Below are 72089 nucleotides of genomic sequence, written 5' to 3'. Positions count from 1 at the left end.
GTTTGATCCTGGGATGTTTTCCCAACTAATCTTAGGGCTGTGTTCACAAATCCCACATCCAACAGTGTTCGGTTGGACTTAGCAGAGCATCCGGGTTTTCCTGCCCCTATCCTGAACCCCACAAACCCCAGGGCAAAATGACACTGGCAGTAGCTAAGCATGCGTTTTCCTCCCTGATTCCGCTGAGACTGTGTTATTAGGATTTTACTGCTTATTCTAAAGAACAAGTTAATTTTCCATTTTCGCATCAAATATGGAAAGGAATTACCCACTCACTAAGCTTCACATATTCGCACATAAACTGGGGTCTTACAGGAGGAAGAGGGTCACTGGCACCAAGGGAAAACTGGACAGAACTGACTGGCCCAGTGACACTTCCGTACATGGACACGGGGAACTTTGAATACATTCCCCTGATGACACTGCCTACTGCCCACCCCTTCCAAGCCCCTCACTCTTTCCCTTTGCTGTTCAGCACCTTGCTTCCCAAGTACAAGTACGGGCCAAGTGCCGTGGACTCCTGTCCAGAGGACTGATGGACACACGGGATGGTCTCTGGGCTCTAGCACAGAGGCTCCTCCTAGCTGGTTATCTCAGGATCTTCCTGGCAGGTCAAGAGGTATTAGTCCAACAAAGGGGCTAGAGACAAGCGTCAGCTCAGATCTTGTGATGGTGATTGTGGAACAGGGCAGCTGAAAAGGAATTCAGGGATAGAATAAGTATAAGTCTAAAAGGAGCTTGCTCTTTGAGGAAGGATGGGACTTTCCTTGGTGAGACTTGCCATGCCCTGTCCCTCCAGCCTACTTCTGTCCTCCTCTCTGCCTGCATCTGTACGTTCATGGGTTATCTTCTGCCTTAAGGAGGGCGATTATGGCACCAAGCAAGGGTGTTATCAGGCAGCGGAGGGGAGGGCAATAATGATTTTGAAGCAAAGGGTCGAGCCTGTGCTCTTGAGTTCTGCTGGTCCTACAGCTCAAAGAACATATTCAGGAACAAAAACCGCCTAGTGCTGGAATTATCTGCCCAGGACTGCACAGACCCCAAGCCCCAAAATAAGCACCTGTCTTTTTGGAGAAACAGGGGACTTTTTATGGTCAAGGGCAGTCTACCCAAATTTCCAAGTCTAGGCGTGGATAAAACTCCTTCCTCCAACCTTAATCTGATCATGTTTGGGGAAAGGCAGTGGGTAACAGAACCTTCATGGTCCGACAACAAAGCCCTTCAGGTTCCTTTCTGTTTTGCCAAGGTGTTGGTCATGAGAGGAGGGTCTATGGTCTGTGACTTCCAAAAATCTGACATCTGATTACAGAACTGGCAAGTTGCGCTTTTTTGCCGGTTGCTGAATGGTGCCTGTGTCTCCCTTTCATTGTGTGATGGTTTAGTTAACTAGACTTGCTATCCAGTGCTCAAGTGAGTGATGCACGTTCTCTGAAGAGTGAACATCCTTGTTGACCTCCTGTAAACTTCCACCCAGTTTCTCTGGCGTATGTCCCGCAGCTTGGGTGGGTGCTGTGAGGTCCACTTAATGTGAAAAACTGATGACTTTTGGTGGGAGGTGACAGCAGCCTAGCTTCAGGAGCATGGAAATGGCTGATCAGCCCTCCACTCTCAAGCTTTGTTGTCACAAGCACTTGTGGCTAGGCCCCGCGTGTAACAGCAACCTTGAACTTTTGAAGCAGTTGGGAACCTAGGTCATGCAGAAAACAAAAGCAGTCCTTCCTCATCTTCTCTTTGCTATTGCTTTTGTATTTGGTGAGGCAGGGTCTCCTGTAGCACAGGCTGGCCTCAGCATCTCTGTGTGGCCAAAGAGGACTTGAACTGATCCTCCTGCTTCCACTTTTCTAGCTTTGTCAACTGCCAAGTATTTATCCTTTATGAGACTTTCCTGACTTTCACCACAACCTCTTGTCTAAGGTCCATCAACTGACCCTTGAAGGACTCTCAGTCAGGACACAGCTAGTTGTATCATGTCTATATGTAGAGTGTGTGTGTGTGTGTGTGTCCTCCTTAAGGTTTGGGTGTCAAGAGTCCCACAAAGAATCAAGTGTTTGAACAATGTTCCAACCAGGTGGCACCATGTGGGGCAAACTGTGGACCTTGGGCAGTGGACCTAGCAAAAAGAGGTGGGTCTCTGGGCATCACTGTGGACAGACAGTGGAGTGTAACCAGCTTCCTCAGGCCCCTACTGCCCCACTGCCCTAGACCAGCTTTTCTGTCCCTGAGGACAGAATGTGAGGGAACCAGGAAGTTGTGCCTAGTGATCACTGGTCCATTCCTTGCTCTGACACCACAAGGAGCCTTTGTGACACCTATCCACTTAAGGCTCTGGCTGAGCCTGCTTCCTGTCTTACAGAGCAGAAGCTCTTGGTTGGAGAGCAACTGGACTTCTGTGCCTGTGACAGACTAAACTATACTCGCATTGTAGAAGCTGTTTTGACCACCCTATAGTAAGTGCCTTCTGTTCTCTAACCTACAATATTTTATTATGTTTGTTTAATAAACATAAACTCTCCTTCTAGTCCCTCCCTCACACACTCACACAATTCTCCTCTCCTCTTGTCTTAACAGAGCAGAAGTTCTTTTTAGAGAGTAATTTGACTTCTGCACCCGTGACAGGACATTCCTGGATTTGTGAAGATTTTGAACCATCATAGTAAGTTCATTCTGTTTTCTATCTGAGAACATTTTATTATGTTTATTTTGTACACAGAAAGTCTCCTCCAATTCATGTAAGGGACCCTCTTTGTTTTAAAGTAAAGATTTTTGGGGATGGCGTAATCTGGAGAGCTGGCCCATCATTTCAAGAGCATGTACTCTTGGAACTAGGTTTGTTGTGCAGCTCTTCTGTGGGAGATCATAACTACCTGTAGCATTATCTAGATAGACATTATCACCATGTAATTGATGTGTAGTAGCAGAGAGTGCACTTGCGTGTGGGCATGTGACCATGTGTATGGATACCCTCAGAGGCCCGTGGTGTAGGATCTCCTAGAGCTGGGTTTGGAGTAATTGTGAGCCACCTGACCTGGATCCTAAGAACCAAATTTCGGTAGGTCCTTTGCAGAGCTAGTTGTACCTGGACTCAGGGCCTGGCTGCCCAGCACGGACACCGCCGGGCTTGGCAGGTGTCTGTTGTTCTATATACTTCTCTCGCATCTAATTTTATTCGTGCCTGCTCTCTCCCAGTACAGGTGAGCTCAGGGTTAGGGGATGACCGTCCTTTCTTATCAGTGGCTCTTAGTTTCTAGAATCCTTTGGTTGGTTCTTCCAGTTTGCAGTTGATTCCTGTCAAACCAATCTGTCGTAGTTTGCTCTACACTGCTTTGGAACATACTTCATTCTTGTCTATCTAAGCATTTAAGTACCCAGTTAGGTGGTCTGAAATGTGTCTGACCTCTTCCTTCCTTCCTTTCCTAGTCTTTTGGATGTAGGAATTCATAGCTCTAAATACTCTCCTAGGCCTGATTTTAAGTCTGTCAACTTTCTCATTGAACTTTTTGTCTCTAGCCATATGAAGGAGGAGGGCCTGACTCTGAAGCAGGACATGGAGGCCTGCTCCTCTGTGGAGGACCCCTTCAACACCGACTATAGAATGATGAGGACTCTGGGACACGGACATTTTTCTGAAGTGAAACTCGCCTTCCATGTTCCCACTGTGACCTGTGTGGCTGTAAAACTCCTTAGAAATAAGAAGAAGTACAACTCGATTTTTAACAGTGAAATAAGCGTTATGAAATCCATGAACCACCCCAATATCATCAAACTTTTTCACGTGATCGAGACGGAAGAGATCACCTACCTGGTGATGGAGCATGCCTCAGAGGGAGAGCTGCTGCGGCGGATCCTGGAACGGGGGTCTCTACCGGAGTGCGAGGCTGAAAGGATATTTACTCAGGTGGTGCATGCAGTGAATTACTGTCATAACAATCAAGTTGTCCATAGAGATATAAAAGCCACCAACATCCTTATGGACTGCAGGGGGAATGCCAAGCTGATTGATTTTAGCCTCGCTGTGAAAGTAACTCCTGGGCAGAAGCTGCGGGGTTTCTGTGGCACTCTGCCCTATTGTGCCCCAGAACTCTTTGCACGGGGGGAATACGATGCGTACCCCATCGACATGTGGTGTTTAGGGATTCTCCTCTTTCTCATGGTGGCTGGGCACTTCCCTTTCCAAGCCAAATCTTTGGCAGGCATGAGGAACGAGGTCACCTCAGGCAACTTCACCATTCCTAAGCATGTTTCTATCGACATTTTCAATGTCATCTTGGAATTACTGATAATCAGTCCCGGCAGAAGGCCCACCATCAAGGACATCATGAGGCGCCCCGTGATCAGGGCCAGTGAGGCACGTTCACCACCTACCTCCACCCCTAGCCTCCCAGGCACCCCGAGCCCTAGCATTGTCGGGACCATGAGAGTCATGGGCTATAAGCCTGAAGTAATCATTGAATCCCTGAGAGACCAAAAATACGACGAGGTGATGGCAACTTACCTTATATTGCAGCACCAGTCACCTGCGGGGGACTGTGGCCACAACCAGGTGAATCCTGAGAAACCCAGGCAGCCAGGCACTGTCCTCCACCTGACAGAGCCTTACACTTATCCTGGATCCCTAAGGAGAGCTGAACCTGTTCCCTATACCTTTACCTTGCCATCTAAGGGCCAGGAAAAAGAGGAGGAGCATTATTCCAGGAAACTTGCCAGATGCCATAGCATGCCTGCCACCCTATGCTGCCTTCCAGACACACACCCTCTCCACCTGGGCTGTCCTATTGCTAAGTCCATCAAGGGCAGCATCCTGGAAATGAATGTTTATTTTTCACAGGTTGGATCACGTGACAGCCACACTGATAGTGACCATTCATCTCTGGGTCTGGAGGAAGAGGACAGCTCAAGCTCCTCCTCTGAGGATTTATCAGAGATGACGACAGTCATAGAGATAGAGTCGACTATAGTCGCAGAGGAAAAGACCCTAACAAAGGAAGACATCGATGCTCAAGAAGCAATCATTGCCCTGAGAGTAAACATCATCAAGGAGGACACCATGCCTGAAGTGAGGGAGGAGGAAGAGACCGAGGAGAGAGAGACCCAGGAGGACAACATCACAGCTGGCCAGCCTCAGGATGCTGGCACAGCACGCCCTCAGGAAGAGACCGAGGACGACATCACACCTGGCCAGCTTCAGTAAGCTGGCACAGGTCTCCCTCAGCAAGAGACCGAAAACAACACCATACCTGGCCAGCCTCAGGATGCTAGCATAGCTTCCCCACAGGAAGAGACCAAGGACGACAACATCACACCTGGCCAGCCTCAGGACGCTGGCACAGCACGCCCTCAGGAAGAGACCGAGGACGACACCATACCTGGCCAGCCTCAGGATGCTGGCACAGGTCTCGCTCAGGAAGAGACCGAGGACCACATCACACCTGGCCAGCCTCAGGATGCTGGCACAGGTCTCCCTCAGCAAGAGACCGAGGACAACACCACACCTGGCCAGCCTCAGGATGCTGGCACAGGTCTCCCTCAGCAAGAGACCGAGGACAACACCATAACTGGCCAGCCTCAGGATGCTGGCACAGGTCTCCCTCAGCAAGAGACCGAGGACAACACCATACCTGGCCAGCCTCAGGATGCTGGCACAGGTCTCCCTCAGGAAGAGACCGAGGACAACACCACACCTGGCCAGCATCAGGACGCTGGCACAGGTCTCCTTCAGGAAGAGTCCGAGGACAACACCACACCTAGCCATCCTCAGGATGCTGGCACAGGTCTCCCTCAGGAAGAGTCCGAGGACAACATCACATCTGGCCAGCCTCAGGACGCTGGCACAGGTCTCCCTCAGCAAGAGACCGAGGACAACATCACACCTGGCCAGCCTCAGGATGCTGGCACAGCTCTCCCTCAGCAAGATACCGAGGACAACATCACACTTGGCCAGCCTCAGGACGCTGGCATAGCTTCCCCCCGCAACCGGCGTCAACGCTGGAAGCGGGTGAAGAAGACAATCATGAACGGCCTCAGACATCTGTGCTGCTGCTGTCTGCCTCCTGCTAAGACAAAGGCTGCCTCATGTAAGAACATGACTCGAATGGAAAGGGACCTTGGAGCCACCCTCAGCACCAGGTGAGTGCATTACTTCACTTCATTTTATTCACTTTTCCTTCTGTCCATTGTAACTAATGATAATTTGCCCACTTGGCACACCTGTGAACTTAACAAACTCTGTCACTTTAGAAAGACCAATACCATAGAAATCCCGGTAATGTGAACTCAGGCTTGTTGAGCAAGAAGTAGATTGTATACATGTGCTGATAAAGCAGGAAGAGGAGCAGGTGGGGCATGGCAAAGTCAGCAGAGATTGCTGAGAGACCAGTAGGGCACTTTGGTGCTGCAGGGCAAGCACAGAAAGTTCTGTGTGCTTCAAAGTCAGTAAGAGTCACTTACCTGTGTCTTTTTGCTTTGAAGTCCTAAAGACGACAGGCCCCATCTCCATGGCTTGTGGGCCAAGGGTTGGGGATCAGCCTGGATGAGATGTGGAAAGACTCTCAGGGAAGCCAGGCCAGATGTCCAGAAGCCCGTGTGGTCACAGGAGCATTCTGCACAGGACCTATCCCAGTGCAGATCTGTCCAGGTAAAATCCCAGGCAGGAGGGGCTGCCTTTCCACTGGGTCTTCCACAGAGGGGATTGGCTGAGGTGCAGAGGTGCCCTAAAGCTTTATGTGGCACACTGATCCCTTGCTCTCTCCTCCAGCCTGCATAAACATCACAGACTGTCCTCTGGGTAGTGATTGTCCTTTATTCCCGTTTCTTGGCAGGAAATATGATCTTTTCCACATAGTAAAACTTCTCCCCATAGTGATATAGTTTCCAATCTCCCTGTCCCACCTGCCCCAATAAACCATGCTACCACACACCATCACACTAAAATTGACCAAGGAGGACACCATCACACCAGACACCATCGTACCAAACACCATCATACCAGACACCATATGAGAAACCATCACGACAAAGAGATCAAGGAGGACACCAAGACTGAAGAGACCAAGGAGGAAGAGAACAAGGGAAACACCATCATACCAGACACCATCATACGAGATACCATCACAACAAAAGAGATCAAGGAGGATACCATCATAACTGAAGAGACCAAGGAGGAAGAGAACGAGGGCGACAACATCAGGCCTGGCCAGCCTCAGGATGCTGGCACAGCTCTCCCTCAGCAAGAGACCGAGGACGACACCACACCTAGCCAGCCTCAGGACGCTGGCACAGGTCTCCCTCAGCAAGAGAACGAGGACAACACCACACCTGCCCAGCCTCAGGATGCTGGCACAGGTCTCCCTCAGCAAGAGACCGAGGACGACATCATACCTGGCCAGCCTCAGGAAGTTGGCACAGCATGCCCTCAGCAAGAGACCGAGGACAACACCATACCTGGCCAATCTCAGGAAGCTGGCACAGGTCTCCCTCAGCAAGAGACTGAGGACAACATCACACCTGGCCAGCCTCAGGATGCTGGCACAGGTCTCCCTCAGCAAGAGACCGAGGACGACATCACACCTGGCCAGCCTCAGGATGCTGGCACAGGTCTCCCACAGCAAGAGACCGAGGACAACACCACACCTGGCCAGCCCCAGGATGCTGGCACAGGTCTCCCTCAAGAAGAGACCGAGGACGACCCCACACCTGACCATCTTCAGGAAGCTGGCACAGCTCTCCCTCAGCAAGAGACCGAGGACGACATCACACCTGGCCAGCCTCAGGACGCTGGCACAGGTCTCCCACAGCAAGAGACCGAGGACAACACCACACCTGGCCAGCCCCAGGATGCTGGCACAGGTCTCCCTCAAGAAGAGACCGAGGACGACCCCACACCTGACCATCTTCAGGAAGCTGGCACAGGTCTCCCTCAGCAAGAGACCGAGGACGACACCACACCTGGCCAGCCTCAGGATGCTGGCACAGGTCTCCCTCAGCAAGAGAACGAGGAAAACACCACACCTGGCCAGCCTCAGGACGCTGGCACAGGTCTCCCACAGCAAGAGACCGAGGACAACACCACACCTGGCCAGCCCCAGGATGCTGGCACAGGTCTCCCTCAAGAAGAGACCGAGGACGACCCCACACCTGACCATCCTCAGGAAGCTGGCACAGCTCTCCCTCAGCAAGAGACCGAGGACGACATCCCACCTGGCCTGCCTCAGGAAGCTGGCACAGGTCTCCCTCAGCAAGAGACCTTGGACGACATCACACCTGGCCAGCCTCAGGACGCTGGCACAGGTCTCCATCAGCAAGAAACCGAGGACAACAGCACAGCAGGCCAGCCTCAGGATGCTGGCACAGGTCTCCCTCAGCAAGAGACCGAGGACAACACCACAGCTGGCCAGCCTCAGGATGCTGGCACAGGTCTCCCTCAGGAAGTGAACGAGGACAACACCGTAACTGGCCAGCCTCAGGAGGATGGCACAGGTCTCGCTCAGCAAGAGTCCGAGGACAACACAACACCTGGCCAGCCTCAGGATGCTGGCACAAGTCTCCCTCAAGAAGAGACCAAGGACAACACCATACCTGGACAGCCTCAGGATGCTGGCACAGCTCTCCCTCAGCAAGAGACCGAGGAAGACATCACACCTGGCCAGCCTCAGGAAGCTGGCAAAGGTCTCACTCAGCAAGACACATAGGACAACACCACACCTGGCCAGCCTCAGGATGCTGGCACACGTCTCCCTCAGCAAGAGACCGAGGACGACATCATATCTCGCCAGCCTCAGGATGCTGGCACAGGTCTCCCTCAGCAAGAACCCGAGGACAACACCACACCTGGCCAGCCTCAAGATGCTGGCACAGGTCACCTTCAGCAAGAGACCTTGGACGACATCACACCTGGCCAGCCTCAGGAAGCTGGCACAGCATGCCCTCAGCAAGACACCGAGGACAACACCATACCTGGCCAACCTCAGGAAGCTGGCACAGGTCTCCCTCAGCAAGAGACCGAGGACGACATCACACCTGGCCAGCCTCATGAAGCTGGCACAGGTCTCCCTCAGCAAGAGACCTTGGACGACATCACACCTGGCCAGCCTCAGGACACTGGCACAGGTCGCCCTCAGCAAGATACCAAGGACAACACCACACCTGGCCAGCCTCAGGATGCTGGCACAGGTCTCCCTCAGCAAGAGACCGAGGACAACACCACACCTGGCCAGCCTCAGGATGCTGGCACAGGTCTCCCTCAGGAAGTGACCAAAGACATCACCATAACTGGCCAGCCTCAGGATGCTGGCACAGGTCTCCCTCAGCAAGAGACCGAGGACAATACCACAACTGGCCATCCTCAGGATGCTGGCACACGTCTCCCTCAGGAAGTGACCGAGGACATCACCATAAGTAGCCAGCCTCAAGACGCTGGCACAGGTCTCCCTCAGCAAGAGACCGAGGACAACACAACACCTGGCCAGCCTGAGGATGCTGGCACAAGTCTCCCTCAAGAAGAGACCAAGGACAACACAACACCTGGCCAGCCTCAGGATGCTGGCATAAGTCTCCCTCAAGAAGAGAACAAGGAAAACACAACACCTGGCCAGCCTCAGGATGCTGGCACAGGTCTCCCTCAGCAAGAGACCTAGGACAACACCACACCTGGCCAGCCTCAGGATGCTGGCACAGGTCTCCCTCAGGAAGTGAAGGAGGACAACACCATAACTGGCCAGCCTCAGGAGGATGGCACAGGTCTCGCTCAGCCAGAGACCGAGGACAACACCACACCTGACCAGCCTCAGGATGCTGGCACAGGTCTCCCTCAAGAAGAGACCGAGGACAACACCACACCTGGCCAGTCCCAGGATGCTGGCACAGTTCTCCCTCAGCAAGAGACCGAGGACAACACCATAACTGGCCAGCCTCAGGACGCTGGCACAGGACTCCCTCAGCAAGAGACCGAGGACAACACCACAGCTGACCAGCCTCAGGATGCTGGCACAGGTCTCCCTCAGGAAGTGAACGAGGACAACACCATAACTGGCCAGCCTCAGGACGCTGGCACAGGTCTCCCTCAGCAAGCGACCGAGGACAACACCACACCTGGCCAGCCTCAGGATTCTGGCACAGGTCTCCCTCAAGAAGAGACCGAGGACAAAACCACACCTGGCCAGCCGCAGGATGCTGGCACAGTTCTTTCTCAGCAAGAGAACGAGGACAACACCACACCTGGCCAGCCTCAGGAAGCTGGCACATGTCTCCCTCAGCAAGAGACCGAGGACAACACCACACCTGGCCAGCCGCAGGATGCTGGCACAGGTCTCCCTCAGCAAGAGAACGAGGACAACACCACACCTGTCTAGCCTCAGGATGCTGGCACAGGTCTCCCTCAGCAAGAGACCGTGGACGACATCCCACCTGGCCTGCCTCAGGAAGCTGGCACAGGTCTCCCTCAGCAAGAGACCTTGGACGACATCACACCTGGCCAGCCTCAGGACGCTGGCACAGGTCTCCATCAGCACGAAACCGAGGACAACAGCACAGCTGGCCAGCCTCAGGATGCTGGCACAGGTCTCCCTCAGCAAGAGACCGAGGACAACACCACAGCTGGCCAGCCTCAGGATGCTGGCACAGGTCTCCCTCAGGAAGTGAACGAGGAAAACACCATAACTGGCCAGCCTCAGGAGGATGGCACAGGTCTCGCTCAGCAAGAGACCGAGGACAACACCACACCTGACCAGCCTCAGGATACTGGCACAGGTCTCCCTCAAGAAGAGACCGAGGACAACACCAAACCTGGCCAGTCGCAGGATGCTGGCACTGTTCTCCCTCAGGAAGAGAACGAGGACAACACCACACCTGGCCAGCCTCAGGAAGCTGGCACAGGTCTCACTCAGCAAGAGACCGAGGATGACACCACACCTGGAAGGCCTCAGGAAGCTGGCACAGCTTTCCCTCAGCAAGAGACCGAGGACAACATCACACCTGGCCAGCTTCAGTAAGCTGGCACAGGTCTCCCTCAGCAAGAGACCGAGGACAACACCACACCTGGCCAGCCTCAGGATGCTGGCCCAGGTCTCCCTCAGCAAGAGAAAGAGGACAACACCACACCTGTCCAGCCTCAGGATGCTGGCACAGGTCTCCCTCAGGAAGTGACCGAGGACAACACCATAACTGGCCAGCCTCAGGACACTGGCACAGGTCTCCATCAGCAAGACACCGAGGACAATAACACACCTGGCCAGCCTCAGGATTCTGGCACAGGTCTCCCTCAGGAAGTGACGGAGGACAACACCATATCTAGTCAGCCTCAGGACGCTGGCACAGGTCTCCCTCAGCAAGAGTCCGAGGACAACACAACACCTGGCCAGCCTCAGGATGCTGGCACAAGTCTCCCTCAAGAAGAGACCAAGGACAACACCATACCTGGCCAGCCTCAGGATGCTGGCACAGCTCTCCCTCAGCAAGAGACTGAGGAAGACATCACACCTGGCCAGCCTCAGGAAGCTGGCAAAGGTCTCACTCAGCAAGAGACCTAGGACAACACCACACCTGGCCAGCCTCAGGATGCTGGCACACGTCTCCCTCAGCAAGAGACCGAGGACGACATCATATCTGGCCAGCCTCAGGATGCTGGCACAGCTCTCCCTCAGCAAGAGACCGAGGACAACACCACACCTGGCCAGCCTCAGGATGCTGGCACAGGTCTCCCTCAGCAAGAACCCGAGGACAACACCACACCTGGCCAGCCTCAAGATGCTGGCACAGGTCACCCTCAGCAAGAGACCTTGGACGACATCACACCTGGCCAGCCTCAGGAAGCTGGCACAGCATGCCCTCAGCAAGACACCGAGGACAACACCATACCTGGCCAGCCTCAGGAAGCTGGCACAGGTCTCCCTCAGCAAGAGACCGAGGACGACATCACACCTGGCCAGCCTCATGAAGCTGGCACAGGTCTCCCTCAGCAAGAGACCTTGGACGACATCACACCTGGCCAGCCTCAGGACGCTGGCACAGGTCGCCCTCAGCAAGATACCAAGGACAACACCACACCTGGCCAGCCTCAGGATGCTGGCACAGGTCTCCCTCAGCAAGAGACCGAGGACAACACCACACCTGGCCAGCCTCAGGATGCTGGCACAGGTCTCCCTCAGGAAGTGACCAAAGACAACACCATAACTGGCCAGCCTCAGGATGCTGGCACAGGTCTCCCTCAGCAAGAGACCGAGGACAATACCACAACTGGCCATCCTCAGGATGCTGGCACACGTCTCCCTCAGGAAGTGACCGAGGACATCACCATAAGTAGCCAGCCTCAAGACGGTGGCACATGTCTCCCTCAGCAAGAGACCGAGGACAACACAACACCTGGCCAGCCTGAGGATGCTGGCACAAGTCTCCCTCAAGAAGAGACCAAGGACAACACAACACCTGGCCAGCCTCAGGATGCTGGCATAAGTCTTCCTCAAGAAGAGAACAAGGAAAACACAACACCTGGCCAGCCTCAGGATGCTGGCACTGGTCTCAATCAGCAAGAGACCGAGGACAACACCACAGCTGGCCAGCCTCAGGATGCTGGCACAGGTCTCCCTCAGGAAGTGAACGAGGACAACACCATAACTGGCCAGCCTCAGGATGCTGGCACACGTCTCCCTCAGCAAGATACCGAGGACGACATCACACCTGGCCAGCCTCAGGAAGCTGGCAAAGGTCTCCCTCAGCAAGAGACCTAGGACAACACCACACCTGGCCAGCCTCAGGATGCTGGCACACGTCTCCCTCAGCAAGATACCGAGGACGACTTCACATCTGGCCAGCCTCAGGATGCTGGCACAGCACTCCCTCAGCAAGAGACCGAGGACAACACCACACCTGGCCAGCCTCAGGATGTTGGCACAGGTCTCCTTCAGCAAGAAACCGAGGACAACACCACACCTGGCCAGCCTCAAGATGCTGGCACAGGTCACCCTCAGCAAGAGACCTTGGACGACATCACACCTGGCCAGCCTCAGGAAGCTGGCACAGCATGCCCTCAGCAAGACACCGAGGACAACACCATACCTGGCCAGCCTCAGGAAGCTGGCACAGGTCTCCCTCAGCAAGAGACCTTGGACGACATCACACCTGGCCAGCCCCAGGACGCTGGCACAGGTCTCCCTTAGCAAGATACCAAGGACAACACCACACCTGGCCAGCCTCTGGATGCTGGCACAGGTCACCCTCAGCAAGAGACCTTGGACGACATCACACCTGGCCAGCCTCAGGAAGCTGGCACAGCATGCCCTCAGCAAGACACCGAGGACAACACCATACCTGGCCAGCCTCAGGAAGCTGGCACAGGTCTCCCTCAGCAAGAGACCAAGGACGACATCACACCTGGCCAGCCCCAGGACGCTGGCACAGGTCTCCCTTAGCAAGATACCAAGGACAACACCACACCTGGCCAGCCTCTGGATGCTGGCACAGGTCACCCTCAGCAAGAGACCTTGGACGACATCACACCTGGCCAGCCTCAGGAAGCTGGCACAGCATGCCCTCAGCAAGACACCGAGGACAACACCATACCTGGCCAGCCTCAGGAAGCTGGCACAGGTCTCCCTCAGCAAGAGACCGAGGACGACATCACACCTGGCCAGCCTCAGGAAGCTGGCACAGGTCTCCCTCAGCAAGAGACCTTGGACGACATCACACCTGGCCAGCCCCAGGACGCTGGCACAGGTCTCCCTTAGCAAGATACCAAGGACAACACCACACCTGGCCAGCCTCAGGATGCTGGCACAGGTCTCCCTCAGCATGAGACCGAGGACAACACCACACCTGGCCAGCCTCAGGATGCTGGCACAGGTCTCCCTCAGGAAGTGCCCAAAGACAACACCATAACTGGCCAGCCTCAGGATGCTGGCACAGGTCTCCCTCAGCAAGAGACCGAGGACAATACCACAACTGGCCATCCTCAGGATGCTGGCACAAGTCTCCCTGAGGAAGTGACCGAGGACATCACAACACCTGGCCAGCCTGAGGATGCTGGCACAAGTCTCCCTCAAGAAGAGACCAAGGACAACACAACACCTGGCCAGCCTCAGGATGCTGGCACAAGTCTCCCTCAAGAAGAGAACAAGGAAAACACAACACATGGCCAGCCTCAGGATGCTGGCACAGGTCTCCCTCAGCAAGAGACCTAGGACAACACAACACCTGGCCAGCCTCAAGATGCTGGCACAGGTCTCCCTCAGCAAGAGACCTTGGACAACATCACACCTGGCCAGCCTCAGGAAGCCTGCACATGTCTCCCTCAGCAAGAGACGGAGGAAAACACCACACCTGGCCAGCCTCAGGATGCTGGCACAGTTCTCCCTCAGCAAGGGACCGAGGACAACACCACACCTGGCCAGTCTCAGGATGCTGGCACAGGTCTCCATCAGCAAGAGACCGAGGACAACACCACACTTGGCCAGCCTCAGGATGCTGGCACAGGTCTCCCTAAGGAAGTGACCGAGGACAACACCACACCTGGATAGCCTCAGGTCACTGACACAGCTTTCCCCGCAACCGGCGTCAATGCTGGAAGCATGTGAAGAAGACAATCATGAACGGTCTCAGACATCTGTGCTGCCGCTGCCTGCCTCCTGCTATGACAAAGGATGCCTCATGTAAGAACATGACTCCAATGAAAAGGGACCTTGGAGCCACCCTCAGCACCAGGTGAGTGCATTACTTCACTTCACTTTATTCACTTTTCCTTCTGTCCTTTGTAACTAATCTCTCCCTAGTGCTATAGTTTCCAGTCTTCCTGTCCTATCTGCCCCATGATGGGTTCCCAGGTTGTGAATTGCGGCCTACAAACAGCCTGAGGGGAATTTTTTAGAAGGAGCCTCCTGCCATCCTTTTGCAAGAGCCCCGAACCCACACACATGCCAAACCCATCACAGGTTACATTGCTTGAGTCCTCAGACCCAACTCAGAACAAAGCCTGGAAAACTCAGTCTTGGAGTGACTGCAGTGGTAGCTGTGCCCTATCTTGACACCAATTCTGCCCTAGTTACTCACCTCTGGCATATCTATCCTTGTTCCTTCAAGGCGACCATTCACATTGGATCCCACACTCACCACCACATGCCACACTGTGAGGGTGTGATAGGTGTCCTGACAAGTCTAACTAGAGACTCTTGGAGGAGCAACCCACCGTGTCCCTGTGTCATGGCAGCCTCAAGCCCCTACCTCGTGTATGTACCAGCTGGACAGATCTTAAGGCTGCTTCCATTTCTTCAAGTCTCTGCCCTTTGCATATTCTTACACAGTTAATCATCCCTGCACAGCCTTTGGGGAGAGTTCTGGGAAGCCTTATCTTTCCATCCTAGTATCACAGTGGTAAGACTTCATCTCTTGTGTTCTTTCTCCCTAGACTGTGGCAACAAGTATCACATCGTGAGACACACAGATGTCTGTGTGATTGACCGTGTATGGTCCATCCATCCTGGCGCTTCCCTGAACTTGAATGTAGGACAAAGGTCCTTGAAGATAGCCTCGATCTTCAACAGCATGCCCCCATAATGTACTTCCACACCCGAAACACTCTTGAGCAACTCTAAGCCCATAGGATGGACATTGAATATGGCAGATGGATGTGTTTCATTCTGCACAAATTGGAAAACAAAGGTATGTACACCGTACCATAGGTGTATACCCAGGGTTTCAACGGGCAACTGCTTTAAGTGCTGAAAAGGCTGATTGTGTAATTACACAGTTATTGGAAATAGTGGAAATATTGGGGATACCTTCACAAATTAAGACTGATAATGAACCTACATATATATGTAGTAAGATGAAGCAATTCTTTGCCTATTATACTATAAATCTTTATGCTATAAATGATTTATAAAACTTTATACTACAAATGATTTATAAAATCTTTATACTATAGTATAAAATGATCTTTATGTAACATATACTATTGTAAAGATTTCTAAATCATTCACACTATAGTATAAAGATCATTTAAATGATCTCTATATCCTTCATACTATAAAGATTTATAAATCATTTATACTATAGTATAAAATAAATGATAGTATAGTATAAATCATAATATAGTATAAGTGATTTATAAATCATTTATACATTAGTATACTATAAAGGATAGTATAGCATAAATGGTAGGCTAGTATAAATGATGCTCTATATAGTATAAATGGTATAATTTATATTATACTATCATTTATACTATGCTATCATTTAAATGATAGTGTAGTACAAATGATAGTATCTAGTATAAATGATAGTATGGTATAAATGTTACTATATATAGTATACATGGTATAATTTATACTATACTATCCTTTATGTTATACTATCATTTAAATGACAGTATAGTACAAATGCTACTATATATAGTATAAATGATAGTATAGTATAAATGATGCTATATATAGTATAAATGATATAATTTATACTATACTATCCTTTATAATATACTATAGTATAAATGATGTATAAATCACTTATACTATACTATGATTTATACTATACCATCATTTATTTTATACTATAGTATAAATGATTTATAAATCATTATAGTATAAATGATATAGAGATCATTTAAATGATCTTTATACTATAGTGTAAATGATTTATAAATCTTTACAATAGTATAAGTTATATAAAGATCATTTTATACTATGATATAAAGATTTTATAAATCATTTATAGTATGAAGTTTTATAAATCATTTATAGGATAAAGATTTTATGAATCATTTATTGTATGAAGTTTTATAAATCATTTATAGTATAAAGATTTATAGTATAATAGGCAAAGAATTGCTTCATCTTACTACATATATATGTAGGTTCATTATCAATCTTAACTTGTGAAGGTATCCCCAAAATTTCCACTATTTCCAATAACTGTGTAATTACACAATCAGCCTTTTCAGCACTTAAAGCAGTTGCCCGTTGAAACCCTGGGTATACACCTATGGTACGGTGTACATACCTTTGTTTTCCAATTTGTGCAGAATGAAACACATCCATCTGCCATATTTCACTCTTTTGGTATCCCTAGGCTTATTTCCAGCACGCAGTCGAGTGTGGTTATACAGAGGACAAGTGGGACATTTTTTATTATTTCTTTGATTGTTGCCCAAGTTATAGAAAAAAAATTAACTTTTACTTTTAACATCGTGTCTTTCATGAAATGTTGAGGTGTTGTAATTGATCAGTTTCCTCATTTGCTTGTACCAATGGACCTGGAAGCCGGTATGAGACCGAATCCGCGTGATATATAATGGAGGGTTTCTACTTTTGTTAAGCCTTTTGCAGTTGCATAAATAATAAAGTTAATTCTAAACCATCAGGAATAAAGTCAGCAGTTTCTATATGCCAAACAACTCATTCTACATATGGAGAGCCAGCAATTACAATAAGATTCAGGGAAATCTACTAATACCATAAAGATTACATACAATTCTGATTTTTGAATCGATTTTTGAACTGAACTATATGGTCTTTTGATCACCTGGCTTTTGTGTGTGTGTGTGTGTGTGTGTGTGTGTGTGTCTGTGTGTGTGGTGTAAGTCTTTAATCTTTCACTTGTGAGACAGAGAAAGGTGGCTGTCTGAGTTTGAGATCAGCCTGGTTTACAGAGTAAACGACAGAACAGCCAGGGCTACACAGAAAAACCCTGTCTTGAAAAACAAAAAACAAAAAACGATGACCATCAAAAAGCCGCAGTTTTCCATCTGTAAAATGGGGACACAGTCATTGTAGGATTCTTAGCAAGAATGCAATCCTTAAGGCTCCAACAGCAACCATGGTGGCCAGCAACCTGGAGGGTTGCAAAGCCATTACAAAGGCTTTGGGATCCATTTTCACTCATCAGGAATACCAAAGGAGTTCAATAGTCTTAGCCTATTGCTCCACAGCCACCATCCTCTGCCTTCGGCTGAACCAGTTTGATCCTGGGATGTTTTCCCAACTAATCTTAGGGCTGTGTTCACAAATCCCACATCCAACAGTGTTCGGTTGGACTTAGCAGAGCATCCGGGTTTTCCTGCCCCTATCCTGAACCCCACAAACCCCAGGGCAAAATGACACTGGCAGTAGCTAAGCATGCGTTTTCCTCCCTGATTCCGCTGACACTGTATTATTAGTATTTCACTGCTTATTCTAAAGAACAAGTTAATTTTCCATTTTACATCAAATATGGAAAGGAATTACCCACTAACTAAGCTTCACATATTTGCACATAAACTGGGGTCTTACAGGAGGAAGAGGGTCACTGGCACCAAGGGAAAACTGGACAGAACTGACTGGCCCAGTGACACTTCCGTACATGGACACGGGGAACTTTGAATACATTCCCCTGATGACACTGCCTACTGCCCACCCCTTCCAAGCCCCTCACTCTTTCCCTTTGCTGTTCAGCACCTTGCTTCCCAAGTATAAGTACGGGCCAAGTGCCGTGGACTCCTGTCCAGAGGACTGATGGACACACGGGATGGTCTCTGGGCTCTAGCACAGAGGCTCCTCCTAGCTGGTTATCTCAGGATCTACCTGGCAGGTCAAGAGGTATGAGTCCAACAAAGGGGCTAGAGACAAGCGTCAGCTCAGATCTTGTGATGGTGATTGTGGAACAGGGCAGCTGAAAAGGAATTCAGGGATAGAATAAGTGTAAGTCTAAAAGGAGCTTGTTCTTTGAGGAAGGATGGGACTTTCCTTGGTGAGACTTGCCATGCCCTGTCCCTCCAGCCTACTTCTGTCCTTCTCTCTGCCTGCAGCTGTACGTTCGTGGGTTGTCTTCTATCTTGAGGAGGGCGATTATGGCACCAAGCTAGGGTGTTATCAGGCACCGGAGGGGTGGGCAATAATGATTTTGAAGCAAAGGGTCGAGCCTGTGCTCTTGAGTTCTGCTGGTCCTACAGCTCAAAGAACATATTCAGGAACAAAAAACGCCTAGTGCTGGAATTATCTGCCCAGGACTGCACAGACCCCAAGCCCCAAAATAAGCACCTGTCTTTTTGGAGAAACAGGGGACTTTTTATGGTCAAGGGCAGCCTACCCAAATTTCCAAGTCTAGGCTTGGATAAGACTCCTTCCTCCAACCTTAATCTGTTCATGTTTGGGGAAAGGCAGTGGGTAACAGAACCTTCATGGTCCAGCAACAAAGCCCTTCAGGTTCCTTTCTGTTTTGCCAAGGTGTTGGTGATGAGAGGAATGTCTATGGTCTGTGACTTCCAAAAATCTGATATCTGATTACAGAACTGGCAAGTTGCGTTTTGGTGCCCGTTGCTGAACGGTGCCTGTGTCTCCCTTTCATTGTGTGATGGTTTAGTTAACTAGACTTGCTATCCAGTGCTCAAGTGAGTGATGCACGTTCTCTGAAGAGTGAACATCCTTGTGACCTCCTGTAAACTTCCACCCAGTTTCTCTGGCGTATGTCCCGCAGCTTGGGTGGGTGCTGTGAGGTCCACTTAATGTGAAAAACTGATGACTTTTGGTGGGAGGTGACAGCAGCCTAGCTTCAGGAGCATGGAAATGGCTGATCAGCCCTCCACCCTCAAGCGTTGTTGTCACAAGCACTTGTGGCTGGGCCCCGAGTTTAACAGCAACCTTGAACTTTTGAAGCAGTTGGGAACCTAGGTCATGCAGAAAACAAAAGCAGTCCTTCCTCATCTTCTCTTTGCTATTGCTTTTGTATTTGGTGAGGCAGGGTCTCGTGTAGCACAGGCTGGCCTCTGCATCCCTGTGTGGCCAAAGAGGACTTAAAATGATCCTCCTGCCTCCACTTTTCTAACTTTGCCAATTGCCATGTCTTTATCCTTTATGAGACTTTCCTGACTTTCACGGCAACCTCTTGTCTAAGGTCCATCAGCTGACCCTTGAAGGACTCTCAGTCAGGGCACAGCTAGTTGTACCATGTCTAGATGTAGAGTGTGTGTGTGTGTGTGTGTGTGTGTGTGTCCTCCTTAAGGTTTGGGTGTCAAGAGTCCAACAAAGAATCAAGTGTTTGAACAATGTTCTAACCAGGTGGCACCATGTGGAGCAAACTGTAGACCTTGGGCAGTGGGCCCAACAGGAAGAGGTGGGTCTCTGGGCATCACTGTGGACAGACACTAGTGTGTAACCAGCTTCCTCAGGCCCCTACTGCCCCACTGCCCTAGACCAGCATTCCTGTCCCTGAGGACAGAATGTGAGGGAACCAATGGGATGTGCCTAGTGATCACTGGTCCATTCCTTGCTCTGACACCACAAGGAGCCATTGTGACACCTATCCACTTAAGGCTCTGGCTGAGCCTGCTTCCTGTCTTACAGAGCAGAAGCTCTTGGTTGGAGAGCAACTGGACTTCTGTGCCCGTGACAGACTAAACTATACTCGCATTTTCGAAGCTGTTTTGACCACCATATAGTAAGTGCCTTCTGTTCTCTAACCTACAATATCTTATTATGTTTGTTTAATAAACATAAACTCTCCTTCTAGTCCCTCCCTCACACACTCACACCATTCTCCACTCCTCTTGTCTTACAGAGCAGAAGTTCTTGTTAGAGTGTAACTGGACTTCTGCACCCGTGACAAGCCATTCCTAGATTTTTGAAGATTTCAGACCACGGTAGAGTAAGTTTCATAAACATAAACTGTCCTCCTGTTCCCTCCCTCACACGCCCTCACACCGTTCCCCACTCCCATTCCCCTCAGAGAAAGGGAGGTCCCCCATGGGCACCAGCTCACCCTGGCACATCAAGTTGGATGCATGCATCCTCTCCCACTGACAACAGACAAGGCAGAGCAGCTAGGGCAAAGGGATCCAAAGGCAGGCAACAGAGGAAGAGACAGCCCTTGTTAGGGCACCCGTTGTTAGGGCACCAACATGAAGGACAATCTGCACCTCTGCTACATATGTGTAGGGGGCCAAGGTCCAGCCCAGGCATGCCCCTTTCGTTGGTGATTCAGTCTCTGTGAGCCCCCATGGACCTGGTTTAGTTGATTCTGTGGGTCTTCTAGTGGTATCCTTGACCCCTCCAGCTCCCTCACTCCTTCCTCCCACTCTTCCACAAGATTCCCCAAACTCCATCTAGTGTTTGGCTGTGGGTCTCTGCATTTGTTTCCATTCACTGCTGGATGAAGCCTCTCAGAAGACAGTTATGCTAGGCTCCCATCTGCAAACAGAGTACAGTATTATTAGTAGAGTCAAAGGTTGCCTCTCTCTCCCCTAGGGTCGGTCTCAAGTTGGGTTGGTCATTGGTTGCCAGTTCCCTCCATCTGGGCTCCCTGTTTAATCCTGCATTTCCTGTAGGCAGGGCACACTTTGGGTGGAAGGCTTTGTGGGTGGGTGAGTTCCCTCCACTGGCCCCCTTGACTGGAAGTCCTGCATGGCTGCAGGAGGGTGCCACATCAGGCTCCATATCCCCTGCTGCTAGCAGTCTCAGGTAGGGTCACCCCATAGACTCCTGAGAGCCACCCTCTCAGTTAATTCCTGGTGTACTCATTTTGACAACAGTGATTAGCCAGCACAGCATCCTAACCTCAACCCGAGGCCACTCTCCATTTCTCGTTCACCTGAGTCCAGTGAGAAACGGACTGATGTCCTTGACGAGTGTGTATGTGCTGAGCTTTGTATGCCGAGAGCCTCTAGAGTGCCAGGGAGCAGAGGAAAAGGGAAGCATGCTACCTGTGCCCTAAAGGATGGGCATCAGTGTCCACAGCGCACCGGAGAACAACCCTCTGGAGCCTGCTCCTTGAGACGGCAAATGTACCACAAAGAGTCACGTGTTTGAACACTGGGCCCCGGCATGTGGCACTGTGTGGGGAAGTGGGGTCTTACAGGAGGAAGAGGGTCACTGGCACCAAGGGAAAACTGGACAGAACTGGCTGGCTGGCTCAGGTCCCTACTCCTTCGGCTACCTGCCTTTCCTGCTACCATGCCTTCCCTGTCCTTGCGGGCAGAAACTGGGGGAATCGGTGTGGTTGGTGCCAAGGCATGGCTAGGTCCTTCCTTGCTCTGACATCACAAAGAGTCCTTGTGAGGAATGGTGGAACCTTGCCACATACAAAACTCAATGGGACTGGGTTTGGGCCCATCAAGTGTGGCAGCCATTGGTTGCTAGATTGAATGGTTTGAGAGTTGGTGAATCACAGCATTGGCCAGCTCCCCTAGGACAACCAGACCAGTTGACCCTCTGCTGATTGAGTTTCCCTCTAACACTGTCGGTTTTGTGGCAATCGCCACTGTTTATTCATTCATTGGTTTCAGGCATGAATATGCTTATTATATTCTTCATCTATCTCACGCTCACTTTGATTGTATCTCGCTATCACAGTATTTATATCAACTACACAACACGAGTGATCGATCGCCCAGTGACAGATCCATACATGGACATGGGGAAATTTGAATACATTCCCCTGATGACACTGCCTACTGCCCACCCCTTCCAAGCCCCTCACTCTTTCCCTTTGCTGTTCAGCACCTTGCTTCCCAAGTACAAGTACGGGCCAAGTGCCGTGAACTCCTGTACGGAGGACTGATGGACACACGGGATGGTCTCTTAAGGAAGGACACCAATGTGTCTCTGGGCTCTAGCTCAGAGGCTCCTCCAGGCTGGTTATCTCAGGATCTTCCTGGCAGGTCAAGAGGCATGAGTCCAACAAAGGGGCTAGAGACAAGCGTCAGCTCAGATCTTGTGATGGTGATTGTGGAAGAGGGCAGCTGAAAAGGAATTCAGGGATAGAATAAGTGTAAGTCTAAAAGGAGCTTGTTCTTTGAGGAAGGATGGGACTTTCCTTGGTGAGACTTGCCATGCCCTGTCCCTCCAGCCTACTTCTGTCCTTCTCTCTGCCTGCAGCTGTACGTTCGTGGGTTATCTTCTATCTTGAGGAGGGCGATTATGGCACCAAGCTAGGGTGTTATCAGGCACCGGAGGGGTAGGCAATAATGATTTTGAAGCAAAGGGTCGAGCCTGTGCTCTTGAGTTCTGCTGGTCCTACAGCTCAAAGAACATATTCAGGAACAAAAACCGCCTAGTGCTGGAATTATCTGCCCAGGACTGCACAGACCCCAAGCCCCAAAATAAGCACCTGTCTTTTTGGTCAAGGGCAGCCTACCCAAATTTCCAAGTCTAGGCTTGGATAAGACTCCTTCGTCCAACCTTAATCTGTTCATGTTTGTGGAAAGGCAGTGGGTAACAGAACCTTCATGGTCCAGCAACAAAGCCCTTCAGGTTCCTTTCTGTTTTGCCAAGGTGTTGGTGATGAGAGGAATGTCTATGGTCTGTGACTTCCAAAAATCTGATATCTGATTATAGAACTGGCAAGTTGCGCTTTGGTGCCCTTTGCTGAACGGTGCCTGTGTCTCCCTTTCATTGTGTGATGGTTTAGTTAACTAGACTTGCTATCCAGTGCTCAAGTGAGTGATGCACGTTCTCTGAAGAGTGAACATCCTTGTGACCTCCTGTAAACTTCCACCCAGTTTCTCTGGCGTATGTCCCGCAGCTTGGGTGGGTGCTGTGAGGTCCACTTAATGTGAAAAACTGATAACTTTTGGTGGGAGGTGACAGCAGCCTAGCTTCAGGAGCATGGAAATGGCTGATCAGCCCTCCACCCTCAAGCTTTGTTGTCACAAGCACTTGTGGCTAGGCCCCGCGTGTAACAGCAACCTTGAACTTTTGAAGCAGTTGGGAACCTAGGTCATGCAGAAAACAAAAGCAGTCCTTCCTCATCTTCTCTTTGCTATTGCTTTTGTATTTGGTGAGGCAGGGTCTCCTGTAGCACAGGCTGGCCTCAGCATCTCTGTGTGGCCAAAGAGGACTTGAACTGATCCTCCTGCTTCCACTTTTCTAGCTTTGCCAACTGCCAAGTATTTATCCTTTATGAGACTTTCCTGACTTTCACCGCAACCTCTTGTCTAAGGTCCATCAGCTGACCCTTGAAGGACTCTCAGTCAGGACACAGCTAGTTGTATCATTTCTATATGTAGAGTGTGTGTGTGTGTGTGTGTGTGTCCTCCTTAAGGTTTGGGTGTCAAGAGTCCCACAAAGAATCAAGTGTTTGAACAATGTTCCAACCAGGTGGCACTACGTTGGGCAAACTGTGGACCATGGGCAGTGGACCTAGCAGGAAGAGGTGGGTCTCTGGGCATCACTGTGGACAGACAGTGGAGTGTAACCAGCTTCCTCAGGCCTCTACTGCCCCACTGCCCTAGACCAGCTTTTCTGTCCCTGAGGACAGAATGTGAGGGAACCAGGAAGATGTGCCTAGTGATCACTGGTCCATTCCTTGCTCTGACACCACAAGGAGCCATTGTGACACCTATCCACTTAAGGCTCTGGCTGAGCCTGCTTCCTGTCTTACAGAGCAGAAGCTCTTGGTTGGAGAGCAACTGGACTTCTGTGCCCGTGACAGACTAACTATACTCGCATTTTAGAAGCTGTTTTGACCACCCTATAGTAAGTGCCTTCTGTTCTCTAACCTACAATATTTTATTATGTTTGTTTAATAAACATAAACTCTCCTTCTAGTCCCTCCCTCACACACTCACACCATTCTCCTCTCCTCTTGTCTTATCAGAGCAGAAGTTCTTGTTAGAGAGTAATTTGACTTCTGCACCCGTGACAGGACATTCCTGGATTTGTGAAGATTTTGAACCATCATAGTAAGTTCATTCTTTTTTCTATCTGAGATCATTTTATTATGTTTATTTTGTACACAGAAAGTCTCCTCCAATTCATGTAAGGGACCCTCTTTGCTTTAAAGTAAAGATTTTTGGGGATGGGGTAATCTGGAGAGCTGGCCCATCATTTCAAGAGCATGTACTCTTGGAACTAGTTTTGATGTGCAGCTCTTCTGTGGGAGATCATAACTACCTGTAGCATTATCTAGATAGACATTATCACCATGTAATTGATGTGTCGTAGCAGAGAGTGCACTTGCGTGTGGGCATGGGAACATGTGTATGGATGCCCTCAGAGGCCCGTGGTGTAGGATCTCCTAGAGCTGGGTTTGGAGTAATTGTGAGCCACCTGACCTGGATCCTAAGAACCAAATTTCGGTAGGTCCTTTGCAGAGCTAGTTGTACCTGGACTCAGGGCCTGGCTGCCCAGCACGGACACCGCCGGGCTTGGCAGGTGTCTGTTGTTCTATATACTTCTCTCGCATCTAATTTTATTCGTGCCTGCTCTCTCCCAGTACAGGTGAGCTCAGGGTTAGGGGATGACCGTCCTTTCTTATCAGTGGCTCTTAGTTTCTAGAATCCTTTGGTTGGTTCTTCCAGTTTGCAGTTGATTCCTGTCAAATCAATCTGTCATAGTTTGCTCTACACTGCTTTGGAACATACTTTATTCTTGTCTATCTAAGCATTTAAGTACCCAGTTAGGTGGTCTGAAATGTGTCTGACCTCTTCCTTCCTTCCTTTCCTAGTCTTTTGGATGTAGGAATTCATAGCTCTAAATACTCTCCTAGGCCTGATTTTAAGTCTGTCAACTTTCTCATTGAACTTTTTGTCTCTAGCCATATGAAGGAGGAGGGCCTGACTCTGAAGCAGGACATGGAGGCCTGCTCCTCTGTGGAGGACCCCTTCAACACCGACTATAGAATGATGAGGACTCTGGGACACGGACATTTTTCTGAAGTGAAACTCGCCTTCCATGTTCCCACTGTGACCTGTGTGGCTGTAAAACTCCTTAGAAATAAGAAGAAGTACAACTCGATTTTTAACAGTGAAATAAGCGTTATGAAATCCATGAACCACCCCAATATCATCAAACTTTTTCACGTGATCGAGACGGAAGAGATCACCTACCTGGTGATGGAGCATGCCTCAGAGGGAGAGCTGCTGCGGCGGATCCTGGAACGGGGGTCTCTACCGGAGTGCGAGGCTGAAAGGATATTTACTCAGGTGGTGCATGCAGTGAATTACTGTCATAACAATCAAGTTGTCCATAGAGATATAAAAGCCACCAACATCCTTATGGACTGCAGGGGGAATGCCAAGCTGATTGATTTTAGCCTCGCTGTGAAAGTAACTCCTGGGCAGAAGCTGCGGGGTTTCTGTGGCACTCTGCCCTATTGTGCCCCAGAACTCTTTGCACGGGGGGAATACGATGCGTACCCCATCGACATGTGGTGTTTAGGGATTCTCCTCTTTCTCATGGTGGCTGGGCACTTCCCTTTCCAAGCCAAATCTGTGGCAGGCATGAGGAACGAGGTCACCTCAGGCAACTTCACCATTCCTAAGCATGTTTCTATCGACATTTTCAATGTCATCTTGGAATTACTGATAATCAATCCCGGCAGAAGGCCCACCATCAAGGACATCATGAGGCGCCCCATGATCAGGGCCAGTGAGGCACGTTCACCACCTACCTCCACCCCTAGCCTCCCAGGCACCCCGAGCCCTAGCATTGTCGGGACCATGAGAGTCATGGGCTATAAGCCTGAAGTAATCATTGAATCCCTGAGAGACCAAAAATACGACGAGGTGATGGCAACTTACCTTATATTGCAGCACCAGTCACCTGTGGGGGACTGTGGCCACAACCAGGTGAATCCTGAGAAACCCAGGCAGCCAGGCACTGTCCTCCGCCTGACAGAGCCTTACACTTATCCTGGATCCCTAAGGAGAGCTGAACCTGTTCCCTATACCTTTACCTTGCCATCTAAGGGCCAGGAAAAAGAGGAGGAGCATTATTCCAGGAAACTTGCCAGATGCCATAGCATGCCTGCCACCCTATGCTGCCATCCAGACACACACCCTCTCCACCTGGGCTGTCCTATTGCTAAGTCCATCAAGGGCAGCATCCTGGAAATGAATGTTTATTTTTCACAGGTTGGATCACGTGACAGCCACACTGATAGTGACCATCCATCTCTGGGTCTGGAGGAAGAGGACAGCTCAAGCTCCTCCTCTGAGGATTTATCAGAGATGACGACAGTCATAGAGATAGAGTCGACTATAGTCGCAGAGGAAAAGACCCTAACACAGGAAGACATCGATGCTCAAGAAGCAATCATTGCCCTGAGAGTAAACATCATCAAGGAGGACACCATGCCTGAAGTGAGGGAGGAGGAAGAGACCGAGGAGAGAGAGACCCAGGAGGACAACATCACAGCTGGCCAGCCTCAGGATGCTGGCACAGCACGCCCTCAGGAAGAGACCGAGGACGACAACACACCTGGCCAGCTTCAGGAAGCTGGCACAGGTCTCCCTCAGCAAGAGACCGAGGACAACACCACTCCTGGCCAGCCTCAGGATGCTGGCACAGGTGTCCCTCAGGAAGAGACCGAGGACAACACCATACCTGGCCAGCCTCAGGATGCTGGCACAGGTCTCCCTCAGCAAGAGACCGAAAACAACACCATACCTGGCCAGCCTCAGGACGCTGGCATAGCTTCCCCACAGGAAGAGACCAAGGACGACAACATCACACCTGGCCAGCCTCAGGACGCTGGCACAGCACGCCCTCAGGAAGAGACCGAGGACGACACCATACCTGGCCAACCTCAGGATGCTGGCACAGGTCTCCCTCAGCAAGAGACCGAGGACAACACCATAACTGGCCAGCCTCAAGATGCTGGCACAGGTCTCCCTCAGCAAGAGACCGAGGACAACACCACACCTGGCCAACCTCAGGATGCTGGCACAGGTCTCCCTCAGCAAGAGACCGAGGACAACACCACACCTGGCCAGCCTCAGGATGCTGGCACAGGTCTCCCTCAGCAAGAGACCGAGGACAACACCATAACTGGCCAGCCTCAAGATGCTGGCACAGGTCTCCCTCAGCAAGAGACCGAGGACAACACCATATCTGGCCAGCCTCAGGATGCTGGCACAGGTCTCTCTCAGGAAGAGACCGAGGACAACACCACACCTGGACAGCATCAGGATGCTGGCACAGGTCTCTCTCAGGAAGAGACCGAGGACAACACCACACCTAGCCATCCTCAGGATGCTGGCACAGGTCTCCCTCAGGAAGAGTCCGAGGACAACATCACATCTGGCCAGCCTCAGGACGCTGGCAAAGGTCTACCTCAGCAAGAGACCGAGGACAACATCACACCTGTCCAGCCTCAGGATGCTGGCACAGCTCTCCCTCAGCAAGATACCGAGGAAAACATCACACCTGGCCAGCTTCAGGACGCTGGCACAGCTTCCCCCCGCAAAAGGCGTCAACGCTGGAAGCGGGTGAAGAAGACAATCATGAACGGCCTCAGACATCTGTGCTGCTGCTGCCTGCCTCCTGCTAAGACAAAGGCTGCCTCATGTAAGAACATGACTCGAATGGAAAGGGACCTTGGAGCCACCCTCAGCACCAGGTGAGTGCATTACTTCACTTCATTTTATTCACTTTTCCTTCTGTCCATTGTAACTAATGATAATTTGCCCACTTGGCACACCTGTGAACTTAACAAACTCTGTCACTTTAGAAAGACCAATACCATAGAAATCCCGGTAATGTGAACTCAGGCTTGTTGAGCAAGAAGTAGATTGTATACATGTGCTGATAAAGCAGGAAGAGGAGCAGGTGGGGCATGGCAAAGTCAGCAGAGATTGCTGAGAGACCAGTAGGGCACTTTGGTGCTGCAGGGCAAGCACAGAAAGTTCTGTGTGCTTCAAAGTCAGTAAGAGTCACTTACCTGTGTCTTTTTGCTTTGAAGTCCTAAAGACGACAGGCCCCATCTCCATGGCTTGTGGGCCAAGGGTTGGGGATCAGCCTGGATGAGATGTGGAAAGGCTCTCAGGGAAGCCAGGCCAGATGTCCAGAAGCCCGTGTGGTCACAGGAGCATTCTGCACAGGACCTATCCCAGTGCAGATCTGTCCAGGTAAAATCCCAGGCAGGAGGGGCTGCCTTTCCACTGGGTCTTCCACAGAGGGGATTGGCTGAGGTGCAGAGGTGCCCTAAAGCTTTATGTGGCACACTGATCCCTTGCTCTCTCCTCCAGCCTGCATAAACATCACAGACTGTCCTCTGGGTAGTGATTGTCCTTTATTCCCCTTTTCTTGGCAGGAAATATGATCTTTTCCACATAGTAAAACTTCTCCCCATAGTGATATAGTTTCCAATCTCCCTGTCCCACCTGTCCCAATAAACCATGCTACCACACACCATCACACTAAAATTGACCAAGGAGGACACCATCACACCAGACACCATCGTACCAAACACCATCATACCAGACACCATATGAGAAACCATCACGACAAAGAGATCAAGGAGGACACCATGACTGAAGAGACCAAGGAGGAAGAGAACAAGGGAAACACCATCATACCAGACACCATCATACGAGATACCATCACAACAAAAGAGATCAAGGAGGATACCATCATAACTGAAGAGACCAAGGAGGAAGAGAACGAGGGCGACAACATCAGGCCTGGCCAGCCTCAGGATGCTGGCACAGCTCTCCCTCAGCAAGAGACCGAGGACGACATCACACCTAGCCAGCGTCAGGACGCTGGCACAGGTCTCCCTCAGCAAGAGACCGAGGACAACACCACACCTGGCCAGCCTCAGGATGCTGGCACAGGTCTCCCTCAGCAAGAGAACGAGGACAACACCACACCTGGCCAGCCTCAGGATGCAGGCACAGGTCTCCCTCAGCAAGAGACCGAGGACGACATCACACCTGGCCAGCCTCAGGAAGCTGGCACAGCATGCCCTCAGCAAGAGACCGAGGACAACACCATACCTGGCCAGCCTCAGGAAGCTGGCACAGGTCTCCCTCAGCAAGAGACTGAGGACAACATCACACCTGGCCAGCCTCAGGATGCTGGCACAGGTCTCCCTCAGCAAGAGACCTTGGACGACATCACACCTGGCCAGCCTCAGGAAGCTGGCACAGCATGCCCTCAGCAAGAGACCGAGGACGACATCATACCTGGCCAGCCTCAGGAAGCTGGCACAGCATGCCCTCAGCAAGAGACCGAGGACAACACCATACCTGGCCAGCCTCAGGAAGCTGGCACAGGTCTCCCTCAGCAAGAGACTGAGGACAACATCACACCTGGCCAGCCTCAGGATGCTGGCACAGGTCTCCCTCAGCAAGAGACCTTGGACGACATCACACCTGGCCAGCCTCAGGAAGCTGGCACAGCATGCCCTCAGCAAGAGACCGAGGACAACACCATACCTGGCCAGCCTCAGGAAGCTGGCACAGGTCTCCCTCAGCAAGAGACCGAGGACAACACCACACCTGGCCAGCCCCAGGATGCTGGCAGAGGTCTCCATCAGCAAAAGACCGAGGACAACACCACAGCTGGCCAGCCTCAGGATGCTGGCACAGGTCTCACTCAAGAAGAGACCGAGGACAGCACCACACCTGGCCAGTCGCAGGATGCTGGCACAGTTCTCCCTCAGCAAGAGAACGAGGACAACACCACACCTGGCCAGCCTCAGGAAGCTGGCACAGTTCTCACTCAGCAAGAGACCGAGGACAACACCACACCTGGTCAGCCGCAGGATGCTGGCACAGGTCTCCCTCAGCAAGAGAACGAGGACAACACCACACCTGCCCAGCCTCAGGATGCTGGCACAGGTCTCCCTCAGCAAGAGACCTTGGACGACATCACACCTGGCCAGCCTCAGGAAGCTGGCACAGCATGCCCTCAGCAAGAGACCGAGGACAACACCATACCTGGCCAGCCTCAGGAAGCTGGCACAGGTCTCCCTCAGCAAGAGACTAAGGACAACATCATACCTGGCCCGCCTCAGGATGCTGGCACAGGTCTCCCTCAGCAAGAGACCTTGGACGACATCACACCTGGCCCGCCTCAGGATGCTGGCACAGGTCTCCCTCAGCAAGAGACTAAGGACATCATACCTGGCCAGCCTCAGGATGCTGGCACAGGTCTCCCTCAGCAAGAGACCGAGGACAACACCACACCTGGCCAACCTCAGGATGCTGGCACAGGTCTCCCTCAAGAAGAGAACGAGGATGACACCACACCTGGAGGGCCTCAGGAAGCTGGCACAGCTTTCCCTCAGCAAGAGACCGAGGACAAAATCACACCTGGCCAGCTTCAGTAAGCTGGCACAGGTCTCCCTCAGCAAGAGACCGAGGACAACACCACACCTGGCCAGCCTCAGGATGCTGTCACAGGTCTCCCTCAGCAAGAGAAAGAGGACAACACCACACCTGTCCAGCCTCAGGATGCTGGCACAAGTCTCCCTCAGCAAGAGACCGTGGAGGACATCCCACCTGGCCAGCCTCAGGAAGCTGGTACAGGTCTCCCTCAGCAAGAGACCTTGGACGACATCACACCTGGCCAGCCTCAGGACGCTGGCACAGGTCTCCCTCAGCAAGAGACCGAGGACAACACCACACCTGGCCAGCCTCAGGATGCTGGCACAGGTCTCCCTCAGCAAGAGACCGAGGACAACACCAAACCTGGCCAGCCTCAGGATGCTGGTACAGGTCTCCATCAGCAAGAGACCGAGGACAACACCACAGCTGGCCAGCCTCAGGATGCTGGCACAGGTCTCCCTCAGGAAGTGAACGAGGACAACACCATAACTGGCCAGCCTCAGGACGCAGGCACAGGTCTCCCTCAGCAAGAGACCGAGGACAACACCACACCTGGCCAGCCTCAGGATGCTGGCACAGGTCTCCCTCAAGAAGAGACCAAGGACAACACCACACCTGGCCAGCCGCAGGATGCTGGCACAGTTCATTCTCAGGAAGAGAACGAGGACAACACCACACCTGGCCAGCCTCAGGAAGCTGGCACAGGTCTCCCTAAGGAAGTGACAGAGGACAACACCATATCTACCCAGCCTCAGGACGCTGGCACAGGTCTCCCTCAGCAAGAGTCCGAGGACAACACAAAACCTGGCCAGCTTCAGGAAGCTGGCACAGGTCTCCCTCAGCAAGAGACCGAGGACAACACCACACCTGGCCAGTCTCAGGATGCTGGCACACGTCTCCCTCAGCAAGAGACCGAGGACGACATCACATCTGGCCAGCCTCAGGATGCTGGCACAGCTCTCCCTCAGCAAGAGACCGAGGACAACACCACACCTGGCCAGCCTCAGGATGCTGGCACAGGTCTCCCTCAGCAAGAAAACGAGGACAACACCACACCTGGCCAGCCTCAAGATGCTGGCACAGGTCACCCTCAGCAAGAGACCTTGGACGACATCACACCTGGCCAGCCTCAGGAAGCTGGCACAGCATGCCCTCAGCAAGACACCGAGGACAACACCATACCTGGCCAGCTCAGGAAGCTGGCACAGGTCTCCCTCAGCAAGAGACCAAGGACGACATCACACCTGGGCAGCATCAGGATGCTGGCACAAGTCTCCCTCAGCAAGAGACCGCGGAGGACATCCCACCTGGCCAGCCTCAGGAAGCTGGTACAGGTCTCCCTCAGCAAGAGACCTTGGACGACATCACACCTGGCCAGCCTCAGGACACTAGCACAGGTCTCCCTCAGCAAGAGACCGAGGACAACACCACACCTGGCCAGCCTCAGGATGCTGGCACAGGTCTCCCTCAGCAAGAGACCGAGGACAACCCCACACCTGGCCAGCCTCAGGATGCTGGCACAGGTCTCCCTCAGCAAGAGAACGAGGACAACACCACACCTGACCAGCCTCAGGATGCTGGCACAGGTCTCCCTCAAGAAGAGACCGAGGATAGCACCACACCTGGCCAGTCGCAGAATGCTGGCACAGTTCTCCCTCAGCAAGAGAACGAGGACAACACCACACCTGGCCAGCCTCAGGAAGCTGGCACAGTTCTCACTCAGCAAGAGACCGAGGACAACACCACACCTGGTCAGCCGCAGGATGCTGGCACAGGTCTCCCTCAGCAAGAGACCGAGGACAACACCACACCTGCCCAGCCTCAGGATGCTGGCACAGGTCTCCCTCAGCAAGAGACCGAGGACGACATCACACCTGGCCAGCCTCAGGAAGCTGGCACAGCATGCCCTCAGCAAGAGACCGAGGACAACACCATACCTGGCCAGCCTCAGGAAGCTGGCACAGGTCTCCCTCAGCAAGAGACTAAGGACAACATCATACCTGGCCCGCCTCAGGATGCTGGCACAGGTCTCCCTCAGCAAGAGACCTTGGACGACATCACACCTGGCCAGCCTCAGAACTCTGGCACAGGTCTCCCTCAGGAAGTGACCGAGGACAACACCATAACTGGCCAGCCTCAGGATGCTGGCACAGGTCTCCCTCAGCAAGAGACCGAGAACAACACCACACCTGCCCAGCCTCAGGATGCTGGCACAGGTCTCCCTCAGCAAGAGACCGTGGAGGACATCCCACCTGGCCAGCCTCAGGAAGCTGGTACAGGTCTCCCTCAGCAAGAGACCTTGGACGACATCACACCTGGCCAGCCTCAGGACGCTGGCACAGGTCTCCCTCAGCAAGAGACCGAGGACAACACCACACCTGGCCAGCCTCAGGATGCTGGCACAGGTCTCCCTCAGCAAGAGACCGAGGACAACACCAAACCTGGCCAGCCTCAGGATGCTGGTACAGGTCTCCATCAGTAAGAGACCGAGGACAACACCACAGCTGGCCAGCCTCAGGATGCTGGCACAGCTCTCCCTCAGCAAGAGACCGAGGACAACACCACACCTGGCCAGCCTCAGGATGCTGGCACAGGTCTCCCTCAGCAAGAAACCGAGGACAACACCACACCTGGCCAGCCTCAAGATGCTGGCACAGGTCACCCTCAGCAAGAGACCTTGGACGACATCACACCTGGCCAGCCTCAGGAAGCTGGCACAGCATGCCCTCAGCAAGACACCGAGGACAACACCATACCTGGCCAGCTCAGGAAGCTGGCACAGGTCTCCCTCAGCAAGAGACCAAGGACGACATCACACCTGGGCAGCATCAGGATGCTGGCACAAGTCTCCCTCAGCAAGAGACCGCGGAGGACATCCCACCTGGCCAGCCTCAGGAAGCTGGTACAGGTCTCCCTCAGCAAGAGACCTTGGACGACATCACACCTGGCCAGCCTCAGGACGCTGGCACAGGTCTCCCTCAGCAAGAGACCGAGGACAACACCACACCTGGCCAGCCTCAGGATGCTGGCACAGGTCTCCCTCAGCAAGAGACCGAGGACAACACCAAACCTGGCCAGCCTCAGGATGCTGGCACAGGTCTCCCTAAGCAAGAGAACGAGGACAACACCACACCTGACCAGCCTCAGGATGCTGGCACAGGTCTCCCTCAAGAAGAGACCGAGGATAGCACCACACCTGGCCAGTCGCAGGATGCTGGCACAGTTCTCCCTCAGCAAGAGAATGAGGACAACACCACACCTGGCCAGCCTCAGGAAGCTGGCACAGTTCTCACTCAGCAAGAGACCGAGGACAACACCACACCTGGTCAGCCGCAGGATGCTGGCACAGGTCTCCCTCAGCAAGAGAACGAGGACAACACCACACCTGCCCAGCCTCAGGATGCTGGCACAGGTCTCCCTCAGCAAGAGACCGAGGACGACATCACACCTGGCCAGCCTCAGGAAGCTGGCACAGCATGCCCTCAGCAAGAGACCGAGGACAACACCATACCTGGCCAGCCTCAGGAAGCTGGCACAGGTCTCCCTCAGCAAGAGACTAAGGACAACATCATACCTGGCCCGCCTCAGGATGCTGGCACAGGTCTCCCTCAGCAAGAGACCTTGGACGACATCACACCTGGCCAGCCTCAGAACTCTGGCACAGGTCTCCCTCAGGAAGTGACCGAGGACAACACCATAACTGGCCAGCCTCAGGATGCTGGCACAGGTCTCCCTCAGCAAGAGACCGAGGACAACACCACACCTGGCCAACCTCAGGCTGCTGGCACAGGTCTCCCTCAAGAAGAGACCGAGGACAACATCACACCTGGAGGGCCTCAGGAAGCTGGCACAGCTTTCCCTCAGCAAGAGACCGAGGACAACACCACACCTGGCCAGCCTCAGGATGCTGGCACAGGTCTCCCTCAGCAAGAGAAAGAGGACAACACCACACCTGTCCAGCCTCAGGATGCTGGCACAAGTCTCCCTCAGCAAGAGACCGTGGAGGACATCCCACCTGGCCAGCCTCAGGAAGCTGGTACAGGTCTCCCTCAGCAAGAGACCTTGGACGACATCACACCTGGCCAGCCTCAGGACGCTGGCACAGGTCTCCCTCAGCAAGAGACCGAGGACAACACAACACCTGGCCAGCCTCAGGATGCTGGCACAGGTCTCCCTCAACAAGAGACCGAGGACAACACCAAACCTGGCCAGCCTCAGGATGCTGGTACAGGTCTCCATCAGTAAGAGACCGAGGACAACACCACAGCTGGCCAGCCTCAGGATGCTGGCACAGGTCTCACTCAGGAAGTGAACTAGGACAACACCATAACTGGCCAGCCTCAGGATGCTGGCACAGGTCTCCCTCAGCAAGAGACCGAGGACAACACCACACCTGGCCAGCCTCAGGATGCTGGCACATGTCTCCCTCAAGAAGAGACCGAGGACAACACCACACCTGGCCAGCCGCAGGATGATGGCACAGTTCTTTCTCAGCAAGAGAACGAGGACAACACCACACCTGGCCAGCCTCAGGAAGCTGGCACAGGTCTCCCTCAGCAAGAGACCGAGGACAACACCACACCTGGCCAGCCTCAGACGCTGGCACAGGTCTCCCTCAGCAAGACACCGAGGACAATATCACACCTGGCCAGCCTCAGGATGCTGGCACAGGTCTCCCTAAGGAAGTGACGGAGGACAACACCATATCTAGCCAGCCTCAGGACGCTGGCACAGGTCTCCCTCAGCAAGAGTCCGAGGACAACACAACACCTGGCCAGCCTCAGGATGCTGGCACAGGTCTCCCTCAGCAAGAGACCGAGGACAACACCAAACCTGGCCAGCCTCAGGATGCTGGTACAGGTCTCCATCAGTAAGAGACCGAGGACAACACCACAGCTGGCCAGCCTCAGGATGCTGGCACAGCTCTCCCTCAGCAAGAGACCGAGGACAACACCACACCTGGCCAGCCTCAGGATGCTGGCACAGGTCTCCCTCAGCAAGAAACCGAGGACAACACCACACCTGGCCAGCCTCAAGATGCTGGCACAGGTCACCCTCAGCAAGAGACCTTGGACGACATCACACCTGGCCAGCGCAGGAAGCTGGCACAGCATGCCCTCAGCAAGACACCGAGGACAACACCATACCTGGCCAGCTCAGGAAGCTGGCACAGGTCTCCCTCAGCAAGAGACCAAGGACGACATCACACCTGGGCAGCATCAGGATGCTGGCACAAGTCTCCCTCAGCAAGAGACCGCGGAGGACATCCCACCTGGCCAGCCTCAGGAAGCTGGTACAGGTCTCCCTCAGCAAGAGACCTTGGACGACATCACACCTGGCCAGCCTCAGGACACTAGCACAGGTCTCCCTCAGCAAGAGACCGAGGACAACACCACACCTGGCCAGCCTCAGGATGCTGGCACAGGTCTCCCTCAGCAAGAGACCGAGGACAACCCCACACCTGGCCAGCCTCAGGATGCTGGCACAGGTCTCCCTCAGCAAGAGAACGAGGACAACACCACACCTGACCAGCCTCAGGATGCTGGCACAGGTCTCCCTCAAGAAGAGACCGAGGATAGCACCACACCTGGCCAGTCGCAGGATGCTGGCACAGTTCTCCCTCAGCAAGAGAACGAGGACAACACCACACCTGGCCAGCCTCAGGAAGCTGGCACAGTTCTCACTCAGCAAGAGACCGAGGACAACACCACACCTAGTCAGCCGCAGGATGCTGGCACAGGTCTCCCTCAGCAAGAGAACGAGGACAACACCACACCTGCCCAGCCTCAGGATGCTGGCACAGGTCTCCCTCAGCAAGAGACCGAGGACGACATCACACCTGGCCAGCCTCAGGAAGCTGGCACAGCATGCCCTCAGCAAGAGACCGAGGACAACACCATACCTGGCCAGCCTCAGGAAGCTGGCACAGGTCTCCCTCAGCAAGAGACTAAGGACAACATCATACCTGGCCCGCCTCAGGATGCTGGCACAGGTCTCCCTCAGCAAGAGACCTTGGACGACATCACACCTGGCCAGCCTCAGAATTCTGGCACAGGTCTCCCTCAGGAAGTGACCGAGGACAACACCATAACTGGCCAGCCTCAGGATGCTGGCACAGGTCTCCCTCAGCAAGAGACCGAGGACAACACCACACCTGGCCAACCTCAGGATGCTGGCACAGGTCTCCCTCAAGAAGAGACCGAGGACAACATCACACCTGGAGGGCCTCAGGAAGCTGGCACAGCTTTCCCTCAGCAAGAGACCGAGGACAACATCACACCTGGCCAGCTTCAGTAAGCTGGCACAGGTCTCCCTCAGCAAGAGACCGAGGACAACACCACACCTGGCCAGCCTCAGGATGCTGGCACAGGTCTCCCTCAGCAAGAGAAAGAGGACAACACCACACCTGTCCAGCCTCAGGATGCTGGCACAAGTCTCCCTCAGCAAGAGACCATGGAGGACATCCCACCTGGCCAGCCTCAGGAAGCTGGTACAGGTCTCCCTCAGCAAGAGACCTTGGACGACATCACACCTGGCCAGCCTCAGGATGCTGGCACAGGTCTCCCTCAGCAAGAGACCGAGGACAACCCCACACCTGGCCAGCCTCAGGATGCTGGCACAGGTCTCCCTCAGCAAGAGACCGAGGACAACACCACAGCTGGCCAGCCTCAGGATGCTGGCACAGGTCTCCCTCAAGAAGAGACCGAGGACGACCCCACACCTGGCCAGCCTCAGGACGCTGGCACAGGTCTCCCACAGCAAGAGACCGAGGACAATACCACACCTGGCCAGCCCCAGGATGCTGGCACAGGTCTCCCTCAAGAAGAGACCGAGGACGACCCCACACCTGACCATCCTCAGGAAGCTGGCACAGCTCTCCCTCAGTAAGAGACCGAGGACGACATCACACCTGGCCAGCCTCAGTAAGCTGGCACAGGTCTCCCTCAGCAAGAGACCGAGGACGACACCACACCTGGCCAGCCTCAGGATGCTGGCACAGGTCTCCCTCAGCAAGAGAACGAGGAAAACACCACACCTGTCCAGCCTCAGGATGCTGGCACAAGTCTCCCTCAGCAAGAGACCGTGGACGACATCCCACCTGGCCTGCCTCAGGAAGCTGGCACAGGTCTCCCTCAGCAAGAGACCTTGGACGACATCACACCTGGCCAGCCTCAGGACGCTGGCACAGGTCTCCATCAGCAAGAAACCGAGGACAACAGCACAGCTGGCCAGCCTCAGGATGCTGGCACAGGTCTCCCTCAGCAAGAGACCGAGGACAACACCACAGCTGGCCAGCCTCAGGATGCTGGCACAGGTCTCCCTCAGGAAGTGAACGAGGATAACACCGTAACTGGCCAGCCTCAGGAGGATGGCACAGGTCTCGCTCAGCAAGAGTCCGAGGACAACACAACACCTGGCCAGCCTCAGGATGCTGGCACAAGTCTCCCTCAAGAAGAGACCAAGGACAACACCATAACTGGACAGCCTCAGGATGCTGGCACAGCTCTCCCTCAGCAAGAGACCGAGGAAGACATCACACCTGGCCAGCCTCAGGAAGCTGGCAAAGGTCTCACTCAGCAAGACACATAGGACAACACCACACCTGGCCAGCCTCAGGATGCTGGCACACGTCTCCCTCAGTAAGAGACCGAGGACGACATCATATCTCGCCAGCCTCAGGATGCTGACACAGGTCTCCCTCAGCAAGAACCCGAGGACAACACCACACCTGGCCAGCCTCAAGATGCTGGCACAGGTCACCCTCAGCAAGAGACCTTGGACGACATCACACCTGGCCAGCCTGAGGAAGCTGGCACAGCATGCCCTCAGCAAGACACCGAGGACAACACCATACCTGGCCAGCCTCAGGAAGCTGGCACAGGTCTCCCTAAGCAAGAGACCGAGGACGACATCACACCTGGCCAGCTTCAGGAAGCTGGCAAAGGTCTCCCTCAGCAAGAGACCTAGGACAACACCACACCTGGCCAGCCTCAGGATGCTGGCACACGTCTCCCTCAGCAAGATACCGAGGACGACATCACATCTGGCCAGCCTCAGGATGCTGGCACAGCACTCCCTCAGCAAGAGACCGAGGACAACACCACACCTGGCCAGCCTCAGGATGTTGGCACAGGTCTCCCTCAGCAAGAAACCGAGGACAACACCACACCTGGCCAGCCTCAAGATGCTGGCACAGGTCACCCTCAGCAAGAGACCTTGGACGACATCACACCTGGCCAGCCTCAGGAAGCTGGCACAGCATGCCCTCAGCAAGACACCGAGGACAACACCATACCTGGCCAGCCTCAGGAAGCTGGCACAGGTCTCCCTCAGCAAGAGACCGAGGACGACATCACACCTGGCCAGCCTCAGGAAGCTGGCACAGGTCTCCCTCAGCAAGAGACCTTGGACGACATCACACCTGGCCAGCCCCAGGACGCTGGCACAGGTCTCCCTTAGCAAGATACCAAGGACAACACCACACCTGGCCAGCCTCTGGATGCTGGCACAGGTCACCCTCAGCAAGAGACCTTGGACGACATCACACCTGGCCAGCCTCAGGAAGCTGGCACAGCATGCCCTCAGCAAGACACCGAGGACAACACCATACCTGGCCAGCCTCAGGAAGCTGGCACAGGTCTCCCTCAGCAAGAGACCGAGGACGACATCACACCTGGCCAGCCTCAGGAAGCTGGCACAGGTCTCCCTCAGCAAGAGACCTTGGACGACATCACACCTGGCCAGCCCCAGGACGCTGGCACAGGTCTCCCTTAGCAAGATACCAAGGACAACACCACACCTGGCCAGCCTCAGGATGCTGGCACAGGTCTCCCTCAGCAAGAGACCGAGGACAACACCACACCTGGCCAGCCTCAGGATGCTGGCACAGGTCTCCCTCAGGAAGTGCCCAAAGACAACACCATAACTGGCCAGCCTCAGGATGCTGGCACAGGTCTCCCTCAGCAAGAGACCGAGGACAATACCACAACTGGCCATCCTCAGGATGCTGGCACAAGTCTCCCTGAGGAAGTGACCGAGGACATCACAACACCTGGCCAGCCTGAGGATGCTGGCACAAGTCTCCCTCAAGAAGAGACCAAGGACAACCCAACACCTGGCCAGCCTCAGGATGCTGGCACAAGTCTCCCTCAAGAAGAGAACAAGGAAAACACAACACCTGGCCAGCCTCAGGATGCTGGCACAGGTCTCCCTCAGCAAGAGACCTAGGACAACACAACACCTGGCCAGCCTAAAGATGCTGGCACAGGTCTCCCTCAGCAAGAGACCTTGGACAACATCACACCTGGCCAGCCTCAGGAAGCCTACACAGGTCTCCCTCAGCAAGAGACGGAGGAAAACACCACACCTGGCCAGCCTCAGGATGCTGGCACAGTTCTCCCTCAGCAAGGGACCGAGGACAACACCACACCTGGCGAGTCTCAGGATGCTGGCACAGGTCTCCATCAGCAAGAGACCGAGGACAACACCACACTTGGCCAGCCTCAGGATGCTGGCACAGGTCTCCCTAAGGAAGTGACCGAGGACAACACCACACCTGGCTAGCCTCAGGTCACTAACACAGCTTTCCCTGCAACCGGCGTCAATGCTGGAAGCAGGTGAAGAAGACAATCATGAACGGTCTCAGACATCTGTGCTGCTGCTGCCTGCCTCCTGCTAAGACAAAGGATGCCTCATGTAAGAACATGACTCCAATGAAAAGGGACCTTGGAGCCACCCTCAGCACCAGGTGAGTGCATTACTTCACTTCACTTTATTCACTTTTCCTTCTGTCCTTTGTAACTAATCTCTCCCTAGTGCTATAGTTTCCAGTCTTCCTGTCCTACCTGCCCCAAGATGGGTTCCCAGGTTGAGAATTGCGGCCTACAAACAGCCTGAGGGGAATTTTTTAGAAGGAGCCTCCTGCCATCCTTTTGCAAGAGCCCCGAACCCACACACATGCCAAACCCATCACAGGTTACATTGCTTGAGTCCTCAGACCCAACTCAGAACAAAGCCTGGAAAACTCAGTCTTGGAGTGACTGCAGTGGTAGCTGTGCCCTATCTTGACACCAATTCTGCCCTAGTTACTCACCTCTGGCATATCTATCCTTGTTCCTTCAAGGCGACCATTCACATTGGATCCCACACTCACCACCACATGCCACACTGTGAGGGTGTGATAGGTGTCCTGACAAGTCTAACTAGAGACTCTTGGAGGAGCAACCCACTGTGTCCCTGTGTCATGGCAGCCTCAAGCCCCTACCTCGTGTATGTACCAGCTGGACAGATCTTAAGGCTGCTTCCATTTCTTCAAGTCTCTGCCCTTTGCATATTCTTACACAGTTAATCATCCCTGCACAGCCTTTGGGGAGAGTTCTGGGAAGCCTTATCTTTCCATCCTAGTATCACAGTGGTAAGACTTCATCTCTTGTGTTCTTTCTCCCTAGACTGTGGCAACAAGTATCACATCGTGAGACACACAGATGTCTGTGTGATTGACCGTGTATGGTCCATCCATCCTGGCGCTTCCCTGAACTTGAATGTAGGACAAAGGTCCTTGAAGATAGCCTCGATCTTCAACAGCATGCCCCCATAATGTACTTCCACACCCGAAACACTCTTGAGCAACTCTAAGCCCATAGGATGGACATTGAATATGGCAGATGGATGTGTTTCATTCTGCACAAATTGGAAAACAAAGGTATGTACACCGTACCATAGGTGTATACCCAGGGTTTCAACGGGCAACTGCTTTAAGTGCTGAAAAGGCTGATTGTGTAATTACACAGTTATTGGAAATAGTGGAAATTTTGGGGATACCTTCACAAATTAAGACTGATAATGAACCTACATATATATGTAGTAAGATGAAGCAATTCTTTGCCTATTATACTATAAATCTTTATGCTATAAATGATTTATAAAACTTTATACTACAAATGATTTATAAAATCTTTATACTATAGTATAAAATGATCTTTATGTAACATATAATATTGTAAAGATTTCTAAATCATTCACACTATAGTATAAAGATCATTTAAATGATCTCTATATCCTTCATAATATAAAGATTTATAAATCATTTATACTATAGTATAAAATAAATGATAGTATAGTATAAATCATAATATAGTATAAGTGATTTATAAATCATTTATACTTTAGTATACTATAAAGGATAGTATAGCATAAATGGTAGGCTAGTATAAATGATGCTGTATATAGTATAAATGGTATAATTTATATTATACTATCATTTATACTATGCTATCATTTAAATGATAGTGTAGTACAAATGATAGTATCTAGTATAAATGATAGTATGGTATAAATGTTACTATATATAGTATACATGGTATAATTTATACTATACTATCCTTTATGTTATACTATCATTTAAATGACAGTATAGTACAAATGCTACTATATATAGTATAAATGATAGTATAGTATAAATGATGCTATATATAGTGTAAATGATATAATTTATAGTATACTATCCTTTATAATATACTATAGTATAAATGATGTATAAATCACTTATACTATACTATGATTTATACTATACTATCATTTATTTTATACTATAGTATAAATGATTTATAAATCTTTATAGTATAAATGATACAGAGATCATTTAAATGATCTTTATACTATAGTGTAAATGATTTATAAATCTTTACAATAGTATAAGTTATATAAAGATCATTTTATACTATAGTATAAAGATTTTATAAATCATTTATAGTATGAAGTTTTATAAATCATTTATAGGATAAAGATTTTATAAATCATTTATTGTATGAAGTTTTATAAATCATTTATAGTATAAAGATTTATAGTATAATAGGCAAAGAATTGCTTCATCTTACTACATATATATGTAGGTTCATTATCAGTCTTAACTTGTGAAGGTATCCCCAAAATTTCCACTATTTCCAATAACTGTGTAATTACACAATCAGCCTTTTCAGCACTTAAAGCAGTTGCCCGTTGAAACCCTGGGTATACACCTATGGTACGGTGTACATACCTTTGTTTTCCAATTTGTGCAGAATGAAACACATCCATCTGCCATATTTCACTCTTTTGGTATCCCTAGGCTTATTTCCAGCACGCAGTCGAGTGTGGTTATACAGAGGACAAGTGGGACATTTTTTATTATTTCTTTGCTTGTTGCCCAAGTTATAGAAAAAAAATTAACTTTTACTTTTAACATCGTGTCTTTCATGAAATGTTGAGGTGTTGTAATTGATCAGTTTCCTCATTTGCTTGTACCGATGGACCTGGAAGCCGGTATGAGACCGAATCCGCGTGATATATAATGGAGGGTTTCTACTTTTGTTAAGCCTTTTGCAGTTGCATAAATAATAAAGTTAATTCTAAACCATCAGGAATAAAGTCAGCAGTTTCTATATGCCAAACAACTCATTCTACATATGAAGAGCCAGCAATTACAATAAGATTCAGGGAAATCTACTAATACCATAAAGATTACATACAATTCTGATTTTTGAATCGATTTTTGAACTGAACTATATGGTCTTTTGATCACCTGGCTTTTGTGTGTGTGTGTGTGTGTGTCTGTGTGTGTCTGTGTGTGTGGTGTAAGTCTTTAATCTTTCACTTGGGAGACAGAGAAAGGTGGCTGTCTGAGTTTGAGATCAGCCTGGTTTACAGAGTAAACGACAGAACAGCCAGGGCTACACAGAGAAACCCTGTCTTGAAAAACAAAAAACAAAAAACGATGACCATCAAAAAGCCGCAGTTTTCCATCTGTAAAATGGGGACACAGTCATTGTAGGATTCTTAGCAAGAATGCAATCCTTAAGGCTCCAACAGCAACCATGGTGGCCAGCAACCTGGAGGGTTGCAAAGCCATTACAAAGGCTTTGGGATCCATTTTCACTCATCAGGAAAACCAAAGGAGTTCAATAGTCTTACCCTATTGCTCCACAGCCACCATCCTCTGCCTTCGGCTGAACCAGTTTAATCCTGGGATGTTTTCCCAACTAATCTTAGGGCTGTGTTCACAAATCCCACATCCAACAGTGTTCGGTTGGACTTAGCAGAGCATCCGGGTTTTCCTGCCCCTATCCTGAACCCCACAAACCCCAGGGCAAAATGACACTGGCACTAGCTAAGCATGCGTTTTCCTCCCTGATTCCGCTGACACTGTATTATTAGGATTTCACTGCTTATTCTAAAGAACAAGTTAATTTTCCATTTTCGCATCAAATATGGAAAGGAATTACCCACTAACTAAGCTTCACATATTCGCACATAAACTGGGGTCTTACAGGAGGAAGAGGGTCACTGGCACCAAGGGAAAACTGGACAGAACTGACTGGCCCAGTGACACTTCCGTACATGGACACGGGGAACTTTGAATACATTCCCCTGATGACACTGCCTACTGCCCACCCCTTCCAAGCCCCTCACTCTTTCCCTTTGCTGTTCAGCACCTTGCTTCCCAAGTACAAGTACGGGCCAAGTGCCGTGGACTCCTGTCCAGAGGACTGATGGACACACGGGATGGTCTCTGGGCTCTAGCACAGAGGCTCCTCCTAGCTGGTTATCTCAGGATCTACCTGGCAGGTCAAGAGGTATGAGTCCAACAAAGGGGCTAGAGACAAGCGTCAGCTCAGATCTTGTGATGGTGATTGTGGAACAGGGCAGCTGAAAAGGAATTCAGGGATAGAATAAGTATAAGTCTAAAAGGAGCTTGCTCTTTGAGGAAGGATGGGACTTTCCTTGGTGAGACTTGCCATGCCCTGTCCCTCCAGCCTACTTCTGTCCTCCTCTCTGCCTGCATCTGTACGTTCATGGGTTATCTTCTGCCTTAAGGAGGGCGATTATGGCACCAAGCAAGGGTGTTATCAGGCAGCGGAGGGGAGGGCAATAATGATTTTGAAGCAAAGGGTCGAGCCTGTGCTCTTGAGTTCTGCTGGTCCTACAGCTCAAAGAACATATTCAGGAACAAAAACCGCCTAGTGCTGGAATTATCTGCCAAGGACTGTACAAACCCCAAGCCCCAAAATAAGCACCTGTCTTTTTTGGATAAACGGGGGACTTTTCATGGTCAAGGGCAGTCTACCCAAATTTCCAAGTCTAGGCTTGGATAAGACTCCTTCCTCCAACCTTAATCTGTTCATGTTTGGGGAAAGGCAGTGGGTAACAGAACCTTCATGGTCCGACAACAAAGCCCTTCAGGTTCCTTTCTGTTTTGCCAAGGTGTTGGTGATGAGAGGAGGGTCTATGGTCTGTGACTTCCAAAAATCTGATATCTGATTACAGAACTGGCAAGTTGCGCTTTGGTGCCCGTTGCTGAACGGTGCCTGTGTCTCCCTTTCATTGTGTGATGGTTTAGTTAACTAGACTTGCTATCCAGTGCTCAAGTGAGTGATGCACGTTCTCTGAAGAGTGAACATCCTTGTGACCTCCTGTAAACTTCCACCCAGTTTCTCTGGCGTATGTCCCGCAGCTTGGGTGGGTGCTGTGAGGTCCACTTAATGTGAAAAACTGATGACTTTTGGTGGGAGGTGACAGCAGCCTAGCTTCAGGAGCATGGAAATGGCTGATCAGCCCTCCACCCTCAAGCGTTGTTGTCACAAGCGCTTGTGGCTGGCCCCGAGTTTAACAGCAACCTTGAACTTTTGAAGCAGTTGGGAACCTAGGTCATGCAGAAAACAAAAGCAGTCCTTCCTCATCTTCTCTTTGCTATTGCTTTTGTATTTGGTGAGGCAGGGTCTCCTGTAGCACAGGCTGGCCTCTGCATCCATGTGTGGCCAAAGAGGACTTAAAATGATCCTCCTGCCTCCACTTTTCTAACTTTGCCAACTGCCAAGTCTTTATCCTTTATGAGACTTTCCTGACTTTCACGGCAACCTCTTGTCTAAGGTCCATCAGCTGACCCTTGAAGGACTCTCAGTCAGGGCACAGCTAGTTGTACCATGTCTAGATGTAGAGTGTGTATGTGTGTGTGTGTGTGTGTGTGTGTGTGTCCTCCTTAAGGTTTGGGTGTCAAGAGTCCAACAAAGAATCAAGTGTTTGAACAATGTTCTAACCAGGTGGCACCACGTGGAGCAAGCTGTAGACCTTGGGCAGTGGGCCCAACAGGAAGAGGTGGGTCTCTGGGCATCACTGTGGACAGACACTAGTGTGTAACCAGCTTCCTCAGGCCCCTACTGCCCCACTGCCCTAGACCAGCATTCCTGTCCCTGAGGACAGAATGTGAGGGAACCAATGGGATGCGCCTAGTGATCACTGGTCCATTCCTTGCTCTGACACCACAAGGAACCATTGTGACACCTATCCACTTAAGGCTCTGGCTGAGCCTGCTTCCTGTCTTACAGAGCAGAAGCTCTTGGTTGGAGAGCAACTGGACTTCTGTGCCCGTGACAGACTAAACTATACTCGCATTTTCGAAGCTGTTTTGACCACCATATAGTAAGTGCCTTCTGTTCTCTAACCTACAACATTTTATTATGTTTGTTTAATAAACATAAAGTCTCCTTCTAGTCCCTCCCTCACACACTCACACCATTCTCCTCTCCTCTTGTCTTACAGAGCAGAAGTTCTTGTTAGAGTGTAACTGGACTTCTGCACCCGTGAGAAGACATTCCTAGATTTTTGAAGATTTCAGACCACGGTAGAGTAAGTTTCATAAACATAAACTGTCCTCCTATTCCCTCCCTCACACACCCTCACACCGTTCCCCACTCGATTCCCCTCAGAGAAAGGGAGGTCCCCCATGGGCACCAGCTCACCCTGGCACATCAAGTTGCCAAAAGGACTGCATGCATCCTCTCCCACTGACACCCAGACAAGGCAGAGCAGCTAGGGCAAAGGGATCCAAAGGCAAGCTACAGAGGAAGAGACAGCCCTTATTAGGGCACCCGTTGTTAGGGCACCAATATGAAGGACAATCTGCACCTCTGCTACATATGTGTAGGGGGCCAAGGTCCAGCCCAGGCATGCCCTTTATGTTGGTGATTCAGTCTCTGTGAGCCCCCATGGACCCGGGTTAGTTGACTCTGTGGGTCTTCTCGTGGTATCCTTGACCCTTCCAGCTCCCTCACTCCTTCCTCCCACTCTTCCACATGATTCCCCAAACTCCATCTAGTGTTTGGCTGTGGGTCTCTGCATTTGTTTCCATTCACTGCTGGATGAAGCCTCTCAGAAGACAGTTATGCTAGGCTCCCATCTGCAAGCAGAGTACAGTATTATTAGTAGAGTCAAAGGTTGCCTCTCTCTCCCCTAGGGTCGGTCTCAAGTTGGGTTGGTCATTGGTTGCCAGTTCCCTCCATCTGGGCTCCCTGTTTAATCCTGCATTTCCTGTAGGCGGGGCACACTTTGGGTGGAAGTCTTTGTGGGTGGGTGAGTTCCCTCCACTGGCCCCCTTGACTGGAAGTCATGCATGGCTGCAGGAGGGTGCCACATCAGGCTCCATATCCCCTGCTGCTAGGAGTCTCAGGTAGGGTCACCCCATAGAGTCCTGAGAGCCACCCTCTCAGTTAATTCCTGGTGTACTCATTTTGACAACAGTGATTAGCCACCACAGCATCCTAACCTCAGCCCGAGGCCACTCTCCATTTCTCGTTCACCTGAGTCGAATGAGAAAGGAACTGATGTCCTTGATGAGTGTGTATGTGCTGAGCTTTGTATGCAGAGAGCCGCTAGAGTGCCAGGGAGCAGGGGGAAAGGGAAGCATGCTACCTGTGCTCTAAATGATGGGCATCAGTGTCCCCAGTGCAGCGGAAGACAACCCTCTGGAGCCTGCTCCTTGAGACGGCAAATGTACCACAAAGAGTCACGTGTTTGAACACTGGGCCCCGGCATGTGGCATTGTGTGGGGAAGTGGGGTCTTACAGGAGGAAGAGGGTCACTGGCATCAAGGGAAAACTGGACAGAACTGGCTGGCTGGCTCAGGTCCCTACTCCTTCGGCTACCTGCCTTTCCTGCTACCATGCCTTCCCTGTCCTTGCGGGCAGAAACTGGGGGAATCGGTGTGGTTGGTGCCCAGGCATGGCTAGGTCCTTCCTTGCTCTGACATCACAAAGAGTCCTTCTGAGGAATGGTGGAACCTTGCCACATACAGAACTCAATGGGACAGGGTTTGGGCCCATCAAGTGTGGCAGCCATTGGTTGCTAGATTGAATGGTTTGAGAGTTGGTGAATCACAGCATTGGCCAGCTCCCCTAGGACAACCAGACCAGTTGACCCTCTGCTGATTGAGTTTCCCTCTAACACTGTCGGTTTTGTGGCAATCGCCTCTATTTATTCATTCATTGGTTTCAGGCATGAATATGCTTATTATATTCTTCATCTATCTCACGCTCACTTTGATTGTATCTCGCTATCACAGTATTTATATCAACTACACAACACGAGTGATCAATCGCCCAGTGACAGTTCCGTACATGTATATGGGGAACTTTGAATACATTCCCCAATGACACTGCCTACTGCCCACCCCTTCCAAGCTCCTCACTCTTTCCCTTTGCTGTTCAGCACCTTGCTTCCCAAGTACAAGTACGGGCCAAGTGCCGTGAACTCCTGTACGGAGGACTGATGGACACACGGGATGGTCTCTTAAGGAAGGACACCAATGTGTCTCTGGGCTCTAGCTCAGAGGCTCCTCCAGGCTGGTTATCTCAGGATCTTCCTGGCAGGTCAAGAGGCATGAGTCCAACAAAGGGGCTAGAGACAAGCGTCAGCTCAGATCTTGTGATGGTGATTGTGGAAGAGGGCAGCTGAAAAGGAATTCAGGGATAGAATAAGTGTAAGTCTAAAAGGAGCTTGTTCTTTGAGGAAGGATGGGACTTTCCTTGGTGAGACTTGCCATGCCCTGTCCCTCCAGCCTACTTCTGTCCTTCTCTCTGCCTGCAGCTGTACGTTCGTGGGTTGTCTTCTATCTTGAGGAGGGCGATTATGGCACCAAGCTAGGGTGTTATCAGGCACCGGAGGGGTGGGCAATAATGATTTTGAAGCAAAGGGTCGAGCCTGTGCTCTTGAGTTCTGCTGGTCCTACAGCTCAAAGAACATATTCAGGAACAAAAACCGCCTAGTGCTGGAATTATCTGCCCAGGACTGCACAGAACCCAAGCCCCAAAATAAGCACCTGTCTTTTTGGAGAAACTGGGGACTTTTTATGGTCAAGGGCAGCCTACCCAAATTTCCAAGTCTAGGCTTGGATAAGACTCCTTCCTCCAACCTTAATCTGTTCATGTTTGGGGAAAGGCAGTGGGTAACAGAACCTTCATGGTCCAGCAACAAAGCCCTTCAGGTTCCTTTCTGTTTTGCCAAGGTGTTGGTGATGAGAGGAGGGTCTATGGTCTGTGACTTCCAAAAATCTGATATCTGATTACAGAACTGGCAAGTTGCGCTTTGGTGCCCGTTGCTGAATGGTGCCTGTGTCTCCCTTTCATTGTGTGATGGTTTAGTTAACTAGACTTGCTATCCAGTGCTCAAGTGAGTGATGCACATTCTCTGAAGAGTGAACATCCTTGTGACCTCCTGTAAACTTCCACCCAGTTTCTCTGGCGTATGTCCCGCAGCTTGGGTGGGTGCTGTGAGGTCCACTTAATGTGAAAAACCGATGACTTTTGGTGGGAGGTGACAGCAGCCTAGCTTCAGGAGCATGGAAATGGCTGATCAGCCCTCCACCCTCAAGCTTTGTTGTCACAAGCACTTGTGGCTAGGCCCCGCGTGTAACAGCAACCTTGAACTTTTGAAGCAGTTGGGAACCTAGGTCATGCAGAAAACAAAAGCAGTCCTTCCTCATCTTCTCTTTGCTATTGCTTTTGTATTTGGTGAGGCAGGGTCTCCTGTAGCACAGGCTGGCCTCAGCATCTCTGTGTGGCCAAAGAGGACATGAATTGATCCTCCTGCTTCCACTTTTCTAGCTTTGCCAACTGCCAAGTGTTTATCCTTTATGAGACTTTCCTGACTTTCACCGCAACCTCTTGTCTAAGGTCCATCAGCTGACCCTTGAAGGACTCTCAGTCATGGCACAGCCAGTTGTACCATGTCTAGATGTAGAGTGTGTGTGTGTGTGTGTGTGTGTGTGTGTGTGTCCTCCTTAAGGTTTGGGTGTCAAGAATCCAACAAAGAATCAAGTGTTTGAACAATGTTCTAACCAGGTGGCACAACGTGGAGCAAACTGTAGACCTTGGGCAGTGGGCCTAACAGGAAGAGGTGGGTCTCTGGGCATCACTGTGGACAGACACTAGTGTGTAACCAGCTTACTCAGGCCCCTACTGCCCCACTGCCCTAGACCAGCATTCCTGTCCCTGAGGACAGAATGTGAGGGAACCAATGGGATGTGCCTAGTGATCACTGATCCATTCCTTGCTCTGACACCACAAGGAGCCATTGTGACACCTATCCACTTAAGGCTCTGGCTGAGCCTGCTTCCTGTCTTACAGAGCAGAAGCTCTTGGTTGGAGAGCAACTGGACTTCTGTGCCCGTGACAGACTAAACTATACTCGCATTTTCGAAGCTGTTTTGACCACCATATAGTAAGTGCCTTCTGTTCTCTAACCTACAACATTTTATTATGTTTGTTTAATAAACATAAAGTCTCCTTCTAGTCCCTCCCTCACACACTCACACCATTCTCCACTCCTCTTGTCTTACAGAGCAGAAGTTCTTGTTAGAGTGTAACTGGACTTCTGCACCCGTGACAAGACATTCCTAGATTTTTGAAGATTTCAGACCACGGTAGAGTAAGTTTCATAAACATAAACTGTCCTCCTATTCCCTCCCTCACACGCCCTCACACCGTTCCCCACTCCCATTAGCCTCAGAGAAAGGGAGGTCCCCCATGGGCACCAGCTCACCCTGGCACATCAAGTTGCCAAAAGGACTGCATGCATCTTCTCCCACTGACAACAGACAAGGCAGAGCAGCTAGGGCAAAGGGATCCAAAGGCAGGCAACAGAGGAAGAGACAGCCCTTGTTAGGGCACCCGTTGTTAGGGCACCAACATGAAGGACAATCTGCACCTCTGCTACATATGTGTAGGGGGCCAAGGTCCAGCCCAGGCATGCCCCTTTGGTTGGTGATTCAGTCTCTGTGAGCCCCCATGGACCTGGTTTAGTTGATTCTGTGGGTCTTCTCGTGGTATCTTTGACCCCTCCAGCTCCCTCACTCCTTCCTCCCACTCTTCCACATGATTCCCCAAACTCCATCTAGTGTTTGGCTGTGGGTCTCTGCATTTGTTTCCATTCACTGCTGGATGAAGCCTCTCAGAAGACACTTATGCTAGGCTCCCATCTGCAAGCAGAGTACAGTATTATTAGTAGAGTCAAAGGTTGCCTCTCTCTCCCCTAGGGTCGGTCTCAAGTTGAGTTGGTCATTGGTTGCCAGTTCCCTTCATCTGGGCTCCCTGTTTAATCCTGCATTTCCTGTAGGCGGGGCACACTTTGGGTGGAAGGCTTTGTGGGTGGGTGAGTTCCCTCCACTGGCCCCCTTGACTGGAAGTCCTGCATGGCTGCAGGAGGGGGCCACATCAGGCTCCATATCCCCTGCTGCTAGGAGTCTCAGGTAGGGTCACCCCATAGACTCCTGAGAGCCACCCTCTCAGTTAATTCCTGGTGTACTCATTTTGACAACAGTGATTAGCCACCACAGCATCCTAACCTCAGCCCGAGGCCACTCTCCATTTCTCGTTCACCTGAGTTGAATGAGAAAGGGACTGATGTCCTTGATGAGTGTGTATGTGCTGAGCTTTGTATGCAGAGAGCCGCTAGAGTGCCAGGGAGCAGAGGAAAAGGGAAGCATGCTACCTGTGCCCTAAAGGATGGGCATCAGTGTCCACAGCGCACCGGACTACAACCCTCTGGAGCCTGCTGCTTGAGATGGCAAATGTACCACAAAGAGTCACGTGTTTGAACACTGGGCCCCGGCATGTGGCATTGTGTGGGGAAGTGGGGTCTTACAGGAGGAAGAGGGTCACTGGCACCAAGGGAAAACTGGACAGAACTGGCTGGCTGGCTCAGGTCCCTACTCCTTCGGCTACCTGCCTTTCCTGCTACCATGCCTTCCCTGTCCTTGCGGGCAGAAACTGGGGGAATCGGTGTGGTTGGTGCCCAGGCATGGCTAGGTCCTTCCTTGCTCTGACATCACAAAGAGTCCTTGTGAGGAATGGTGGAACCTGGCCACATACAGAACTCACTGGGACTGGGTTTGAGCCCATCAAGTGTGGCAGCCATTGGTTGCTAGATTGAATGGTTTGAGAGTTGGTGAATCACAGCATTGGCCAGCTCCCCTAGGACTACCAGACCAGTTGACCCTTGGCTGATTGAGTTTCCCTCTAACACTGTCGATTTTGTGGCAATTGCCTCTATTTATTCATTCATTGGTTTCAGGCATGATTATGCTTACCGTTATTTTCTTCATCTATCTCACGCTCACTTTGATTGTATCTCGCTATCACAGTATTTATATCAACTACACAACACGAGTAATCGATCGCCCAGTGACACTTCCGTACACGGACATGGGGAACTTTGAATACATTCCCCTGCTGACACTGCCTACTGCCCACCCCTTCCAAGCCCCTCACTCTTTCCCTTTGCTGTTCAGCATCTTGCTTCCCAAGTACAAGTACGGGCCAAGTGCCGTGGACTCCTGTCCAGAGGACTGATGGACACACGGGATGTTCTCTGGGCTCTAGCACAAAGGCTCCTCCTAGCTGGTTATCTCAGGATCTACCTGGCAGGTCAAGAGGCATTAGTCCAACAAAGGGGCTAGAGACAAGCGTCAGCTCAGATCTTGTGATGGTGATTGTGGAACAGGGCAGCTGAAAAGGAATTCAGGGATAGAATAAGTGTAAGTCTAAATGGAGCTTTGACGAAGGATGGGACTTTCCTAGGTGAGACTTGCCATGCTCTGTCCCTCCATCCTACTTCTGTCCTCTCTGCATGCAGCTGTACGTTCATGGGTTATCTTCTGTCTTAAGGAGGGCGATTATGGCACCAAGCTAGGGTGTGTTCAGGCACCTGTAGGGGAGGGCAATAATGATTTTGAGGCAAAGGGTCGAACCTGTACTCTTGAGTTCTGCTGGTCCTACAGCTCAAAGAACATATTCAGGAACAAAAACCGCCTAGTGCTGGAATTATCTGCCCAGGACTGCACAGACCCCAAGCCCCAAAATAAGCACCTGTCTTTTTGGAGAAACAGGGGACTTTTTATGGTCAAGGGCAGTCTACCCAAATTTCCAAGTCTAGGCTTGGATAAAACTCCTTCCTCCAACCTTAATCTGATCATGTTTGGGGAAAGGCAGTGGGTAACAGAACCTTCATGGTCCAGCAACAAAGCCCTTCAGGTTCCTTTCTGTTTTGCCAAGGTGTTGGTGATGAGAGGAGGGTCTATGGTTTGTGACTTCCAAAAATCTGATATCTGATTACAGAACTGGCACGTTGCGCTTTGGTGCCCGTTGCTGAACAGTGCCTGTGTCTCCCTTTCATTGTGTGATGGTTTAGTTAACTAGACTTGCTATCCAGTGCTCAAGTGAGTGATGCACGTTCTCTGAAGAGTGAACATCCTTGTGACCTCCTGTAAACTTCCACCCACTTTCTCTGGCTTATGTCCCGCAGCTTGGGTGGGTGCTGTGAGGTCCACTTAATGTGAAACACTGATGACTTTTGGTGGGAGGTGATAGGAGCCTAGCTTCAGGTGCATGGAAATGGCTGATCAGCCCTCCACCCTCAAGCGTTGTTGTCACAAGCATTTGTGGCTAGGCCCCGAGTGTAACAGCAACCTTGAACTTTTGAAGCAGTTGGGAACCTAGGTCATGCAGAAAACAAAAGCAGTCCTTCCTCATCTTCTCTTTGCTATTGCTTTTGTATTTGGTGAGGCAGGGTCTCCTGTAGCACAGGCTGGCCTCAGCATCTCTGTGTGGCCAAAGAGGACTTGAACTGATCCTCCTGCTTCCACTTTTCTAGCTTTGCCAACTGCCAAGTATTTATCCTTTATGAGACTTTCCTGACTTTCACCGCAACCTCTTGTCTAAGGTCCATCAGCTGACCCTTGAAGGACTCTCAGTCAGGACACAGCTAGTTGTACCATGTCTATATGTAGAGTGTGTGTGTGTGTGTGTGTGTCCTCCTTAAGGTTTGGGTGTCAAGTGTCCCACAAAAAATCAAGTGTTTGAACAATGTTCCAACCAGGTGGCACCACGTGGGGCAAACTGTGGACCTTGGGCAGTGGACCTATCAGGAAGAGGTGGGTATCTGGGCATCACTGTGGACAGACAGTGGAGTGTAACCAGCTTCCTCAGGCCCCTACTGCCCCGCTGCCCTAGACCAGCTTTTCTGTCCCTGAGGACAGAATGTGAGGCAACCAGGAAGATGTGCCTAGTGATCACTGGTCCATTCCTTGCTCTGACACCACAAGGAGCCATTGTGACACCTATCCACTTAAGGCTCTGGCTGAGCCTGCTTCCTGTCTTACAGAGCAGAAGCTCTTGGTTGGAGAGCAACTGGACTTCTGTGCCCGTGACAGACTAAACTATACTCGCATTTTCGAAGCTGTTTTGACCACCCTATAGTAAGTGCCTTCTGTTCTCTAACCTACAATATTTTATTATGTTTGTTTAATAAACATAAAGTCTCCTTCTAGTCCCTCCCTCACACACTCACACCATTCTCCTCTCCTCTTGTCTTACAGAGCAGAAGTTCTTGTTAGAGAGTAATTTGACTTCTGCACCCGTGACAGGACATTCCTGAATTTGTGAAGATTTTGAACCATCATAGTAAGTTCATTCTGTTTTCTATCTGAGAACATTTTATTATGTTTATTTTGTACACAGAAAGTCTCCTCCAATTCATGTAAGGGACCCTCTTTGTTTTAAAGTAAAGATTTTTGGGGATGGGGTAATCTGGAGAGCTGGCCCATCATTTCAAGAGCATGTACTCTTGGAACTAGGTTTGATGTGCAGCTCTTCTGTGGGAGATCACAACTACCTGTAGCATTATCTAGATAGACATTATCACCATGTAATTGATGTGTAGTAGCAGAGAGTGCACTTGCGTGTGGGCATGTGAACATGTGTATGGATGCCCTCAGAGGCCCGTGGTGTAGGATCTCCTAGAGCTGGGTTTGGAGTAATTGTGAGCCACCTGACCTGGATCCTAAGAACCAAATTTCGGTAGGTCCTTTGCAGAGCTAGTTGTACCTGGACTCAGGGCCTGGCTGCCCAGCACGGACACCGCCGGGCTTGGCAGGTGTCTGTTGTTCTATATACTTCTCTCGCATCTAATTTTATTTGTGCCTGCTCTCTCCCAGTACAGGTGAGCTCAGGGTTAGGGGATGACCGTCCTTTCTTATCAGTGGCTCTTAGTTTCTAGAATCCTTTGTTTGGTTCTTCCAGTTTGCAGTTGATTCCTGTCCAACCAATCTGTCGTAGTTTGCTCTACACTGCTTTGGAACATACTTCATTCTTGTCTATCTAAGCATTTAAGTACCCAGTTAGGTGGTCTGAAATGTGTCTGACCTCTTCCTTCCTTCCTTTCCTAGTCTTTTGGATGTAGGAATTCATAGCTCTAAATACTCTCCTAGGCCTGATTTTAAGTCTGTCAACTTTCTCATTGAACTTTTTGTCTCTAGCCATATGAAGGAGGAGGGCCTGACTCTGAAGCAGGACATGGAGGCCTGCTCCTCTGTGGAGGACCCCTTCAACACCGACTATAGAATGATGAGGACTCTGGGACACGGACATTTTTCTGAAGTGAAACTCGCCTTCCATGTTCCCACTGTGACCTGTGTGGCTGTAAAACTCCTTAGAAATAAGAAGAAGTACAACTCGATTTTTAACAGTGAAATAAGCGTTATGAAATCCATGAACCACCCCAATATCATCAAACTTTTTCACGTGATCGAGACGGAAGAGATCACCTACCTGGTGATGGAGCATGCCTCAGAGGGAGAGCTGCTGCGGCGGATCCTGGAACGGGGGTCTCTACCGGAGTGCGAGGCTGAAAGGATATTTACTCAGGTGGTGCATGCAGTGAATTACTGTCATAACAATCAAGTTGTCCATAGAGATATAAAAGCCACCAACATCCTTATGGACTGCAGGGGGAATGCCAAGCTGATTGATTTTAGCCTCGCTGTGAAAGTAACTCCTGGGCAGAAGCTGCGGGGTTTCTGTGGCACTCTGCCCTATTGTGCCCCAGAACTCTTTGCACGGGGGGAATACGATGCGTACCCCATCGACATGTGGTGTTTAGGGATTCTCCTCTTTCTCATGGTGGCTGGGCACTTCCCTTTCCAAGCCAAATCTGTGGCAGGCATGAGGAACGAGGTCACCTCAGGCAACTTCACCATTCCTAAGCATGTTTCTATCGACATTTTCAATGTCATCTTGGAATTACTGATAATCAATCCCGGCAGAAGGCCCACCATCAAGGACATCATGAGGCGCCCCGTGATCAGGGCCAGTGAGGCACGTTCACCACCTACCTCCACCCCTAGCCTCCCAGGCACCCCGAGCCCTAGCATTGTCGGGACCATGAGAGTCATAGGCTATAAGCCTGAAGTAATCATTGAATCCCTGAGAGACCAAAAATACGACGAGGTGATGGCAACTTACCTTATATTGCAGCACCAGTCACCTGCGGGGGACTGTGGCCACAACCAGGTGAATCCTGAGAAACCCAGGCAGCCAGGCACTGTCCTCTGCCTGACAGAGCCTTACACTTATCCTGGATCCCTAAGGAGAGCTGAACCTGTTCCCTATACCTTTACCTTGCCATCTAAGGGCCAGGAAAAAGAGGAGGAGCATTATTCCAGGAAACTTGCCAGATGCCATAGCATGCCTGCCACCCTATGCTGCCATCCAGACACACACCCTCTCCACCTGGGCTGTCCTATTGCTAAGTCCATCAAGGGCAGCATCCTGGAAATGAATGTTTATTTTTCACAGGTTGGATCACGTGACAGCCACACTGATAGTGACCATCCATCTCTGGGTCTGGAGGAAGAGGACAGCTCAAGCTCCTCCTCTGAGGATTTATCAGAGATGACGACAGTCATAGAGATAGAGTCGACTATAGTCGCAGAGGAAAAGACCCTAACACAGGAAGACATCGATGCTCAAGAAGCAATCATTGCCCTGAGAGTAAACATCATCAAGGAGGACACCATGCCTGAAGTGAGGGAGGAGGAAGAGACCGAGGAGAGAGAGACCCATGAGGACAACATCACAGCTGGCCAGCCTCAGGACGCTGGTACAGCTCTCCCTCAGCAAGACACCGAGAACAACATCACACCTGGCCAGCCTCACGAAGCTGGCACAGGTCTCCCTCAGCAAGAGACCGAGGATGATATCACTCCTGGCCAGCCTCAGGATGCTGGCACAGGTCTCCCTCAGCAAGAGACCGAGGACAACACCACACCTGGCCAGCATCAGGAAGCTGGCACAGGTCTCCCTCAGCAAGAGACCGAGGACAACACCACACCTGGCCAGCCTCAGGATGCTGGCACAGGTCTCCCTCAGGAAGAGACCGAGGACAACACCATACATGGCCAGCCTCAGGACGCTGGCACAGGTCTCCCTCAGCAAGAGACCGAAGACAACACCACACCTGGCCAGCCTCAGGACGCTGGCATAGCTTCCCCACAGGAAGAGACCAAGGACGACAACATCACACCTGGCCAGCCTCAGGACGCTGGCACAGCACGCCCTCAGGAAGAGAACGAGGACGACACCATACCTGACCAGCCTCAGGATGCTGGCACAGGTCTCCCTCAGCAAGAGACCGAGGACCACATCACACCTGGCCAACCTCAGGATGCTGGCACAGGTCTCCCTCAGCAAGAGACCGAGGAGAACACCAAACCTGGCCAGCCTCAGGATGCTGGCACAGGTCTCCCTCAGCAAGAGACCGAGGACACCACCATACCTGGCCAGCCTCAGGATGCTGGCACAGGTCTCCCTCAGGAAGAGACCGAGGACAACACCACACCTGGCCAGCATCAGGACGCTGGCACAGGTCTCCCTCAGGAAGAGACCGAGGACAACACCACACCTAGCCATCCTCAGGATGCTGGCACAGGTCTCCCTCAGGAAGAGTCCGAGGACAACATCACATCTGGCCAGCCTCAGGACGCTGGCACAGGTCTCCCTCAGCAAGAGACCGAGGACGACATCACACCTGGCCAGCCTCAGGATGCTGGCAAAGCTCTCCCTCAGCAAGAGACCGAGGACAACATCACACCTGGCCAGCCTCAGGACGCTGGCACAGCTTCCCCCCGCAACCGGCGTCAACGCTGGAAGCGGGTGAAGAAGACAATCATGAATGGCCTCAGACATCTGTGCTGCTGCTGCCTGCCTCCTGCTAAGACAAAGGCCGCCTCATGTAAGAACATGACTCCAATGAAAAGGGACCTTGGAGCCACCCTCAGCACCAGGTGAGTGCATTACTTCACTTCATTTTATTCACTGTTCCTTCTGTCCATTGTAACTAATGATAATTTGCCCACTTGGCACACCTGTGAACTTAACAACCTCTGTCACTTCAGAAAGACCAATACGATAGAAATCCCGGTAATGTGACCTCAGGCTTGTTGAGCAAGAAGTAGATTGTATACATGTGCTGATAAAGCAGGAAGAGGAGCAGGTGGGGCATGGCAAAGTCAGCAGAGATTGCTGAGAGACCAGTAGGGCACTTTGGTGCTGCAGGGCAAGCAAAGAAAGTTCTGTGTGCTTCAAAGTCAGTAAGAGTCACTTACCTGTGTCTTTTTGCTTTGAAGTCCTAAAGACGACAGGCCCCATCTCCATGGCTTGTGGGCCAAGGGTTGGGGATCAGCCTGGATGAGATGTGGAAAGCCTCTCAGGGAAGCCAGGCCAGATGTCCAGAAGCCCGTGTGGTCACAGGAGCATTCTGCACAGGACCTATCCCAGTACAGATCTGTCCAGGTAAAATCCCAGGCAGGAGGGGCTGCCTTTCCACTGGGTCTTCCACAGAGGGGATTGGCTGAGGTGCAGAGGTGCCCTAAAGCTTTATGTGGCACACTGATCCCTTGCTCTCTCCTCCAGCCTGCATAAACATCACAGACTGTCCTCTGGGTAGTGATTGTCCTTTATTCCCCGTTTCTTGGCAGGAAATATGATCTTTTCCACATAGTAAAACTTCTCCCCATAGTGATATAGTTTCCAATCTCCCTGTCCCACCTGCACCAATAAACCATCCTACCACACACCATCACACTAAAATTGACCAAGGAGGACACCATCACACCAGACACCATCGTACCAAACACCATCATACCAGACACCATATGAGAAACCATCACGACAAAGAGATCAAGGAGGACACCATGACTGAAGAGACCAAGGAGGAAGAGAACAAGGGAAACACCATCATACCAGACACCATCATACGAGATACCATCACAACAAAAGAGATCAAGGAGGATACCATCATAACTGAAGAGACCAAGGAGGAAGAGAACGAGGGCGACAACATCAGGCCTGGCCAGCCTCAGGATGCTGGCACAGCTCTCCCTCAGCAAGAGACCAAGGACGACACCACACCTGGCCAGCCTCAGGACGCTGGCACAGGTCTCCCTCAGCAAGAGACTTAGGACAACACCACACCTTGAAAGCCTCAGGATGCTGGCACAGGTCTCCCTCAGCAAGAGAACGAGGACAACACCACACCTGCCCAGCCTCAGGATGCTGGCACAGGTCTCCCTCAGGAAGTGACCGAAGACAACACCATAACTGGCCAGCCTCAGGATGCTGGCACAGGTCTCCCTCAGCAAGAGACCGAGGACAATACCACAACTGGAAATCCTCAGGATGCTGGTACAGGTCTCCCTCAGGAAGTGACCGAGGACAACACCATAACTAGCCAGCCTCAAGACGCTGGCACAGGTCTCCCTCAGCAAGAGACCGAGGACAACACAACACCTGGCCAGCCTGAGGATGCTGGCACAAGTCTCCCTCAAGAAGAGACCAAGGCCAACAGAACACCTGGCCAGCCTCAGGATGCTGGCACAAGTCTCCCTCAAGAAGAGACCAAGGAAAACACAACACCTGGCCAGCCTCACGATGCTGGCACAGGTCTCCCTCAGCAAGAGACCGAGGACAACACCAAACCTGGCCAGCCTCAAGATGCTGGCACAGGTCTCCCTCAGCAAGAGACCTTGGACAACATCACACCTGGCCAGCCTCAGGAAGCTGGCACAGGTCTCCTTCAGCAAGAGACGGAGGAAAACACCACACCTGGCCAGCCTCAGGATGCTGGCACAGTTCTCCCTCAGCAAGGGACCGAGGACAACACCACACCTGGCCAGTCTCAGGATGCTGGCACAGGTCTCCATCAGCAAGAGACCGAGGAAAACACCACACTTGGCCAGCCTCAGTATGCTGGCACAGGTCTCCCTCAGGAAGTGACCGAGGACAACACCATAACTGGCCAGCCTCAGGACGCTGGCACAGGTCTCCCTCAGCAAGAGACCGAGGACGACACCACACCTGTCCAGCCTCAGGAAGCTGGCACAGGTCTCCCTCAGCAAGAGACCGAGGACGACACCACACATGGCCAGCCTCAGGACGCTGACACAGCTTTCCCCGCAACCGGCGTCAATGCTGGAAGCAAGTGAAGAAAACAATCATGAACGGCCTCAGACATCTGTGCTGCTGCGCCTGCCTCCTGCTAAGACAAAGGCTGCCTCATGTAAGAACATGACTCCAATGAAAAGGGACCTTGGAGCCACCCTCAGCACCAGGTGAGTGCATTACTTCACTTCACTTTATTCACTTTTCCTTCTGTCCTTTGTAACTAATCTCTCCCTAGTGCTATAGTTTCCAGTCTGCCTGTCCTACCTGCCCCAAGATGGGTTCCCAGGTTGAGATTTGTGGCCTACAAACAGCCTGATGGGAATTTTTTAGAAGGAGCCTCCTGCCATCCTTTTGCAAGAGCCCCGAACCCACACACATGCCAAACCCATCACAGGTTACATTGCTTGAGTCCTCAGACCCAACTCAGAACAAAGCCTGGAAAACTCAGTCTTGGAGTGACTGCAGTGGTAGCTGTGCCCTCTCTTGACACCAATTCTGCCCTAGTTACTCACCTCTTGCATATCTATCCTTGTTCCTTCAAGGCGACCATTCACATTGGATCCCACACTCACCACCACATGCCACACTGTGAGGGTGTGATAGGTGTCCTGACAAGTCTAACTGGAGACTCTTGGAGGAGCAACCCACTGTGTCCCTGTGTCATGGCAGCCTCAAGCCCCTACCTCGTGTATGTACCAGCTGGACAGATCTTAAGGCTGCTTCCATTTCTTCAAGTCTCTGCCCTTTGCATATTCTTACACAGTTAATCATCCCTGCACAGCCTTTGGGGAGAGTTCTGGGAAGCCTTATCTTTCCATCCTAGTATCACAGTGGTAAGACTTCATCTCTTGTGTTCTTTCTCCCTAGACTGTGGCAACAAGTATCACATCGTGAGACACACAGATGTCTGTGTGATTGACCGTGTATGGTCCATCCATCCTGGCGCTTCCCTGAACTTGAATGTAGGACAAAGGTCCTTGAAGATAGCCTCGATCTTCAACAGCATGCCCCCATAATGTACTTCCACACCCGAAACACTCTTGAGCAACTCTAAGCCCATAGGATGGACATTTAATATGGCAGATGGATATGTTTCATTCTGCAGAAATTGGAAAACAAAGGTATGTACACCGTACCATAGGTGTATACCCAGGGTTTCAACGGGCAACTGCTTTAAGTGCTGAAAAGGCTGATTGTGTAATTACACAGTTATTGGAAATAGTGGAAATTTTGGGGATACCTTCACAAATTAAGACTGATAATGAACCTACATATATATGTAGTAAGATGAAGCAATTCTTTGCCTATTATACTATAAATCTTTATGCTATAAATGATTTATAAAACTTTATACTACAAATGATTTATAAAATCTTATAGTATAAAATGATCTTTATGTAACATATACTATTGTAAAGATTTGTAAATGATCTCTATATCCTTCATACTATAAAGATTTATAAATCATTTATACTATAGTATAAAATAAATGATAGTATAGTATAAATCATAATATAGTATAAGTGATTTATAAATCATTTATACTTTAGTATACTATAAAGGATAGTATAGCATAAATGGTAGGCTAGTATAAATGATGCTCTATATAGTATAAATGGTATAATTTATATTATACTATCATTTATACTATGCTATCATTTAAATGATAGTGTAGTACAAATGATAGTATCTAGTATAAATGATAGTATGGTATAAATGTTACTATATATAGTATACATGGTATAATTTATACTATACTATCCTTTATGTTATACTATCATTTAAATGACAGTATAGTACAAATGCTACTATATATAGTATAAATGATAGTATAGTATAAATGATGCTATATATAGTGTAAATGATATAATTTATAGTATACTATACTTTATAATATAATATAGTATAAATGATGTATAAATCACTTATACTATACTATGATTTATACTATACTATCATTTATTTTATACTATAGTATAAATGATTTATAAATCTTTATAGTATAAATGATACAGAGATCATTTAAATGATCTTTATACTATAGTGTAAATGATTTATAAATCTTTACAATAGTATAAGTTATATAAAGATCATTTTATACTATAGTATAAAGATTTTATAAATCATTTATAGTATGAAGTTTTATAAATCATTTATAGGATAAAGATTTTATAAATCATTTATTGTATGAAGTTTTATAAATCATTTATAGTATAAAGTTTTATAGTATAATAGGCAAAGAATTGCTTCATCTTACTACATATATATGTAGGTTCATTATCAGTCTTAACTTGTGAAGGTATCCCCAAAATTTCCACTATTTCCAATAACTGTGTAATTACACAATCAGCCTTTTCAGCACTTAAAGCAGTTGCCCGTTGAAACCCTGGGTATACACCTATGGTACGGTGTACATACCTTTGTTTTCCAATTTGTGCAGAATGAAACACATCCATCTGCCATATTTCACTCTTTTGGTATCCCTAGGCTTATTTCCAGCACGCAGTCGAGTGTGGTTATACAGAGGACAAGTGGGACATTTTTTATTATTTCTTTGCTTGTTGCCCAAGTTATAGAAAAAAAATTAACTTTTACTTTTAACATCGTGTCTTTCATGAAATGTTGAGGTGTTGTAATTGATCAGTTTCCTCATTTGCTTGTACCGATGGACCTGGAAGCCGGTATGAGACCGAATCCGCGTGATATATAATGGAGGGTTTCTACTTTTGTTAAGCCTTTTGCAGTTGCATAAATAATAAAGTTAATTCTAAACCATCAGGAATAAAGTCAGCAGTTTCTATATGCCAAACAACTCATTCTACATATGGAGAGCCAGCAATTACAATAAGATTCAGGGAAATCTACTAATACCATAAAGATTACATACAATTCTGATTTTTGAATCGATTTTTGAACTGAACTATATGGTCTTTTGATCACCTGGCTTTTGTGTGTGTGTGTGTGTGTGTGTGTCTGTGTGTGTGGTGTAAGTCTTTAATCTTTCACTTGGGAGACAGAGAAAGGTGGCTGTCTGAGTTTGAGATCAGCCTGGTTTACAGAGTAAACGACAGAACAGCCAGGGCTACACAGAGAAACCCTGTCTTGAAAAACAAAAAACAAAAAACGATGACCATCAAAAAGCCGCAGTTTTCCATCTGTAAAATGGGGACACAGTCATTGTAGGATTCTTAGCAAGAATGCAATCCTTAAGGCTCCAACAGCAACCATGGTGGCCAGCAACCTGGAGGGTTGCAAAGCCATTACAAAGGCTTTGGGATCCATTTTCACTCATCAGGAAAACCAAAGGAGTTCAATAGTCTTACCCTATTGCTCCACAGCCACCATCCTCTGCCTTCGGCTGAACCAGTTTAATCCTGGGATGTTTTCCCAACTAATCTTAGGGCTGTGTTCACAAATCCCACATCCAACAGTGTTCGGTTGGACTTAGCAGAGCATCCGGGTTTTCCTGCCCCTATCCTGAACCCCACAAACCCCAGGGCAAAATGACACTGGCACTAGCTAAGCATGCGTTTTCCTCCCTGATTCCGCTGACACTGTATTATTAGGATTTCACTGCTTATTCTAAAGAACAAGTTAATTTTCCATTTTCGCATCAAATATGGAAAGGAATTACCCACTAACTAAGCTTCACATATTCGCACATAAACTGGGGTCTTACAGGAGGAAGAGGGTCACTGGCACCAAGGGAAAACTGGACAGAACTGACTGGCCCAGTGACACTTCCGTACATGGACACGGGGAACTTTGAATACATTCCCCTGATGACACTGCCTACTGCCCACCCCTTCCAAGCCCCTCACTCTTTCCCTTTGCTGTTCAGCACCTTGCTTCCCAAGTACAAGTACGGGCCAAGTGCCGTGGACTCCTGTCCAGAGGACTGATGGACACACGGGATGGTCTCTGGGCTCTAGCACAGAGGCTCCTCCTAGCTGGTTATCTCAGGATCTACCTGGCAGGTCAAGAGGTATGAGTCCCACAAAGGGGCTAGAGACAAGCGTCAGCTCAGATCTTGTGATGGTGATTGTGGAACAGGGCAGCTGAAAAGGAATTCAGGGATAGAATAAGTATAAGTCTAAAAGGAGCTTGCTCTTTGAGGAAGGATGGGACTTTCCTTGGTGAGACTTGCCATGCCCTGTCCCTCCAGCCTACTTCTGTCCTCCTCTCTGCCTGCATCTGTACGTTCATGGGTTATCTTCTGCCTTAAGGAGGGCGATTATGGCACCAAGCAAGGGTGTTATCAGGCAGCGGAGGGGAGGGCAATAATGATTTTGAAGCAAAGGGTCGAGCCTGTGCTCTTGAGTTCTGCTGGTCCTACAGCTCAAAGTACATATTCAGGAACAAAAACCGCCTAGTGCTGGAATTATCTGCCAAGGACTGCACAGACCCCAAGCCCCAAAATAAGCACCTGTCTTTTTTGGATAAACGGGGGACTTTTCATGGTCAAGGGCAGTCTACCCAAATTTCCAAGTCTAGGCTTGGATAAGACTCCTTCCTCCAACCTTAATCTGTTCATGTTTGGGGAAAGGCAGTGAGTAACAGAACCTTCATGGTCCGACAACAAAGCCCTTCAGGTTCCTTTCTGTTTTGCCAAGGTGTTGGTGATGAGAGGAGGGTCTATGGTCTGTGACTTCCAAAAATCTGATATCTGATTACAGAACTGGCACGTTGCGCTTTATTGCCCGTTGCTGAACGGTGCCTGTGTCTCCCTTTCATTGTGTGATGGTTTAGTTAACTAGACTTGCTATCCAGTGCTCAAGTGAGTGATGCACGTTCTCTGAAGAGTGAACATCCTTGTGACCTCCTGTAAACTTCCACCCAGTTTCTCTGGCATATGTCCCGCAGCTTGGGTGGGTGCTGTGAGGTCCACTTAATGTGAAAAACTGATGACTTTTGGTGGGAGGTGACAGCAGCCTAGCTTCAAGGAGCATGGAAATGGCTGATCAGCCCTCCAACCTCAAGCGTTATTGTCACAAGCACTTGTGGCTGGGCCCCGAGTTTAACAGCAACCTTGAACTTTTGAAGCAGTTGGGAACCTAGGTCATGCAGAAAACAAAAGCAGTCCTTCCTCATCTTCTCTTTGCTATTGCTTTTGTATTTGGTGAGGCAGGGTCTCCTGTAGCACAGGCTGGCCTCTGCATCCCTGTGTGGCCAAAGAGGACTTAAAATGATCCTCCTGCCTCCACTTTTCTAACTTTGCCAACTGCCAAGTCTTTATCCTTTATGAGACTTTCCTGACTTTCACGGCAACCTCTTGTCTAAGGTCTATCAGCTGACTCTTGAAGGACTCTCAGTCAGGGCACAGCTAGTTGTACCATGTCTAGATGTAGAGTGTGTGTGTGTGTGTGTGTGTGTCCTCCTTAAGGTTTGGGTGTCAAGAGTCCCACAAAGAATCAAGTGTTTGAACAATATTCTAACCAGGTGGCACCACATGGAGCAAACTGTGGAACTTGGGCAGTGGGCCTAACAGGAAAAGTTGGGTCTCTGGGCATCACTGTAGACAGACACTAGTGTGTAATAAGCTTCCTCAGGCCCCTATTGCCAAACTGCCCTAGACCAGCTTTCCTGTCCCTGAGGACAGAATGTGAGGGAACCAATGGGATGTGCCTAGTGATCACTGGTCCATTCCTTGCTCTGACACCACAAGGAGCCATTGTGACACCTATCCACTTAAGGCTCTGGCTGAGCCTGCTTCCTGTCTTACAGAGCAGAAGCTCTTGGTTGGAGAGCAACTGGACTTCTGTGCCCGTGACAGACTAAACTATACTCGCATTTTCGAAGCTGTTTTGACCACCATATAGTAAGTGCCTTCTGTTCTCTAACCTACAACATTTCATTATGTTTGTTTAATAAACATAAACTCTCCTTCTAGTCCCTCCCTCACACACTCACACCATTCTCCACTCCTCTTGTCTTACAGAGCAGAAGTTCTTGTTAGAGTGTAACTGGACTTCTGCACCCGTGACAAGACATTCCTAGATTTTTGAAGATTTCAGACCACGGTAGAGTAAGTTTCATAAACATAAACTGTCCTCCTATTCCCTCCCTCACACGCCCTCACACCGTTCCCCACTCCCATTCCCCTCAGAGAAAGAGAGGTCCCCCATGGGCACCAGCTCACCCTGGCACATCAAGTTGCCAAAAGGACTGCATGCATCCTCTCCCACTGACAACACAAGGCAGAGCAGCTAGGGCAAATGGATCCAAAGGCAGGCAACAGAGGAAGAGACAGCCCTTGTTAGGGCACCCGTTGTTAGGGCACCAACATGAAGGACAATCTGCACCTCTGCTACATATGTGTAGGGGGCCAAGGTCCAGCCCAGGCATGCCCCTTTGGTTGGTGATTCAGTCTCTGTGAGCCCCCATGGACCTGGTTTAGTTGATTCTGTGGGTCTTCTCGTGGTATCTTTGACCCCTCCAGCTCCCTCACTCCTTCCTCCCACTCTTCCACATGATTCCCCAAACTCCATCTAGTGTTTGGCTGTGGGTCTCTGCATTTGTTTCCATTCACTGCTGGATGAAGCCTCTCAGAAGACACTTATGCTAGGCTCCCATCTGCAAGCAGAGTACAGTATTATTAGTAGAGTCAAAGGTTGCCTCTCTCTCCCCTAGGGTCAGTCTCAAGTTGGGCTGGTCATTGGTTGCCAGTTCCCTCCATCTGGGCTCCCTGTTTAATCCTGCATTTCCTGTACGCAGGGCACACTTTGGGTGGAAGGCTTTGTGGGTGGGTGAGTTCCCTCCACTGGCCCCCTTGACTGGAAGTCCTGCATGGCTGCAGGAGGGTGCCACATCAGGCTCCATATCCCCTGCTGCTAGCAGTCTCAGGTAGGGTCACCCCATAGACTCCTGAGAGCCACCCTCTCAGTTAATTCCTGGTGTACTCATGTGGACAACAATGATTAGCCACCACAGCATCCTAACCTCAGCCCGAGGCCACTCTCCATTTCTCGTTCACCTGAGTCCAATGAGAAAGGGACTGATGTCCTTGATGAGTGTGTATGTGCTGAGCTTTGTATGCAGAGAGCCTCTAGAGTGCCAGGGAGCAGAGGAAAAGGGAAGCATGCTACCTGTGCCCTAAAGGATGGGCATCAGTGTCCACAGCGCACCGGACTACAACCCTCTGGAGCCTGCTGCTTGAGATGGCAAATGTACCACAAAGAGTCACGTGTTTGAACACTGGGCCCCGGCATGTGGCATTGTGTGGGGAAGTGGGGTCTTACAGGAGGAAGAGGGTCACTGGCACCAAGGGAAAACTGGACAGAACTGGCTGGCTGGCTCAGGTCCCTACTCCTTCGGCTACCTGCCTTTCCTGCTACCATGCCTTCCCTGTCCTTGCGGGCAGAAACTGGGGGAATCGGTGTGGTTGGTGCCCAGGCATGGCTAGGTCCTTCCTTGCTCTGACATCACAAAGAGTCCTTGTGAGGAATGGTGGAACCTGGCCACATACAGAACTCACTGGGACTGGGTTTGAGCCCATCAAGTGTGGCAGCCATTGGTTGCTAGATTGAATGGTTTGAGAGTTGGTGAATCACAGCATTGGCCAGCTCCCCTAGGACAACCAGACCAGTTGACCCTCGGCTGATTGAGTTTCCCTCTAACACTGTTGGTTTTGTGGCAATCGCCTCTATTTATTCATTCATTGGTTTCAGGCATGATTATGCTTACCGTTATATTCTTCATCTATCTCACGCTCACTTTGATTGTATCTCGCTATCACAGTATTTATATCAACTACACAACACGAGTGATCGATCGCCCAGTGACACTTCCGTACACGGACATGGGGAACTTTGAATACATTCCCCTGATGACACTGCCTACTGCACACCCCTTCCAAGCCCCTCACTCTTTCCCTTTGCTGTTCAGCACCTTGCTTCCCAAGTACAAGTACGGGCCAAGTGCCGTGGACTCCTGTCCAGAGGACTGATGGACACACGGGATGTTCTCTGGGCTCTAGCACAAAGGCTCCTCCTAGCTGGTTATCTCAGGATCTACCTGGCAGGTCAAGAGGCATTAGTCCAACAAAGGGGCTAGAGACAAGCGTCAGCTCAGATCTTGTGATGGTGATTGTGGAACAGGGCAGCTGAAAAGGAATTCAGGGATAGAATAAGTGTAAGTCTAAATGGAGCTTTGACGAAGGATGGGACTTTCCTAGGTGAGACTTGCCATGCTCTGTCCCTCCATCCTACTTCTGTCCTCTCTGCATGCAGCTGTACGTTCATGGGTTATCTTCTGTCTTAAGGAGGGCGACTATGGCACCAAGCTAGGGTGTGTTCAGGCACCGGAGGGGAGTGCAATAATGATTTTGAGGCAAAGGGTCGAACCTGTACTCTTGAGTTCTGCTGGTCCTACAGCTCAAAGAACATATTCAGGAACAAAAACCGCCTAGTGCTGGAATTATCTGCCCAGGACTGCACAGACCCCAAGCCCCAAAATAAGCACCTGTCTTTTTGGAGAAACAGGGGACTTTTTATGGTCAAGGGCAGTCTACCCAAATTTCCAAGTCTAGGCTTGGATAAAACTCCTTCCTCCAACCTTAATCTGATCATGTTTGGGGAAAGGCAGTGGGTAACAGAACCTTCATGGTCCAGCAACAAAGCCCTTCAGGTTCCTTTCTGTTTTGCCAAGGTGTTGGTCATGAGAGGAGGGTCTATGGTCTGTGACTTCCAAAAATCTGATATCTGATTACAAAACTGGCAAGTTGTGCTTTGGTGCCCGTTGCTGAACGGTACCTGTGTCTCCCTTTCATTGTGTGATGGTTTAGTTAACTAGACTTGCTATCCAGTGCTCAAGTGAGTGATGCACGTTCTCTGAAGAGTGAACATCCTTGTGACCTCCTGTAAACTTCCACCCAGTTTTTCTGGCTTATGTCCCGCAGCTTGGGTGGGTGCTGTGAGGTCCACTTAATGTGAAAAACTGATCACTTTTGGTGGGAGGTGATAGGAGCCTAGCTTCAGGTGCATGGAAATGGCTGATCAGCCCTCCATCCTCAAGCGTTGTTGTCACAAGCATTTGTGGCTAGGCCCCGAGTGTAACAGCAACCTTGAACTTTTGAAGCAGTTGGGAACCTAGGTCATGCAGAAAACAAAAGCAGTCCTTCCTCATCTTCTCTTTGCTATTGCTTTTGTATTTGGTGAGGCAGGGTCTCCTGTAGCACAGGCTGGCCTCAGCATCTCTGTGTGGCCAAAGAGGACTTGAACTGATCCTCCTGCTTCCACTTTTCTAGCTTTGCCAACTGCCAAGTATTTATCATGTATGAGACTTTCCTGACTTTCACCACAACCTCTTGTCTAAGGTCCATCAGCTGACCCTTGAAGGACTCTCAGTCAGGACACAGCTAGTTGTACCATGTCTATATGTAGAGTGTGTGTGTGTGTGTGTGTGTGTGTGTGTGTGTGTGTGTGTGTCCTCCTTAAGGTTTGGGTGTCAAGAGTCCCACAAAGAATCAAGTGTTTGAACAATGTTCCAACCAGGTGGCACCATGTGGGGCAAACTGTGGACCTTGGGCAGTGGACCTAGCAGGAAGAGGTGGGTCTCTGGGCATCACTGTGGACAGACAGTGGAGTGTAACCAGCTTCCTCAGGCCCCTACTGCCCCACTGCCCTAGACCAGCTTTTCTGTCCCTGAGGACAGCATGTGAGGGAACCAGGAAGATGTGCCTAGTGATCACTGGTCCATTCCTTGCTCTGACACCACAAGGAGCCATTGTGACACCTATCCACTTAAGGCTCTGGCTGAGCCTGCTTCCTGTCTTACAGAGCAGAAGCTCTTGGTTGGAGAGCAACTGGACTTCTGTGCCCGTGACAGACTAAACTATACTCGCAATTTAGAAGCTGTTTTGACCACCCTATAGTAAGTGCCTTCTGTTCTCTAACCTACAATATTTTATTATGTTTGTTTAATAAACATAAACTCTCCTTCTAGTCCCTCCCTCACACACTCACACCATTCTCCTCTCCTCTTGTCTTACAGAGCAGAAGTTCTTGTTAGAGAGTAATTTGACTTCTGCACCTGTGACAGGACATTCCAGGATTTGTGAAGATTTTGAACCATCATAGTAAGTTCATTCTGTTTTCTATCTGAGAACATTTTATTATGTTTATTTTGTACACAGAAAGTCTCCTCCAATTCATGTAAGGGACCCTCTTTGTTTTAAAGTAAAGATTTTTGGGGATGGGGTAATCTGGAGAGCTGGCCCATCATTTCAAGAGCATGTACTCTTGGAACTAGGTTTGATGTGCAGCTCTTCTGTGGGAGATCATAACTACCTGTAGCATTATCTAGATAGACATTATCACCATGTAATTGATGTGTAGTAGCAGAGAGTGCACTTGCGTGTGGGCATGTGAACATGTGTATGGATGCCCTCAGAGGCCCGTGGTGTAGGATCTCCTAGAGCTGGGTTTGGAGTAATTGTGAGCCACCTGACCTGGATCCTAAGAACCAAATTTCGGTAGGTCCTTTGCAGAGCTAGTTGTACCTGGACTCAGGGCCTGGCTGCCCAGCACGGACACCGCCGGGCTTGGCAGGTGTCTGTTGTTCTATATACTTCTCTCGCATCTAATTTTATTCGTGCCTGCTCTCTCCCAGTACAGGTGAGCTCAGGGTTAGGGGATGACCGTCCTTTCTTATCAGTGGCTCTTAGTTTCTAGAATCCTTTGGTTGGTTCTTCCAGTTTGCAGTTGATTCCTGTCAAACCAATCTGTCGTAGTTTGCTCTACACTGCTTTGGAACATACTTCATTCTTGTCTATCTAAGCATTTAAGTACCCAGTTAGGTGGTCTGAAATGTGTCTGACCTCTTCCTTCCTTCCTTTCCTAGTCTTTTGGATGTAGGAATTCATAGCTCTAAATACTCTCCTAGGCCTGATTTTAAGTCTGTCAACTTTCTCATTGAACTTGTTGTCTCTAGCCATATGAAGGAGGAGGGCCTGACTCTGAAGCAGGACATGGAGGCCTGCTCCTCTGTGGAGGACCCCTTCAACACCGACTATAGAATGATGAGGACTCTGGGACACGGACATTTTTCTGAAGTGAAACTCGCCTTCCATGTTCCCACTGTGACCTGTGTGGCTGTAAAACTCCTTAGAAATAAGAAGAAGTACAACTCGATTTTTAACAGTGAAATAAGCGTTATGAAATCCATGAACCACCCCAATATCATCAAACTTTTTCACGTGATCGAGACGGAAGAGATCACCTACCTGGTGATGGAGCATGCCTCAGAGGGAGAGCTGCTGCGGCGGATCCTGGAACGGGGGTCTCTACCGGAGTGCGAGGCTGAAAGGATATTTACTCAGGTGGTGCATGCAGTGAATTACTGTCATAACAATCAAGTTGTCCATAGAGATATAAAAGCCACCAACATCCTTATGGACTGCAGGGGAAATGCCAAGCTGATTGATTTTAGCCTCGCTGTGAAAGTAACTCCTGGGCAGAAGCTGCGGGGTTTCTGTGGCACTCTGCCCTATTGTGCCCCAGAACTCTTTGCAC

The 72089-nt window shown here is 50.5% G+C and overlaps 2 protein-coding genes and 1 pseudogene across 2 annotated transcripts in view; all 3 read left to right on the top strand.

The window, feature by feature from the left end:
* Positions 1-25483: 25483 nt before the first annotated feature.
* On the top strand, positions 25484-26387 carry LOC132653954 (sperm motility kinase-like; annotated as a pseudogene).
* Positions 26388-26893: 506 nt separating this feature from the next.
* LOC132654120 (sperm motility kinase X-like) lies at positions 26894-58592 on the top strand. The gene is made up of 4 exons (XM_060383388.1): positions 26894-26992; positions 55648-56649; positions 56935-57129; positions 58533-58592. The coding sequence occupies exons 1-4, from the start codon at positions 26894-26896 to the stop codon at positions 58590-58592; spliced, it is 1356 nt and encodes a 451-aa protein (XP_060239371.1).
* A 12920-nt stretch (positions 58593-71512) lies between these two features.
* The window catches only part of LOC132654119 (sperm motility kinase X-like), a 1115-nt gene continuing 538 nt past the window's right edge, over positions 71513-72089 (top strand). The window contains exon 1 of the mRNA XM_060383387.1: positions 71513-72089. This exon is cut by the window's right edge and continues 452 nt beyond it. Within this exon, the coding sequence (XP_060239370.1) occupies positions 71513-72089 (577 nt within the window).

This window comes from Meriones unguiculatus, chromosome 5 (genome assembly GCF_030254825.1).
Source record: "Meriones unguiculatus strain TT.TT164.6M chromosome 5, Bangor_MerUng_6.1, whole genome shotgun sequence".
Taxonomy (NCBI): Eukaryota; Metazoa; Chordata; class Mammalia; order Rodentia; family Muridae; genus Meriones; species Meriones unguiculatus.
This window is presented reverse-complemented; position numbering and strand designations above follow the sequence as displayed.

What these genes read in the sequence shown, in the direction of transcription:
- LOC132654120 (XM_060383388.1), top strand. Translation starts at nt 26,894, where the DNA reads ATGACGACAGTCATAGAGATAGAGTCGACTATAGTCGCAGAGGAAAAG. An exon ending in GGGACTGTGGCCACAACCAG is followed by an intron (nt 56,650 to 56,934) that starts GTGAATCCTGAG and finishes TATTTTTCACAG; the next exon opens with GTTGGATCACGTGACAGCCA. An exon ending in AAGCAATCATTGCCCTGAGA is followed by an intron (nt 57,130 to 58,532) that starts GTAAACATCATC and finishes CTGTCACTTCAG; the next exon opens with AAAGACCAATACGATAGAAA.